General features: G+C 42.9%; 1 long non-coding RNA gene across 1 annotated transcript; it reads right to left on the minus strand.

Annotated features, from left to right (window-relative positions):
* Window positions 1–12,081: 12,081 nt before the first annotated feature.
* LOC146821113 (uncharacterized) lies at window positions 12,082–53,958 on the minus strand. The gene is made up of 5 exons (XR_014962863.1): window positions 53,936–53,958; window positions 53,769–53,830; window positions 50,894–51,010; window positions 13,086–13,174; window positions 12,082–12,155 (listed from the first exon to the last, which is right to left on the minus strand). It is a non-coding gene; the product is annotated as an uncharacterized LOC146821113 (long non-coding RNA).
* Between the last annotated feature and the right edge of the window lie 18,131 nt (window positions 53,959–72,089).

The following is a 72,089-nucleotide window of genomic DNA, read 5'->3' on the forward strand; positions in this document are numbered from 1 at the left end:
GGGTCATCGAGGTGGATATCACCAGTGAGGGACATGTCACGTGAACAAAATTCCATGTCATGAAAGGAAAAAAAGGAACATTGTTGAGCTGTCATATGGCGGTGGACTTAGAACTGGTGTTCTTTGCCAACCAAGTGCACGAGTCCCATGCTGATTCCATTCTGGCAGAGTTTCTGCAGTTTATTCGTCAAACTGCACATCAACGGACCAAATCAAACTCACAGTGCTGAGACACAGGAGGGTCCATGCGCTTGAATTCCTAGGGGTCATTGAGAAAGTGACTGGCCCTACACCTTGGTTCTCACTGCTGGTGATCGCACCCAAGCCGAAGTAATCGGGTGCCATACGGCTATGTGTGAATATGAGACTGCCCAATTACGCCATCAGGCCCGAACGCCACATAACTCCAAAAATTGATGACATTGTGGCTGATCTAAATGGAGTCAAGTGGTTCTCAAAGCTGGACCACAACTCTGATTATCACTAAGCCTGGGTGTAAAACTCCGCTCCGCTCATGGAGTTTGCAGAGTTTTGGCAACTCTGCCTACTGCGTGGAACGCGGCGTTGCAGATATACTCTGCACTCTAAAAGGTAGCAGAGGTTTTTTTGTGTTTGGCGTGCCCGAAATGCGTTGTCGCACGTGCAGGAGTGACTTACCATATGCCCGCGATCGCCAACGAGATTTCTGAGCTGTTCATGAGTGTCACGAGGTTTGGTAGTCGGCCACATGGTCCCGCACGGGTGCAAACATGTCATTCGAGCATGCCAGCGGAGTTCCGGCCGGTATTTTGTGAAGAAAGCGATTGCGAACGTGAAGGATCTACCGCAACTGCATTTTGGAGAAGGTTCTCTCCCCGAGCAGCACCAAAACCTTTTTGAAATCATGATTTGGAGTAAAAAAACTCCTCAAATTGACATTTAGATATACTTTTTTTGTGCAAGAAGTCCTTTTTCTTTTTTTACTTTTTTTCAAGAGGAAGGAAGTGCCCCAATGTCTCCAACTTCCTGTTCCTCTCTAGCAGGCTCCTCCCAGTGCTTTGTCCATCTCTTGGTCACTTTTCATTTGGATTTAGAGCTGGAGGATCACTATTTGTGTCTGCTGCATAATATATCATTGGTTTTGAGGACTTTGAATTTGAGATTTTACAAGTAAGGTGGAAAACTGGTGTTGTTTGATTTATTGGGGCCGTGCACCTAGATTAATTTGTAATTCCAATTGATTTTTTAAATTTTTTGAGTGGTGGGTGGCCTGTCGTTAGAGTAGGGGCCTAGTTGTTTCTTTGTAATTAATTTCTCCTCTTTTATAAAGGAAACATGTTGCATGGTTCACTACATTTTTTTAAATCAATTTACAATATTTATTTAATTCACTATGTAGCCCTATAGTCTGCCAATGGGCCTTTCAGCCAGTAGGCCCAGAGCTACTCATGGGTACATGAAGCAATTGTTTCTGAGGTGTCTGTTGAATTTAATCATCATTTAGGGCTTGGATGGCATTGGATTGAAATACAATATGATTTTTTTGCGGTATTTCACTTTTTTCATGTGTGTTAATGCCTTTGTTGGATGTGTGTGGTTGTAACTTGCAAACCTTTTTAGCCTTGTGGATTTTCATTTTAGGCATTGTTGCATTACAGATGTATTGTTTACCATGCCTCCTTTGTCTGCCCAGTGTGTGAGTGTGTTTACATTGCAATAGTAGGCCAGCAATTCATTTGCCTTGGTTCTCCATATGGCGGCGGACATTTTGTAAGGTCCGTGCCCTAATTAGGCCTGCTTGTGTTCATTGTTTTCAAGGCCTCCTTCATGTTGTTGTTGTGGCCATGTGGCTGGTGGCCATTTTGTGAAGGCACCCAGTGTGCTTTTGCCATAGGCCTACATGTCTTCTCTTTGTTCTGAAATGCCTTCTTCTTGCTTGTTGTTGTTGTTGATTATGACCATGTGGCACTGGCTGGCAACCATTTTGTGCATTCAGCTAGTGTGCCCCTTTGCCATATGTTTTTATGGATGGTTGACCAATGAGATAATAGCAGCTTAATACATTAATAATTAGATACTAGGGGATAATTGTTATTTTTTATTTATTTTTAATTATTTATTTATTTATTTTAATAATTGTTTTTGTTTATTTTAATTTCTTTTTTCATAAATTTTTACAATTTGTTTAATTCTTTCTTTTTTTATATTTTCAATTTTTTTATATTTTTTTTCCAATTTTTTTTCAATTTAGTTTTTGTTTCAAAGTAACATGATTTGGCGTCAATGAACCATTAACCCCATGTCTGCTATATGACATGCACAACATTATTAATTGTCAAGGAATTGTTCCATTCCATTGTCATTTGTCAGCTGCAGTTCCCTGATTGCTGCATCCCACGTGATAAACAATGCCAAACCGTTAAATTTGTATTTTTGTTGTTCTTTGTCTTCTGCTAAATAACTATGGTCGAAACGCTGTTGACGCCTTCCCTGACAAAAAAAAATCAGAGGAAGCATTGAATGTTTTTTGTCTTTTGTGATTGTGTAATATTGTCAATATCTTTTTTCCTCTTTTTGCCATTATTTATGTTTACACTTAAGTCTGTCTTTGTTAGTGACATATGTTTGTGTAACCTTCGGAGCCCTCTTTGTATTGTGCATTTATACGTAATTCACTTTTATTAAGAAAAATAATTATCTTTTTGATATAAGTTGTGATTGATAGCGTGTTATTATTTATGTATTTTTGATTATCATGCAAAATTATTATTGTTTTTTGTTTTGATTGCGTATCCAAACCATTCTAGCATATATATTGTTTATACACCCCAGGTTTGGGTTATAGGGCTTCCCCTGTTGGTGGTACTCTGTATAAGCTTTGCAGCAGAGTGCTCTTCACACTATCCACATGACAAAAGATATGTGGTCCAGTTGCTAAGCCACTGATTACATGTGCATCACTACACACTGGATCTCTTTTTTGGGATTCAGAGAAAAGATATCTGCAGGTGTTGACACTGCTGACATTTGTAATGGCGCACGGAAGCATGCTACAGTAGCCATGTTTGCCATGGAGAAATCCCACACTGCTGAAAAGATTTTGGAAGACTTTAACACTAAGGTCTTTTAATGGCTGCGACCAAGAGGGCTTAACATTGGTTTTGTTGCCACGGACAATGGCAGCAATATAGTTAAGGCCATAGCCGATGGTGATTATTTCAGGGTCCTGTGTTTGGCGCATAGCATTAATATCATTGTTCAAGTCTTTCTGAAAAAAGAAGACCGAGTCAGCAGCTTACTGACCACCTGCAGAAGAATCTGCACACATTCCAGACATTCTTTTAATGCCTGGAAGCAGCTGAAAATCATTCAACATGATAATAGAATGCCAGTTAAAGCACTCATCCAGGATGTGCCAACACGTTAGATCTCAACGTATTACAAGCTTGAATGTCTGAGCAGTGCAGACCAATCAATGAATATGTTATGCAAAGAGGGGATGCAACTGTGAAAGGCATGATCATTGAAGTGGACCAGTGAGGCCTAGTTAAATACCTGACAGAGATGCTGCTTCCTTTCGAGGTGTTCACACGTGAAGTTAGCAAGGAAGACTGTATCATGGGCCAAGCTATCGCATTGTTGCACATGCCACAGGAGTAGCTAGAGGAGGTGTCTGCAATGTATGCAGGTGTGGAAGAAAATAAGAAGCATATTAGTTGGTAGAGAGCTTAATCCTTCACTTATCTGAAAATACAAGGGTGCAAAGAGAAATTGTGCCATCTAACCATTACAATTGTGCCACAATTATTGATCCACGGTATAAGCCATTGCTGGACACTTTCATTCCTTTTTCAGATGGGGATGTTGCCATCTACAAAACTTGGATAGCTGTGTAAGACAGTCAGCTAGAACAAGAACACAGAGAATTAGAGGCCTGCTCCTCCAGGGCATAACAAGTACTTCAGGGCAGCCTTCAAGTTCAACTTTAGAGCCTGAGGGCAGTATGGTTGGCTCACAGCAGCCAAAACCACAAACACCAGCAAGAACAACATCCACAACACCAAGAACAGAATCATTAGCCCCAAAATCAGTAAAGGAATGGTTTCTACTGGCCGGGCGTAAGTCCAGTGCTGAGGCAAAGGCAAAAGAGGCCAAGCAAAGCGAAGCACCCTTGACCAATGAGTGGATGGTCCAGGCCTATCTGAATGACCCAACAGAGGTATACTTTGATCAAAACCAATTGCTATATTGGTATGGGGGAATGCATCAGTGGCCAATGTTCAGCAGGCTAGCGATAAGCTATCTGGCTTGCCCCATAGCAAGTGTATCTGCAGAGCGTGTTTTCAGTGCTGCTGGTGCCATTCTGACAGTGAGAATGATCAGTCTCTCGCTCCAAAACGTGGAGAGGTTAACCATGATCAAAATGAATCAGCTCTTTATACGAACAGGTTACACCATACATGAAGCACCACAGCAGGAAGATGATGACGGCAACTCAGGTCAAAGAAGAAGTGTGTTAGGTGACCTACTTCTGGGCGAGCCTCCAGAGTTTGAGGAACAGCTCTACTTCCTTGACAACGAGGTTTTCTAGTTACTTTCTTTCTTTCTTTGACTCTCAAAAAAACCCTAATAAAGATATAGCTAAGGAACATTATTAACTTTATTATTTGTGTGTGTCTAGTTGACCAATCTGTCCCCACTGTCTTACTCTTAGACACCATTTATTGCTGGATTGGAGTTGCAGTGAAGAAGTCTCGACTCGCCCTAAAGCCATTTCCCTCCCAGACATCCGATGGAGAATACAAACATCTATCTATCCTTTCCTCCTAGCCTATTGGACTGCCTCACATGTGACATTATTAATAATTCCATTTACATCAAAGAAATGGATGATCTGCATTCTGCAATTTGCCACCAATCTATCATGCTGAGCACACCGGAAGAATAGGTAAATAATGGCATGCATTGCAGACTGAGTGATTGTTGTTGGTTGTGATGTCAAATTGTGAATGATGATATGTCATCATCATCATGTGTCTGTCAACTTGAGTTGAGACTTCAGAAGAAGAGATGATTCACATGGTGGAGGCAGGCAATGTGAGACTGGGTGATTGTTTGTCACAATTAATGTGTTAGTGATGATTATTGAGATTCACAATGTTGTGGTGGCCTACTGATGGCTGATCAATAATTTTCCCCTGAATGTTATTTCATCTTTGAGAAATCAGATAGCGAAATTCCTTCACCAAGACTACCCCACACTGTCCACACTTCCTCTTTTTTTATTGTTTTATACTAACTTATATTCCTCAAAGACTCAGACCTGACCAGTAACCCAGTTAATGCAATGTTTGCAAACACAAATCTAGTCTACTCTAGTCTATTCTACACACACAAAGTTACTCTGTCAAGTCTATCTTTACCTTCTTGTTGTTCAATACCAAAATTGTACCACTACAGGCCGATCCATTGCATTGAGTCGGGACTCACTCGGAACACTATTGGTATGGAGTTGGACACCATACTCGGAGTAGGAGTCAGACTCAAGAGGAACAGAAATGATGGAATGACTCAGGGCGTGGGTGTGAGCATGACTACTTTGAGAACTGCCACCAGAAGAAGATGGACATTTTCAAATTCACTGCATCCAACAGGTTTGGATGATGAGGACTTTGAAGTGGCCTAAAGGTAAACAACAACAACACCAGACCTACACATGTCTGTGTAGTGGTGGTGGTGGTGAGTGTGGTGTGACCGACTGATAGCAGTGCATTGATTTTTTACTTTATTGGGAACATGCTATGTTGCTGTGTGTGTCTGTGCTCAGTGCTGAATGGATGAAATTTGAAGCTAAGTGGAGGTTGGAAGGGGGGCCTGTTGCTGGAGGTAACTGCCAGAAATAGAGATTTAGCCAGGCTGCTCCTGAAAGTCTTCTTGTTGCACTCCTTTATGCAGTTTAACTTTTCCCCTTGAGTCTTCCATATCATTTTTTTTCCCTTCTACAGGCCCGTGCCCTGAGCCATACTGGAAAAAAAACTCACACTTACCTTACCGAACCACATCCGCCAGGCACCCAAGACAGTCCAAGTGGAATGCAGAGATGCAACTCCCAATTTGGCAATACAGTATTGTTAGACCTGGCATCTTTGGCGTGGTTTCCCCTGACTTTTTTGCCTCTACCTCCTGTATTTTTAACACTGTGCTGGATTTCTTTTTTTCTGGTTTAGATGCTTTGGGCACTTTGCCACTGCTGATCAGTGTCAAAGTGCAAGTGCTCACTAGGTAAATTGTTATTGTAATTGGTTATCCATGATTGGCATATTTGTGTTACCAGGAAGTCCCTAGTAAAGTGCACTGAGTGTGCCAGGGCTGGTGATTCAAATGCTACTAGTGGGCCTGCAGTACTGATTGTGCCACCCACATGAGTAGCCCTAAAATGGTGTCTCAGGCCTGCCACCGCAGTGCCTGTGTGCAGTTGCTAACTGCCATGCTGACTAGGCAAGTGCACCCACTTGTCAGTCCCTAAACCTTCCCTTTTCTGCATATTAGTCACCCCTATGGTAGGCCCAAGGGCAGGGTGCATTGTAAGTATAAGGTAGGACAAGCCCTGATGTGTGTGGCATGTCCTAATAGTGAATTACAGCCATTTTCGTTTTTCACTATTGCAAGGCTACCTGTTCTATATAGGCCAGAATTGGCAGTTTGATTATTACATCTTATAATCCTAAACTGACTCAGGGAACATGGTAGAAATTCGGGTTTAGTATGCCTGAACGCAGAATGATAAAATACATCTTTTAGTGAAGTTGGTTTTAACATTCTGTGTTTGAAAATACCACTTTTAGAAAGTAGGTATTTTCTTGTCTAACCATCCAAACCTGCCTTTGCTAGGCTGTGTATTCCTTGTCTGGAGTTTTGAGTGACAGGGGCTGGGGAATTCCAGGGGGCTGGGGAATTCCCCGAGACAGGGTGAGTCAGCACAGGGCTGAATAGAGAGATCTGCATCTAGATGGGAGGGAGTAGTTGCACCTGGGACCTGAATAGGACAGTGCCTGCCCCCACAGTGCTGGCTCCACCCCCTGTGGTGCGTCTGATGTCTCTGCCCTGTACTGAGAAAGGAGAGAAGGAATCATGTCAACAATGTGCTCCAGGGCTGTGCTTTTCCTCCACAATGCTGGCTCCACCTCCTGTGGGCGTCTGATGTTTCTGCCCTGCACTGTGAAAGGAAAGAAGGAGTCATGTAAACAGAGTGCTCCAGAACTGGTTTGGACTGGGCAAAGGCCCCTCTGCCCTCAGAGGACAAAGGATTTTGAGGTATAAATATTGGGACCCTGATCCCAAGAAATTAGATCATCCTGGAATCAAGAAAGAACTTCTGCCAAGGAGAAAGCTGGAAGACTGAAGAAGAAGGACTCCTGCTGTAAGACTGACCTGCAGTTGCTTTGCTGCCAAAGAGAGGGGAAGGACTTTGCTGTGTGCTGTGTCCCCTGGCTTGAAGGAATCTCCAAGGGTCTGAGTAGAGCTGGCCTCCTGTTAAGAAGTCCCAGGAACAAAAGGACTTCACCCCCAGCTTCCCCCTGAACTCTGCTGTGTGAGTTCTGCCCTTCCTAGAGTGCTTGATCTAATTGTGGGGCCTCTGGAAGGGGTGCCTGCTGTTGGGAAGCTGACCAAGAGAAAAGAAGTAAAAGATCTGCAACTTTTTCACGCACCGCCGGCTTAGCGAGAAAATTTCCGTCGCCGCGAAGATTGTCGCAGCACCTGTCACCGCTGCAACGTCAACGCCACATTCATCTTCGCAGCACATCACCCCCGGAGTGGGAAGATTCCCGGGCTGCATTTCATCGCGGCAAACATCGTCGCATCGTGCCTTTGCGCGTAAATTTCTACCAGAGAAGCTACGCCTTGGAATCCATACAAGTATCACCTCACTGCCCCATACAGACTGGATTCGTCGCACACGCCTGCTGTGTGCAGCGGGGTTGTCGCATTGCCTCCCCAGGGTCTCAGGAGTCAGACTGACGCTGCTGCTTGTTTTTCGACGCCTGAGCGTCGCTCTGAACTTTAATCGCATCACCAGGTACTGTTGGCCAAAATCGAAGCTAATGTGGATTATTTTGTCGCTAAGCTAAGAACTCTTTTGAAACCATATTCTTGAACTGTGTATGTTGGATTTTTGTCGTTTTGGTCTTATGTAGTTTATATAAAGGTATTTTATTTATCTACACTAGTGTGGGGTCCATTTGTGGTTTTTTCACTGTGTTACTGTGAGTGTTGGTACAAATACTTTACACATGGCCTTTGATAAGCCTGTCTGCTCATGCCAAGCTACCAAGGGCATGAGCAGGGGTTATCTAAAGAGGGTATCCCCTTACCCTGACTAGAAGTAAGGGTCCCTATTTGGACAGTGGTACCTACCTCTGCCAACTAGAGACCCCCAGATCTAACAAGTATCATATTTTCTCTTCATTTATTATGACTGTTTGTTTACTTGACTCCTACAGAATTGTATTTGCTATCTTTCAAGCCTGCAACAAGAACATAATGTAACTTGGGTCTCCCTAGGGGCAGACGCAAAATTAGTCTTACCTGTACTGGTCTAGTACTCAGTATGTTAATGTTAACTGCTACTTCTAAAGTGCATAATCACCAGCACGTCTCTTAGCGCTGTGAGAGAGAGGTCCGAAACCCCCTGCAGTCCCCAGGAACACGTGTTGCAGATGGTTAGATTGAGTCCAAAGCCTCCCTGAACAGGAGCGTTTTAAGGCGTTTTAAGGCATTTTCTGAAAGGGAGGAGAGCGCATTCCTTGCGGAGGCCATCAGGCAGATTATTCCAGAGTTGTGGGAGCAGGACAGAGAGGGCTCTGCCTCCCTTGGATACCGTATTAAACCAGGGGACCACCAGCAGGCAGCTCTCGGAGGACCGGAGTTTCCGGCCCGGCACATAGTTATCATGCATGCATTTCCTTTTCCTCCCATAACAGATTTATGATGGTCAGCCGCCAAGATGAATGTGTTGTCATTGTGTAGTATTATTTGTCTTTGTCAAACCTTTCCCTCAAATCCCCCTTCACATCCATTCATCTAACCCCTAACCCTCTTCCCCCCAAGCTGTGTGATTTATTGAGGTGTGACTAAATTAAATTTACACCACTTATTCGATCACACACTTGGTAGGGCGGATGTGGTGAAAGCAATACAAACTCAAGGGGAGGCAGGGCAACAATCTTCTTCTGCTCTAAGTATAACTATAGCAAACACTGGCAATATATATTAGATTGCCCACCCATGCACAGACAGTATTCAATATTCAATTTTTGTTCAGAGAAACATAATCCATCATAATTGCTAGCATCATCATCCTTCCAGCACTAAAGTTTATGCTTGTCTACTCCACTTCTTAGCGCAAGTCGACTTCAGTTTGTAACTTGTACTAGACAGATATTTTGATTATTTTTTATTTTACTTTAGCATTGCTTATCATGTTTTCGCGTTTGGCAGTCTTCTTCTTGTGTACTACTAGTCGTACTCAACTCAGTTTGGTCTCCCTCAGGTGACTGTCTCATTTTTTTTGCACAGCTTGCATGTCGAATGGCATTAACTCAGTTTATAAATGTCATTATTTTGTTCCTTGCCAGGAATATTCCTCATCCTACAGTTTGAGTTTGGCCAGGAGGGAGTGAAACCTCACTGCAGAATCTAGTGCTTCTAGTATTCTACTAGTCCTCCAGCATGCTCCTACTGTCTACTACTACCACCACCATGAAACCTTGGGAAACCATCAGCACGCAGCCTTTGCTTCACCTAATCACAGGTAAGAGAGAAGAATTGTAGGAGATTCATTCAAGATGCAATAATTTATATGCTATGGAAATGAATTCACACACCCACACCACTTTTGAGTTTATAGGGGTTAGGTGCAGACTGCATAGACTAGGAGGAGAGACTGACAGCAGTAGGACAATTGAGGGTACCACATCTATCTGTTGGTGTGTTACACTATCTACAGATTTCAAAAAGATTCTGTGGCCCTGCAGCAAAGGAAACAGTACGAAGTAAAAGAGTAACCCCCTAAAAAAAGATTTACATCATATGTAAAACTGTAAATGAATTCCCCTAACAAACATAAACTAGAATGAAAGAAACCTACAACACCTAACCCATTCCTCTCTCTAACCCCAACCAATGTCCAGTAAAGCAAGTCCAAAACAAATTGCTCATAAAAAATCAAATGTCCATAAAAAAAAGTACAACCAAGTTTTCCCCAACTCCCACATTCCCACCCTTTCCCAAACAAGTCCAACCCACCAAACAAAAGATTAAAAAAGGGGCAAGAGAGGTCTATCTAGGGGTGGGCTAGGACCCGGATCTTTCTCTCCAGCTGATCGAAACGCTCCTTGATCCTGGCCTCCAGGCGCGCCATCCTAAGGACCATGTTGTACTGAAAGGTTTAACTTGAACAGGGGGGAGCAGCAGTGGTCGATGAAGACTTGCACTGGGCAGCTACCCGACTATGGGACCGTACCACTGGAGGAGCCTGGCTGGGGCCCGGGGCATTAGAGGCTACAGCTGCTGCCTCCTCCGCCAAGGCCACCAGCCGTCCATATTCTGCCCTGATGGCATTCAGCTTTTGTTGCCAGATCTTGGCTGCTATCTCCTGCCTGGTGGGTTGGAAAGGAGAAGCTATATCAAGAAAGAAAAAAGACAATTGCAACCAATACTCTTAGCAAAACAGTAACACATAAAATTATACACATACAATAATAGTGGCACAGTAGCACTAGCAGTACATAATATTTGAGGTATCAACGATTCCTTGGCCCCGAAGATTTGGATGTGATTAGAGTTTCAGGCATCAGACACTATGGAGTAGACAAATATCCTACTCTCTCTTGTTTAGCTAAATTAATCGTGTAGGCATGCCAGCTCAGCCTGCACTCTAGACAAACACACTTGTGTCGCTGACTCGTATTACTTTACTACTGTCTGCAGGTGGGGCAGCTCTACTACCCAATTATCTTGTTTCTATTATGGCCATACTCTGTTAAATCAATGGCAAAAGCACAATTTCACTTTCTCCCTCACTAGTACAACAAGGCAGATGATATGATTACTAATATGAATGATGATATACGGCACAACATCAGGTGACGTGAGGTACTACTATTGTGATCATGCAGCCGATAGGCCACCTATGGCTGACATTGTCAAAATGACATGGGTAGGGAGGGAGTAGGCCTCAGAGTCGGAGGGAGGCGATTGATGATGGGTTGGTACATAAATAATATATATGTTGTGCTTGCAAACTACTGTGAGTCAAGGGAGTAGTCTGAAATATAAACTCAAACCTTTGAATTCAAAACCTTGAAAAAAAACACATTCTTTGTTTATTCTTCTTCCCAGGGATTTTTCCATTTATCATTGCATGGTTCTTCTAGCATTATTTTTATTCTTCACCTTTGGCTTTGCTACTCTGGCATGGTTTTCTATTCTTTTGCATTCTCTTCATCAAGTCTTCAACTATGATTGAATTCCATCCAGGCATTCATCCATCCAAACATGGCTATCATTCTCAACAAAGCTTTCACCAACATATATTTGTCATTTAACCACACATGTGTCCTTGCTTGCCTTTGAGTTTGACCCATCAACCCCCCCAAAGGATTCCTTTCACCCATACAGTTTCAGACACCCAGGCAGGCATCCATTCTTTCACCTTTCACCTATCCTTCAACAACCCAAGCATCCTGTCAGCCACCTAAACGCATCCCGGGCCCCCTCACCGACGCATTCTTCTCTGCCAGTCATATATTACGTCACCCATCCTTCCTCCTTCCATCCTTTCATCCCTTTTCCATCAACCTATCAAAGTCTGACTCTTAGTCTTCTTCATAAAACTTTTTCTGCTGAGTTGAGGATAGAAGAGGCCATAAGTTACTCAAGTCCCGCTAATGCTAAGTATAGGGTGTCTTATTCAACTGTTCACAACTTAGTCTCAACAGTACACTGTACAGTGTGCACCCTTACAGCGAGTATATACATTTGATTGTCAATAAGCAAGGAATATGACTTACCACTGCCTGCCACTGCTGCTCGCTCACCCCTTGCAGCTGCCGCAGCTGATCCCTCCTGGCTGGCGCCCCCTTCCCCGCTGGCCCCGGCACTGGTGGTCAGTACGTCTAGAAAAAATATTACACATTTTTTATATGCCATATACGCCTCCCCTATTTATTTTTTTCACTAGCAAGATTGAAAATACAATCCATGTACCACACACATCACTAGAATTCGGGTACAGACTGGAGTAGACAGTATGTCCAATCAAAAATAATAAAATATCCAGTTGGGCACTTTGTTGGTTGCCATTTTTGAAAAGCCTATCAAGAAGAGGACAACCCAAAGGACTGGACTCAGGGGCTACAGCTATTGGTGAATCTAAGTTTTTGAAAAAGAAAAGAGTGGCCAACTGGGCGGACAATCAGACATAAGGTCTTATTGGTTGGAAAATGTAATGGTGCTGTCCTCCTCCTTCTCAGACTTCTTCCAGCCATGGTGCACGGTAATCAGTTCACCATCAACTGCTGCTAATAATAATACTAGGTCTAGACTAGAAGAAGACACAACTTTGGGGTGTCAAATGTGATCATCACTTTCTGATTAAGCATGAGACAGTAGAAGAAAGCCTTCTCATCTCAACTATCATGCGTAGACTACCTTACATGGGAATTCAATATGCACGGCAGAGTAGTAGTACTAGTAGTTGTAAGGACCAATGGGTTCTCTGCGTCTTACAGTACCACCAATAGGCAGGCCACAAAATATATAAAGGGAGAGGGAAAGCTGACTGAAAAACCAAAAGAAACCAAGCTACAGACAGACTAATAGTAATACAGAGCCAGAGGCAGTTTGAGGTAAAATAAAAACAGACACTAGAAATATAAATAACTAAGTTAGTAAATAGGGTAATGCAGGGACAACAAGAACTTAGAAACAGATTGATAAAAGAGGATTTGGGAAAAATAAAATTAGGAAACAGAAATAATAGTTCAAAATGAGGACCAGTAAAAATAAGGGAAATATATATTAATATTAACAACAGGAGGACTTACTCGGGCCAGCAGAGCCATCTGATGAAGAACGTTCCTTGGAGGCACCTCCAGCTCCCGCACCTGCCTCGGATGACCTTGTCTTCTTTCCCCTGGATGATAATGATCATGTAAGACATAATTAAAGAGACAAACAATTATTGGTGTTAAATAAATGTTAAATAATCACTCTGAAAGGAGTTTTTGACAGGAAACAGCAATTGCAATAACATTGATCTTTCCTAGATCAGATCGGCTAGTAGTAGACTAATATGTAGGTTGTGGACCATCCTATCTTTATTATTCCACAGTTCCATTCCGATTCCTGAATCCTAAATCTACCTAGCCCACCTATTCCAGACTTTGGAATAATTTGCTTCTAAGTTGAGATCTTATTCGCAATCATCTCAACCTCCTTTGACGGTCTAATTCACTAAGTCTGCACTTAGTCTTAAATGCATAGATGTATGCATGCATATTGCATAAACCAAATTGGTTGGTTGCTATTCGCTCACTATACGCATATGCTTGCAGTTACAAGCATATGCTTTTGAAATTGTATACCGCCCAGGTGCTAACAACTCGGCTGACCACCTGTCACATCACAAAGCACCACAGGGTGGTGGATCAGTCATTGCTGAAGAAGAAAAGACTGAATAATTTGTTTGCATGGTTATATACAGTGCCTGTCCAAGAGTGTTAACTCTGCAGCATGGTGACCCAGCAGGATGGAAACTTGATTTGAGCAAAAGAGGGATTGGCTCAGGGACAGTGGCAAAGTTTTCTCAATGGCTCTTGGTCACTGACATTCGAAGGCCAAGTGGCATGACAGCAGCTATGGAGGATCAGAACTGAGCTCCGTGAATTTCTGGATGATATTTTGCTACAACGTCAATTGAATGTGATACCCAAGGGTTTGTGGAGAAGTGTGACGATCTTGCGCATCAGGGGCATCAAGGAACAGCGAAGACAAAAGCTCAACTGCGCAGCAAGGTGTGACTCCCAGGGATGGATGCTTGCATGGCTAAGGCTGTTTGCAATGATCACTCCTGTGACATAACAAGTGTGGATCCTCTGCCTGGACTAGTGCTGACTGAAGATCTGAGTCAGGAACCATGGTTGAAAATCAGCATCGATTTTGGGAGCTTCCCAGATGGCCAAGTAACAGTGGTAATGATGGACTCCCAAACCAAATTCCCTGTAGAAGACGTGGTACCGTCCACGGCATTCTCAAATGCCAGAGCATTGCTGGACAAGACCTTCGCAACGCTGGCACTCCTGAATGAAGTGAAGACAAATAATGGCCTACCCTTACAAGGGCACGATTTTCAGGAATACCTCTTGTTACTTGCCATTAGACACCGGAAGATCACCCCGCAGTGGCCCTAAGCCAATGGGGAAGTGGAGAGATTCATGAGGACTCTGAATTGGGCCTTTCAGATCATTGTGGACCAAGGGGAAGATGTGGAAGCATGTTTCCACCAATTCTTGAATGCATACCAACAGACACCATACAACACAGCCAATTGCGCTCCTGCTCACCTCCTATTCAGGAAACCTGCCTGAGACTGCCTCCCAGTCGCTCCGGAGTGGCGCCTGGCAGACATGGACATAGAGGCCAAATAGGTGTGAAGCATCCAAAAAGCCAGTATCCGCAGGAGGGCACTGAAACCTTCACTGCAAGTAGGGGTGACTGTCATCATCAAAGATCAATACCCTGGTTGGAAATTCAGAACTCCTTATGAACCTAATACCTAGACTGTGATCAGGATTAAGGGTACTATGGTGACTGCTCAGAGAGATCACCACACTGTTATGAGAAATAGTTCTTGGTTCAAACAAGTGGCCGGTATACAAGAGAACATGGACTAAGTAGTCAATGAAAACACTGGGACACCTGATGTCTTCCTGCCAACCTCTCCTCTAGGGAGGGAGATGGGCACACAACATCACGGGAGAGGAGATGCTTTGATTACACCAGTCATCACCCACTAGAAGCTCCATCTGGGGATACACAGGGAGAAATAGTGACATAAAGGGCGCCCAGAAACATTTCCCAGAGCCAGAATGATAGTCTCCGGTCCAACCCCGCATCCAGCTAGAGACTGCAAGACTTTCTATGTTTGGTGCAATGCTAATGAGTTTGCTCACACTGACACTTTATAAAGAATGGGAGGAATGTAGAAAGCTATACGGACTCTACTCCACGCAACAACCACTGTTTCACTCCCTGGCTCGGGCGTGGCCCAAGGGGTTGCTTGTGGCCTTCACCGACACCATAACCCATGTGTGTGTGTCTCTTCCTGTAGCATGACACTCACATGGCCCCAGCCTCAGCATTGGGCCTAGCTGGCCCACTACAAATATAATATGCACTGAGATAAAGATTGTCAGAGGCAAAGCAATCCATGCACGATTTATGGACGTGTTTTTGGACAAACTGTGCCTCGAGGAGGCATGGAGTCTGTGGGTAAGTCAGAACTAGTTTTAGAAAGTGGCGAATGGCAATGCCTCAGCTTTGAACAGATCTGCCGATAAAGAGTGTCAGCGGTCTCATGAATGGATGGTTTTGCCATCATAAAATTACCCAGGAAGCAGGCCTATCTGGGAGAAAACTATCAAGATCAGCCGACTGAATCTGTACACAGACAAAACGGAGGTACTCATCCTCGGCACCAACCCTTCAGCCTGGGACGACTCCTGGTGGCCGACGGCACTGGGGGCAGCCCCGACACCCACCCACCGACCACGCACGCAACCTGGGAATCATCCTCGACTCAACGCTCTCCATGACCAAGCAAGTCAACAACGTCTCCTCCTCCTGCTTCAACACCCTCCGCATGCTCCACAAGATCAACAGGTGGATCCCGACAGATACAAGAAGAACAGTCACCCAGGCCCTCGTCAGCAGCAGACTCAACTACGGAAACGCCCTCTACGCTGGAGCCCTGACCAGGCTCATCAAGTGACTGCAACGCATCCAAAACGCCTCGGCACGACTGATCCTCAATGTACCAAGCCACGGCCACATCACCCCCACGTGAGAAAGCTGCACTGGCTGCCCGTCAACAAGAGGATATCCTTCAAGCTCCTTATCCACGCACACAAGGCACTCCACAAGACCGGCCCAGCCTACCTCAACAGATGACTTTCCTTCTACATCCCCAACCGCCAGCTCCGCTCTGCCGACCTCGCACTCACCACCTTCCAGCGCATCCGTAGAAGAACCACCGGCGGGAGATCCTTCTCCCACCTCGCCACTAAGACCTGGAACACCCTCCCAATGAGCCTACGACAGACCCAAGACCTGCTGACCTTCAGGAGGCTACTCAAGACCTGGCTGTTCGATCAGTAGCGCCCTCCCCTCCCAGCGTCTTGAGACCCTCAAGGGTATGCAGTGCACTCCTCAAATGTTTGATTGATTGATTGATTATCAAGAGCATATAAAAGATAAACACTGGATTATGTACAAAAGTGGCTAATCCATTCTCCAGAGATGAGGTGTTGACAAAGAGCAGGAATCCTTCCAACATGTTACATGTCTGTGTCCTGCATTATTTGAACCTTGCATGTGGTCCTGTAGACAGGCCACTATAAAAGCTTTGTACTCAAAAGATATAATTCTGAACATGAGGCTGGTTACATTTTTCTCAATATTTTTACACACAGTGAAATCACACAAGGATAAAAGTTGAAATGTATCTGTTTACATGTGGGTTAGCATTCCCTTCGCAAACAATTGCTATTGTTTAATATCTCAATCCATTAACTGCCTGTTATGCTGACATTATGTTGCCCCACTCAGATACATTATTACTGTATAGATAAAGTGTAACTTTGTTTGTCCCAAACAATGACATTGTTTTTTTATATAGATCTATATTTTATGATCTTATCAGCATCCACTACATGTTTTATTGCCCTAGTTCTTTTCCCAATCTACAATACCTTCGAAATTGATATCACACCGAACATGAGACCCTTTTATCAAACAGACCCATATTTTGGGATTGTAAGTGCTTATTATATGTCTTATATAGTTTATAAATGTCATAGCAGCACCAGCACTTTATTATAGCTCTTTCTCTACCATGATTACGAATGCATAACAACCTGTACTAATCTTGTAGCGAACAATAAGACTAATCTATTGAATAGTTTAATATCATGGTATTTTATAAGTGCATAAATCTGTTTTTATAGTTTTTTCTTTTTCGGTTACATTTGTACATTACATCACTTGAATAAAAGCATTTGCAATTTACTACACTAATGCAGTTGAATAGCTTAGGCTCAAGCCGAAATTGTTTTCAATCTTTTATATGTGTGTTGATTTCATTGTATGTCTGTTTGGTTGTCCTGAGTATATCTCACTACCTTATGTACACTGGATTGCAAAGGTTTTTATTATACATGCAATACACTAAATTTCCACAAACTATTCAAATATTTAAGCTTTGTTTGGTACATACTAGTGTTTATATTTTTGGGCACTGTTTTGAGACTCAAATCTTAGAATTTGCTTATAATGTGGATCTCTTGATTCCAGTAATAACTCAGTGGGAGTCCCCGGATTCCAGTAATGATTCAGTGGACATCCACAGAAGTATAAAAGTGAAGAACTGCTGGTTTATATTGTATGTTTTTCAGGAAGTACGGTGGATTGTGTTAGGTAGACCAGCAACAATTCTCTGAAACCAAGAAGTCTTGCATTTCTTGTACACTAACAGGAGATGGTCAGCAATCAAATGTTAATGCTCTCATGCAGCTGTGAATTAATAAATAAATAACTTTATTCGGCTGAAAATACAACAATTAAAGTGTACACACACATATGATCAATATAATATGTTAAAATACAAATATGAATAAATACACCCTCAATTAACAATGTCAAGATTTAAAAACACTTTAAATTCTAATTGATCACAATGATCACAATTTAAATAATTGTGCATAGTGCCCTGTGAACGGACGGCAGTGCGGAGCAATCAACTTACTGCTGTGCATTGCTCTCTGTCTGAAAGTAGCTGGAGAAAATGTTAGGCTAATATACAACACCTTTAATTCCTTAATCTCATAAGAGGAACTGACCAGCTCTTAGAGTACAGTTTATGAAAATACAACAGAAAAGAAAATTAATCATTGATTATTTGGAATCATTATTACATGGGAAACTCCTGTGGCCAAACTCAGCTGGTATCCCATGGGAAAACAAAGTAGATATTTTACCGTATCAGCTCTGAACTGAAAAAAAGCTCTTCTAATAACTGTCTGCGATGCCCAATTAAATCTGCATGCCACATCAACGACAGTCCACAATGCCAGGTCTCTTTTCACTACAGCAACAACCATCCATAATGCTGTTCCATCTTATGTCAGGCTCCTCACCCACGAAAGGACCTCTTTGTGCAGGACTTTGAAGTGGTAACTTTTTCAGTGGATTAACCTGGGCTATATACTCGGCCCTCTCTCCATTGTATCCGTCTTGAACTTGTGACTGTCGCCTGGTCTGGTAGGACCAGGTGATCGCGATTGGCACTCCATGCTTTTAGGTGCTATATCTACCTAAATCTCTAAAATTGTGTATCTCTGATTCTTCTGATAGGATCTTTGTCATTCTGGATTTTTCTTGTTTGGTACTTTAACTTTATTGCGATAATTTTCTGTGCTACAAAAATACTTTACACTTTGCCTCTAAGTTAAGCCTGACTGCTTTTGTGTGCCAAGCTACCAGGGTGTTAAGCACAGATTAAGTTAGTGACTTTTTGGGTTCACCATGACAAAGATTGTGGTTGTTGCCTGAGTGCAGCTTCCACACCCTCATCCAATAACCCAATTTCTGACAACAGAACTACTTGCTACAATGACATTGAAAAGGTAGTCCTGCTAAGGCTGAGGGTAATTGACAACAAATTAGAGGAATCCTAATTGATATCAAAGGAAACTCCACAACAAGTGTTTTGCAGATTCTGAGATATGGTTGAAAAGTGGTTAGAGGTGAACAGCAATATCAAAGAGGAAGTTTGCACCAAAATTATCATCAGACAATGTATTGATGCTCTTCCCACTTTGATTCACAGTTGAGTTCATCAATACTTGAACCCAAGAGTTCCCAACATCGTGGACATAGCAAACTTTTCCTAATGAGTTTATCGAGAAAACCCATGATAATCCCAGCACCCACCACTTCTGGAACTAATTCATTGATAGAACGTTTAGACTAGAGGAAAGAAGATGTAGCAGAGTTCAAGAACCAAAAGCAGGTAGAGTAAATCAATCCCTGACTAGTAGTTTCATGCACAGCCGAAGTCCTTGATGTGTGGAGGGTGCCATGTGAGGTCATGTGGCCTGAAATTATCTCCCAAGCAATAAAGTAAAACCCATGGTTCTAATCATTATTGGCATATATTTAGAGAAACCAGAACCCCAAGAACATCAGAGTATGTGACATGAGAATCAACTGGATCCTCCTGAAGGGGTTAGTGGATAGTGGGTGTCTTGAAACTGTCCAGACCCCTGCACCTTGCATGATCAAAACCCTTGAATATATATCAAAGGAATCCAGGGGGATTTAAAAAGCAATCCGACTGCACGGGTGATCCTATTAGTCAAAGGACAAGATCCTAATCTGAGGGTCGGCATTCTCCTGCATTTATCCCAATCAGTGGTTCTTGACTCTCACATCGGTGGGTTTAGTGAGTGGTTCTTCACACCAAAAGAAGCACTGTACCAGCTGCATATATGAATCTCCCTTCATGACAGAGCCTTATGCCAGTTTTTGAGTGGACCAAAACTTAAGAAAGCCAGGAACTCAAAACAAGGACAGAAGAGAGTAGAACCAGTGCTATTGGACATGTCGAAACATGCCCTAGTTGATTGCCCTAGGACACCAGTCAAGCGGATAATGGATCTACCGCAGGGAGACTACAAAAGTCAACAGGCTCCACTATCAGATACTGAGAGATTGATTATCAGTTCACCATTTTCATAGTGAATTGTAGTTAGGCCTCAATATTTTGCTGCCTTTTTTAACATTGCACTTTAACTTTCCCCCCAAAATCCTTTTAAAAAAGCTTTTAAAAGATGTCCTTTTTTTACTATGCAAAAATTGTGGAATGTTATCATTACTCCCTGATTTGGCTATCTCAAACCAGGTTAGATGTCTAGTGGCTAATGGAATTGCCGCAGGTGTGCTACAAAGGTCAGCAGGCTGAGCATTGGTGCAGTGGGAACCCTAAAGGTAAGCCTGTTTGTTCCTGTCTGTGCCAGGCCAGGAGCAGGGGACAATTAGTTTGCCCAAGTAGCAAAGTATAATGCATGGGATTCTGTAATCCCTGTATAAACTTCAGTCTCTAATTTCTTTATAATCAGAGACTTTTGAGGCACCCAGTTACCATTTATAAAGAAAAGTCATGAGAACTCAACTATAAGTTATTACAGTCAGGTTATTATGTCACAATGCCTGCTGCCAGAGCCAGCCGCTGAGGTAAAAGGCAGGTCAGGGCATGGAGCATAATGGGAGCGGCTGTTTAAAGCAACAAAAACTTAGCTCTGCTTTTTCGTCCTTGTGCTCTATTTTTCAGCTTACACTGACAAGCAGAGAGAGCATGTTTAATTTTTGCACCCATAAGATAGTTAGAGAAAAACTAGAATCTTTGTGCATGTCTCTACACATTCTGACCTAGTAAGTGTGCCTTCTATTAAATTATTTATAATATCTGTTTGCAACAAATAAATAACAATTTTTACGTGTTTAATTTTGCACTAAAAGTTTTATTTTTATTCTTCATGTTTGTATACATGTTTTGTTCTTTCATATGAAAGAGCTACACTTCCAAATTTTAAGTAGTTTGTGGTTAAGGTGTCAGTGTGGTCATGTATTATATTGGATAAAGTACACACTGACATACATGATGAGGATATTGTAAGTCACCTTGGAGTTCCATCACCTTATAAAGGAATTTCCCCTTCTGCTTTTTCCTCTACATGGTTATGGTACTCCTCGATGATTTTCAATATCCTTATAATGTACAGCAGGGGATACTTTATCCCTTATTAAACCCACAAGATATATTGAGTATGCGCCATGCATATCAGAGCATCAGCCAGACGCTTTGATCATGCTAAAAAGGTCATTACAACCTGGCACAGAAAATGAGCATGAACAAAATGACAGATCTGAACATGAGCACCAAACACATCGGCAACAGAACAGTGGTAAGCTCTCGTATTGAAGAATCAATTCAAATAGCCTACTTTTATACTCGCTCATTGGTTGAGCACAATGTAGAAATCTTGAGTCTGCTAGAATCCAGCAACATAGATATGCTACTCCTAAAACGTGGCTAACTGAAGACTGTCAGACTTATTAGCAGCCATTCCCGACAATTACTACATGCTGAAACATAACAGAAAAGGTCCTAAGAAAGGCAGAGGCATTGCATGAATCATACACCAGAATTTTCAAACCCGTCATTGAAATAATCCCTATCGAATTAGTAAAATTGTCGGCTTTAACTACTGGGCAAGCGATCCGCCGGTTTCAATGAAAGATCATGAATGTAATTATTTATGGCATCATTCAATTATCAACAGCCTGGAGGTCAAAATGGGCCTATGCTTTTTTAGTTTGGCAAAAACAGCTCCCCACCCCTTTATAAAAAGCAGCCACGGCCCGTATAGGGGCGGTGACGTGGGGCGGGGGAGGGATAGGGTGGGGGGTTGTAAATTGCGGCATACGGCCGATTTCAGGTAGGTAACAAAAAATAAAATAAAACGAATTTCGTTGCACTCGAATACATTTTTTTCCGTTTCTTACCTGAAATCGGCTGTATGCTGCATTTTACAACCCCCCCACCCTGCCCATCCCCCGCCCCACGTTACCCCCCCAGTAGCATGCCCTATATGGGTCATGGCTGGTAAAAAGGCATCTGTCCATGGACAGTTAATTTTAACATATGAGATGCTTCAGCTGAACCTGAGTGGAGGGAGCCTCTGTGCTGTGATGCCGTGAAGCTGAGGATGGGGCAGACAGATGAACAAGAAACAAACCTTTTTGCCAGAGTGTCTGCTGCCTGAAAGTAATGTAGACATGCATATTTGGTTGATCTGCAAATGTAAAAATAAACAATGCATTTGCAATTCCAGCAATTTACTGTATGCCATCAAATGCCCTTGTTGCTTGATGTATATAAGAAAAACTGAAAGGAAATTCAAAATCAGACTAAAGGAACATCAGAGCAAGATTAAACATAATAACATCAATATCCAATCTTGCTGCTCATTGGATCAAGCACAGACATTCCATTGCACAAATGAAGTTCCAAATTATCGAGACATTGCAAAATATTCTTGGCAGAAATAATTCCAAAAGATTGTTACAACGGGAAACATTTTGGATTAAGAAACTGGATACAATGAATCCCAATGGATTAAATGACAAATTAGAGATGGGATGTTTCTTATGAGAAACATATATCAGCGTGTGCAAGATGAAACAGCCAATATGGGATACATCTGCACTCAGTTAGCATATAATATATCGGTGTTTTACGTCATGTATGTATTAACAACACACTGATTCTTATTTCAACTTTTTTAACAGTAGGTATTCAAAATTTTCAAGCTGACTATTCCTGTCATAGTTTGAGTAATGGTTGAGAACAACAATTGTTGGGTGAAAGGTTCATCTGGTATTGTATTTGACGTTTTGATTAGATGTCCAGCTCTGAATTGGTAATCACGTAAAGTTTACTAACTGTACATAATACTGATCTTTTTTTCCAAAGATAGTTTAGAAACCTATGATATTGTCAGCACTCATCCTGTGTAACAACATCTAGATGGCACTCTGTAATGAAGATGCCTCGCATGAGACTAACCTCACTATGAACTCTGATATTTAGGGTCATAAACGGGCATGGATACATTCCAATATGGCGCTCACGGTCACCACATTGGTAAACTAGATCAAATGAGAGGCGTTCCTAAATACTAGAATTTCATCTTTAACCGTAAACCTCGCTCCCCACGCCTAAGCGCGATTCGAACCTAGTCAGAGTCTTTGAATACGTTGAGACGAATTAGGTAAGCAATAATTTGGCAGAGGTTTAGACTCCTGCAATTTTGAAACTGTGCAATGTAATATCAGAATCGAAAACCGGCATTTAGGTGTCCAATATTCACTACACTTTATTTGTTTGCAGCGAAGGTAGCGGTCAAGATTTGAGATTCAGTCAACCTTTCCGGGAACATGTTGCTGTCAGGTATGGGCATTACCAAACCTCCTTTAATTTTGCTGAATAATTTGTCTGGTTTCTGTTACTTAACTTGGGTTATGTTTGGTTTATTTACTACTAGATAAACTAATCTTAGCATCCAGCAGGCAAATATCCGAGTGTTTGCAGTGAGTATGGTCAGACACTTGTGGATGTGTTTGGTGATACAACCAGCATATGGTCGCCACTTCGCATGTTTGTTTCAGTTTGAGCATGAAGGGTTTACCTTTGACCGTTAATGGCATGTAAAGTTGAGTATACATGTTTGGCATGCAACCAAAGTAGCTATACAGTCATGGTGTAGATGGTCTTCGCTTAGAGGAGTGACAGAACCAGCAATATTGGTGTATTACACTGATTTGGTATTTTACATTCCATATGGATATAGTCACCCACCTTAGAACGTTATGGAATACACAAAGGAACATCAAGAACCATAATAGTTCAAGTTCACATGCGTTTTGAACCTTGAATGTACATGAGTTTTCTTTTTTTTGTTTTCATTGCAGATTTGCCCCGACGAGGGGACTTGTGTCCCGAAATGCATTGGGCACAGATTTTGATAGTGATTTGTAAAAGCTCCGGATTTATTCTATTACCTAAAATTTTATGTACAAAGAATGTTTGCAGATTTGCATTTGAATATAATCCTTTGATGAAAAGAATATACTTGAAAAAAATATATCCATCACTGGTTTAAATAAATGTGATGCATTGTGAAAAGTCATTTTGTGAAATCTTGTTAAACTGTTTACATATTGTCTGTAAGATGTGCACGTCTTGTCCAAGTTGCCTGTTGGAACTTGGCCCACTTACACAACCTCCAAGGTAGCCACCTGAGTGCATGCCACATCACCCTCGACATGAGTTTCATGTCAGGGTTGAGAAGGCATTTTATTTGATACCAAACTTGACATATTCAGGCGGTATTAAAATGGAGCTGCCAACCTCGGTTTGCCTGAGAGCCAGCCAATGTTATTCTATAGACCGTCTATCACTTATAGTGTCCTTAAATGGTAAACAAAGCTATAGGGTAATATAAACTGGCACTTACATGCCCACTCCTTGAATATAATGCACCCTGCCTCCTGGACTTTAGGAAGCCTTCATTAGGGGTGAATGGCCTATATCAAAGATTGTGCATTGACTTTGCCACATATAGTGAGGGCAGAGACGAGTTTGAGCTGTTTGCACTGCTCCTGCAGTCTGTAATGGCAGGCCTGCCTTCAGTAGTTTACTTGGGTCAGTCAGTGTGGCCCAAACAGAGCTGCAAACCCTGGGGATCCCTTTACCATCCATGACCTGGGTACCACTGATATCATATACTAGGGATTTATAATGGGAGGGTAAACTGCTTGTCAATTGTGGTTGCCAATTTACACATAACAGTTTTAGGGAAAGACCACTGGCACTGGAGTCTGGCTAGCAGGCTTTAATGCAATATCAGAATCGAAAACCAGCATATAGGTGTCCATATGAGGGCAAAAAGTGGTGGGACATCTGCAAAACACCCTGTTTTCTTACATAGTGCATACCTTATTTACAGGAAAACGCTGTAATTAACAGGATACAGAGGGGCTGTGTTCCCTGTAAAGGGCAAACACGCGTTCAGCATCATAATCAACTCTTCCATGAGCCAGACTTAGAATCAGCTTCCAGTAGAAACAGTGATAAGGCGGTAGAATCTCGGGCAGGCAGGATCATCTTCTAATCTGGTAGTAGCTTGCTTGCAGTAATCTGGGTGAATGACCTTTCCTGAAAGGTGGTCAAGTGGCAGTGATTGCATACTGTATCTTATCTGAGAGGGAATTTGTAAAGCCAACTTTGGAATGTTTGATATAACAAATAAGCATCAAAATGCCTGTTTTGGTTATTGTTCTTTGTTTAACCTTGAAATTGAGATAACAAGGCACTTGTTTCAAACTGATTTCACTTCAGGTGTTTTGTTTATATCTATTTCTAAATGACGTGATGCTTTCAGAGTTCTTTGAAAAATTAGGATAGACTTTATCTGTGTCAAAGGCAGACATGTTGATGAATTCACAGAAATATATAAAATGGAGTTAAGGCTATTGAAAAACAAAGTTGTGGCCTACTCTAAATGGAGTCGGGCCTAACATCTTTACTTCACCATTGCCTTTGGTTTGCAAAAGCAAGGGGGCGTTTTTCAAATAAATACGCAAGCTTAGAAAGGATCAAATCAACATCTTAACCAAGTACGCTTGACCATTGATAGATAGGGGTGAACTGCCACTTTCTCATCATCCTGTCTATTTCCTGCTTACCCTCTTTAGATCTTCATCGGAAAGCTTGCCCAAGTCCTGGACTATATTTATCCCCAAATATTGTATTACTTTTTACTATCACTCCTTCCTACTCTAGATTCCATGTCATAACTTCTGCCTTGGAGACATTCAACTTATATCTTGAGAAGCTCCTGAAAAGGGCCAGCTCTTTGCTTTATATGCGACAGGGCTTTGTTAATGTCTGAGGTATGTATCACCAAATCATGCCCGTAAAGAATAACCTTTTTAGTACCCTCTCCCTATCAGAAGGAACCATATTCCCAATCAGCCTTATGCTTTGGGCTATTGGTTCCATATAGAGAAGAAACAATGGTGGGGCTAGGAGGCATCCCTGTCTGGTCCCTATCCTAATTTCAACCATTGGGGATACATCCCAAATCACCAGCACCATTGTGATTGGAAAGCTACAGATTTTCTATCAGACTTCGCAAAATGCCCCTCCAAACCAGAAGTATTTTAATACTGTCACAAGATATTCCCAATAGACCCGCTAAAATCCCTTGGCTGAATCTAAAGTAGGAATAGCTAGATTGCGAGGGTGCGCAGTTGTTAAATCAATAGTGCCAATCCAACTGTGCATTAATTCCCTCAAATACCTTGCAGGAAAAGAAAACTTTCTGGTCCTCATGTACCACGCTCCTCACTGCTTTGCTCAGTTGGTTAGCAAGAATGCTCATAAATAGCTTATAATTACAATTTAATAAAGAAATAGAATGACATGACTAGCATTTACAAAGTTTTCACCTGGCTTCAAGATCAAGGAACTAGTTGCCTCGCTCCAGGATGGTGGCAGTGGAGAGCCTCCATCAATATTGACTTAAACAGTGTTAACCAAAAGGTGATCACATTATAGAGTAACATGGTATGAATTTCATTAGGGATCCCATTTGGCCCTGACACTTTCCCTTTCTTTAATTTTGTATTTATCTCTAATACTTCTGACCCACTTATTTCTTGATTTAACAACGTTTGCTGCACCAAAGAAAGAGAGGGCAGCCCCTTATCATCCAGCAAATGTTCTAATCAAGCTATATCTAGGGTAGATATTTCTATGTATAATTATTGAAAGAAATTCTCAAATAGTTCTTTGATACCCCAATTTGTCCACTGTTGGTGTTTTCCTTTTCCCATCCACTACCCCTTTAATATAATTTCTCCATATTTCTGTTTTAGTGTGCCATGATAATAGTTTCCCGATTCTTTCTCCATGCTCAAAATTCTTAACTTTTCTCACTTCTTTATGCTGCCTTTCCTTGTCTTCCCCCTTTGCCTTAATTTCTATCTGGGTTTGGTAAGCCCTGTTCAACTTTGCTCCTAACCTTTTCCTTTCTTGTTCCAGGCATTAACATTTCCAACTCAATAATCTTTTTTTTTAATCTGAGCATCAGCTGCCTCTCGCTTCTGTTAGTAGACGCCACTAAACTCCATAATATTCCCCTCAGGTAAGCCTTTTGTGCATCCCACAGCAGGGAGGGGTTCTAGACCACAAACTGTACCCATTTCCCCATTTTCTACAAGAAAATAGTCAAGCCTAGAGCAATGACCATACTTCTTAGTGTAGAATGTATAATTGATGTGTTTCCCCTCCCATTTTTACCAAGTATTACACAAGTTTAAATCCTCCATCATAGATAGGATGTAGGCTTGCATCTTCAGTGAGCTGACTTGGGATCCCACTGATGATCTATCCACACTACTATTCAATAATATATTAATACCCCCTACTATAAAAACAGGGGATTGAAATTCCAGCAAGGCAGAAAAGAGGTGCACTAAAGTTGCATCGTCATCAATATTTAGTGTAATAAAAAAATCTTGTTGTAGCTTAATCTCAAAATTACCCAGCGCCCATCATTGTCAATTGTTCTCCTCACTATCTCAATACCTACATTAGCCCTAGCAATAATTACTACCCTTTGGTACAATGCACTTGATCTGTTGCAACCAGTTTTCATCCCATCTTTGTCTTAGCATCAGCCCTCTGCACCATTTCCTTAATAAATGAGTCACCTACACCAAATAATATGTGTACCATTTTCCTTTAGATATTGCAGAATCTGGCATTGTTACTTCTACTATTATGACTATTCACAGTACAACATAAAAAATCAATGACATAATATTGAAAGACACAATATTGACCTACCGTATTATCGACATAAAAATATTGATTGCACTAATATCGACATCCTATACTTAGTTAACAAAATACATTAATATCGACACCAAAATATCATCATACTCTTACATCGATCACAGAAATATAGTTATAAAAAATATCGAACATGTTTAAAAAAAGATACAAGATGTCAATAATATTAATATATTATATATTAATATAGAGACAGCAATAATATTTATAAAAAAATATATCGACATGTTAAAAACATTTATAAACATACAAAACTTAACCCAATTAATATATATTTATAAATAAACATACAAAATAAATTAAATCCAAGCGGGATAATAGATGAAGGTATGGGGACGGAGCAACAGATGAACCAATCACAGGAGCTCGGATAACTGGGGGTTGCTTCAGTAAAAAGTGACTTATTGCCTGACTGACACCGGCACGTGTGATTCATTCCTCCTACTGAAGCAACCCCAAACAGCCATCCGAGCTCCTGTGATTGGTTCATCCGTTGCTCCGTCCCCCGTACCTTCATCTATTATCCCGGGATATCCCGTTCCCCCCTAGATGAAGCCCACACTCAATCCTTGACACTGCTAAAAATTACGTAACCTGGTCCTGATGAAGGCCTAACTTGACTAAAGGCCTGAAACACCGTCGGCTTCCACAGCAAAACTCCTGGTGCCTTTATATACCGGATACCCTTCCTTACTTGTCTTTATTCATGTACCATTAATTGCCTTTGTATTTTGGAATTTGAAACAAATTTTAACTTCACTTACTTTTGTTGCACCCACCACAATCGCTGTATATACCACATCACGTGTCACTTGTGCCGTCACCAAAACTTCACGAGCACTTGTGTACAGTATGTTATTATTTACATGTCATTTAATGTAACGCAGTGCTACCGCCTGATATGCTTTTTCATATGATGTTTAATATGTCCAACATGATCAGCAATTGAAATACAATTTATCTCTTGAAAAATGTCTCCCCGGCTTTCTCCCCTTTTGATTTAATCTATGGTAATTAACTGTGCCCAGAATACTTGTACGCAAAATAATACCCTTGCTTGAGACACTGTTGTTTGTTACATTCTACTGCCCTAGTCTCCATGTGGTTTAAGGGTTACCTCCTGTAGTCCGATACTGCCAACAGATATATCAGCATCAAGACTTAAATCAAACAGCAAAGAAAGGGCATCAGCATTGAAAACAACTTCAAATTCAACATATAAATGACAATGTCGTATATATATATATGTGTATATATATATATTATCTACTGGCGGTCGCCAGTAGATAGTTATAGTTAGGACCGTGTTTCCATAAGAAATCCGCAACATTCTATTTGGAATAACTTTGGCGCCGGATGACGAATCCTCGTGAAATTTTCAAAATAGGTGGGGCGCTCCGCTTCGCTCCTAACCTGAAAGTCTCGGGGGGATTCGTCAAGCGGGGGCTGAGAAAAAAGGGGGGACCCAAAACGCATTTTCCCCATGCAATTTTCCATAGGGACCTTTAGTCCAAGGTACAGCCCGAACGGCTGAACAGAATTACTTGAAATTTGGCAGAGAGGTAGTCCTCAGCTCAGGGAAGTGCCTTTTGCAGGTCTGGTGTCAATCTGTTCAGTAGGTCCTGAGAAAATCAAAAGTAAAATCATATATATATGTGGGCGGAGCCTAACCACACATCTCATCCTGAGATCTGATTGGCTGTCAGCACTTCATCCAAGAAGTGTTGGCAGCCATCTTGGGACCAATATACATGATAGCACCTCATTAAAAAGCATTGCAGTTAATAGAAGGTTTTAAGACTTTAGTTACATTATAAATCATTTGTTGATGGTACCATACTCATTTTAGGAATTGTGGTATGTTCTAAGGTGATTTCACCATGTGAAAAAGTCTTCTGCTGGGATATCATGATTGAGAGAAAAATATTTTCTCATGCTTTTCCCACAGAGGTTTGGAAGGTGATCTATAAGCTAAACTGAGAGCTTATTTTCTGTAAATTCACATTATCTTTCTCAGTCATGTGAGAATGAAGTATGACATTCTCAGTAAAACATGTACATCCAACAAGGGCAGAGACTGTCAGTTGATTCCTTTGTGTTCTACTGCAGCTTCCCGGAGTGTTCCAAAGAACAACTAGAGCGCTAACAGTCCTACTTATGATAAACGTATGGCACACCTGAAGCCATCTTGCTTGGTTTAAAGTGGTAACTCTTAAAACATTTAATTTAAAAAGGAACAAAATGAGGGGGTTCATTTTTCCATAACAAGTATGATTAGTGCTGCAGAAAGAAAAACTAGGGCACATTTTGACTTCTGTAATCCTCTTTTATTTCATTAAACATTTTTTGACATGCAGACTGAAACATGCACTTTCAATACCAGCAGCAGTTTTCCCTGGTGAGCAGTAGCTTTACTACAGTGATCTAATGAGCAAAAAGAGTGCTAACATTTTGAATTTATGGCAAATGTGTGACACATGTGAATGCCTTCTTGATGGAATCAAAGTAAAAAACTGAAAGTATTTCCTACTGAGGAGACTGCAGTAAATGAGGAAATTAGGAAACTTCATAACAAATTAGTCTCCCAAGATTGCCACCAGAGACAAAAGAGCCCAAATGTAGCCCAAATATCATCCAGATGTAGCCCAAGTATAGCCCAATGACAGAATGCCCCAGAGTGTTGTTAAAAACAACTAGAGCGCTTACTGTCTTCATTATGACAAAAGTATGGCACACCTGAAGCCATCTTGATTGGAATAAACTGGTAACACTTAAAACATTTAATTTAAAAAGGAACACAATGAGGGGGTTCATTTTGCCATAGAAATTATGATTAATGCTGAAGAAAGAAAATGAGGGCACATTTTGAGTGACTTCTCAAATCCTCTTCTATTTCATTAAAACATTCTGACATGCAGACTGAAACATGCACTTTTAATACCAGGAGCAGACTTCCATGGTGAACAGTAGTTTTACTACAGTGATCTAATGAGCAACTAGAGTGCTAACTTTCAGAATTTATGGCAAATGTGTGACATATCTGAATACCTTCATGATGGAATCAAAGTAAAAAACTGAAAGCATTTCCCACTGAGGAGACTGCAGTACATGAGGAAATTAGGAAACTTCATAACAAATAAATCTCCCAAGATGGCCACCGGAGACAAAAGAGCCCAAATGTAGCCCAAAATCACCCAGATGTAGCCCAAATATAGCCCAATGACAGAAGTGTACAAAACACTTATTATTTTGTGTTTTTGCAGTGTTATATAGTGCAGACTTGTCAGGTATTCGAGTGCTTTACATGAGCATTGGTTACATCACACAAGAACAAATTCATTTTGGTTGTAGACATGGGGAGACTAAGTGATTTGACCAGAATCACAGAATGTCGAGCTGAAGCAGAAAGTCCAACCTGGTTCCCCAGTTGCAAAGTCTGCAGTTCTGGAAGTAACACCACATCCTCTCCCCTAAGTGCAACATTTAATCAAGTGGTCAACTGGATAAAAAAACATAAAGATAACAAATAATTTAAAAGTGCTTTGTCGCTATTTGAAAACTCAGAAAATATGTCCTTATTTTAGTCTTTTAGAGCACTAACCATAATTTTGATGCCAATAAGACCCTCTCATATATGTAATTTCTAAAGGAAATGCTCTAGGTATTACAGTTTTGATTACATCAAGATGACGTCAGGCGTTCCACACTTTTGAGATAAATATAGAATGTTAGCAATCTAGTTGTTCATTAGGATACTGTTGAGAGGCAGAGGCCAGGGGCACGGACTCTGAAAATTGAAGGCAGGTAGGAGGATGCAAAGGCAACAATTTAACCACACTGAGCAGGCAGGAAGGGCCGTGGCAGCACAACAGACTATGGAGGGCAGTGGAAAGGGGGGCAGGGGCAACAAACCAACAATACAGGACTTGCAAGAGAGGCTGTGGCAATGTAATAGACCATTGTGGGCAGAAGGAAGAGGCAATGGTAGTACAACCATACATGCCAACAGACCCGATTCAGCCAGGAAACGTCCAATGTTTTTAATCTCAAATGGGCTTTATCTGATCTGTCTCTTGTCTACAATCTCCTCTTTTTCAATGTAACTCAAAGGGGAAAATCAATACCCCAGTTTTTTTTCAAAATCTCCCTCTTACCAAGTTCAAAATGTTCGCAAGTATGGTACATTGGATCATGGAAGGAAATGGGGTAGGGACATGGACTTGGATAACAGAGGACAGGAGGGACATGGAGAGGTGCACCAAACTGACCCTGCAGGGCAGGCATCAGGGTTTGCAGCAGCACAATACACCACACAGGGCATGCGGGACGGGAGTGCAGCACAACAATCCATAGAAAGCAAGAGGGAGGGGACAGGACCATGCAGATGGACAACAGAGAACAGAGGGGCAAGAGGCAATGGTAACTAGCTGACCATAATGGACAGACAGGAGAGAAAGCTGCAGCATAACAGACCATAAAGGGCAGGAGGGACAGATCAGGGGCATTACAATGGAACAGACAAGCCAGGAGGGAGGGAGTAGGGGTCTGCACATGTAAACAGAGGGCTGGGGGCAAGGGGGCAGGGCAGGAGCAGCAAGATAGCCATGGAGGTCAGGCAGGATGGGCACTAGAAGCAAGACACACCATGAAGAGCAACAGTGAGACTGTGATGGCATACACACAGACCATGGAGGGAAGGTGGGAGGGGGTCAGGGGCAGCTAACTGACCACACATGGAAGGTGGGAGGGGCCAAGGAAGCACAGAAGACCATGCATGGCAAGTGGGAGGGTTAGTGGCAGCACAATGGCTATGATGGGCAAGAAGGAGGGTGCAGGGGCATGCACAAAGGACGATGGAGGATAGAAGGGAGGGTCAGAACCTGTGCACAGACAAGAAAGTTCAGGGGAAGGGGCCTCACAACAGACCGCATGGGGCAGGCAGGAGGAGCAGTTGCAGCACAACAGACCAGGGAGGGCAGAAGGGTGTGGCAGTACAATGGGCCATGTAGGACAGGAGGAAGAGGATAGGGGCATGGCATGTGGACAGGCAGGGTGGAGGTGGCAGGGACAGGTTACAGTCATCTGACAATGCTAGGCAGGGAGGGGAGTGACAGCTCAACAGAACACTCAGAGTAGATAGGAGTGGCAGGTCCATGGAACATGGTGGGCAGGGGGAAGGAGAATAGGGGCAGCAAGCTAAGCACAGAGTTTAAGCAGGAGGTCAATGATGGGGCATAGAATTGGGCAATGGAGGGCAGGAGGAGGGGACTGGTACATCATACTAAATTGAGGGCAGTGGCAGCACATCAGACCATGCATGGCAGGAGGGAGGAGGCTAGTCCATGGATTCACACAACAGAGGATAGGGAGGAGGGGGATGGGGCAGCAAGCTAACTGTTCAGAGAAGGCGGGTATTTATTTATTTTATCAATTTATAGGGCGCAACAGCTACCCAAAAAGGGTTTCCCGGCGCCTAGACACAGCTAGTTTGAGGGCAGAAAGAGGGAGGTGGCTGTTGAGTGTTTATTGTTCAAACAGCCAGGTCTTAACAAGCTTTCTGAACCTAAGATAATTTCCTTCCTTTCGGATACAGGGGGGGAGCGTGTTCCAAAGGGAGGGTCCCAGATAGGCAAAGGATCTGCCACCTGTTCTTGCTCGTTTGAACCTTGGTATGCAGAAACAGGCTGCCGTCTGCGACCGGAGGTTTCTCTTGGGCGTATAGAGGTAGGCAAGAGTTTGGAGATATTTTGGTGCTGTACCTGCTTTAATTCTGAACATATAGTTCAGGGCTTTAAAGCGGATTCTGCTTCCGATCCTAAGCCAATGAAGATTCCTACAATGGTTCGAAACTCCGGAGTTCTTCGGAATATTGCAGAGTAGCCTAACCGCTGCATTTTGCACTACCTGTAGTCGTCCGATCACAGATTTGTTTGCGCCCAGGTACAGAATGTTGCCGTAGTCAAGCCTAGATGTGATAAGGGCATTGACTACGGTCTTTTGCGTTGACACAGGCAGCATCCAGAGGATCTTCCTCAACCATTTAACTATGGTGAGACATAGGCTGGTTACTTTACTGGCCTGTTTGTTCATGGATAGGGAATTGTCCAGTATAAAGCCCAAGTTACGGGCGTGGGTCACCGGGGTAGGAAAGGCGCCCATCTGATCAGGCCAATGTACGGGATTCCAGAAATCTTGATCTTTTCCCAAAATCAGTATTTCCGTCTTGTCGCCGTTTAGTTTTAACTGTTTTTTTGTCATCCGGTTCAAGATTTTTACTAGTCCTTCCTTAAGTAACGAAGGGGAGTGAGGACAAGATTCAGATAGGGAGAAGATGATTTGGGAGTCGTCAGCGTAGTTCATAAGCGTTAGACCTGATTTTTCAACAAGGTCGGCCAGAGGTTTTAGATACATATTGAAAAATAAAGGGCTTAGGATGGACCCCTGAGGCACTCCATGCGATGCAGGTAGGGTGTCTGAGACGGCTTGTGTAGATGCGATCTGGAAAGTTCGATTAGCCAGGAAAGATCTGATCCAATCCAAAGCCTTTCCTCGTACACCATTTGTATATAGCTCTTTAATAAGAGTTTCATGGGAGATGGTGTCGAACGCCGCACTTAGGTCCAATAACACGAGCGCGACCGTCTGACCTTGGTCGAGAAGCTTTCTGATGTGTTCAGTGACACCAAGCAGGGCGGTTTCTGTGGAGAAGCCAGCCCTGAAGCCAGATTGCGAAGAGTGGAGTAGAGAATTTTCTTCTGCAAAAGTGGCTAAAGCAGAGTGTACGTGTCTCTCTAGACATTTAGAAAAAGCTGGGAGCAGAGATATAGGTCTATAATTGGCCAGTATTTCTGGGTTTGCAGTTGGCTTTTTCAGAAGGGGTGTCACCATGGCATGCTTCCATAAGGCTGGGACAGTAGTTAGGTCGAGGGATGAGTTTAGGAGATTAGCAATGATCTCCAATGAGTGGTCATCCAGTTTTTTAATGATTTTGATAGGGATGGGGTCCCTGGGGGAGCCGGATTTAATAGTTTTAAGGATTCCTTTCAGTTTATCTATTGAAAGAGCAGGCCAGGATTCCAGTACATTTTCACCCAAAAAAGTGGGTATTGAGTCAGAAAGAGGGGAAGGTTCTGAAACAGAATTTTTTGCCTTAATGTCTGAGATGATTTTGTCGATTTTCTCAGTAAAAAAGCATGCTAACGCCTGGCATTGTTGTGTGTTTAATGGTGGTGCAGCAGCTGTAGTGTGTGCGCCAGCCAGTTCCTTGACTTTAGAAAATAGAGTTTTGGGCATGTTGGTTGCTTCAACAATAGTTTTTGAGACAAAAGCAGCTCTTGCTTTTCTACAGGCAGTGTGATAAAGATTCCTGGCTTCTTGGTAACTTCTTTTAGCATTGGGGTCGTAATTTTTACGCCATTTGCGTTCTAGTGCTTTGCATTTAGATTTTTCAATCTTTAGGCTATCATTAAACCATGGAGCCGGAGGGCGATGTCTACTCCCTTTGGTGCAAGTAGAAGGCAGACATTTGTTAGCTGCATTGCTAAGCCAGTTATACGCTTCAGTTGCTAAGCGATCCATGTTGGAGTTTTGGCTTGGAGGGTTTTGTTGTAGTGCCGAGTTTAATGCTTCAATGTCTACTAATTTCCAATTTTTCCTGCATGAAGCGTGAGTATTTTGTTGCAGGCTGAGGGAGGGTGGAAAAATAATGCTGAAGTTAATAAGATGGTGGTCAGACCAGCCAGAGGGCAAGGTGGCAATACAGCTAAGTTCCCTGATGTTGGATATTATGGGGTCCAACAGGTGGCCCGCTATGTGAGTAGGGCTAGAATTTATCAGGGACAGATTTAGAGCCTTAAGGTCTTCCAACAGGTTAGAACATGAGGGGATGGTGGGATCTTCTAGGTGCAGGTTTAAATCACCCAACAAGGAAAAGTTGCTAGATGACATGTAGTAGGGAGTAATAAGATTGGCAAAATTGGATACCCATTGAGAGGAATTGCCTGGTGGTCGATAGATCAGAAGGCCTGACATTGTAAAATTGGGGTTCAAGGAGATTTTGAAAAGACCTGCTTCACAGTCTGGGATCGATACCGGTTCCAAAGTGCATTTTAGTTCTCTGTTAAAGATGATGGCTATCCCACCCCCTACCTGTTTTTCCCTGTCTATTCTGACAATGGCATAGTTATCGGGGAGGGCAGTAGCAACATCCGGGCCGGCGCTGTCATGCAACCAGGTCTCGGTTAGGAAAAGGGCACTAGGACCTTTTTCCGCAAGGAGGTTGAATATATCATGTTTATGTTTGGGCAGTGATCGACAATTTGTGCTATAAAAAACATAAGTCAGCGGCTCGATTTTACGTAATAATTTGCTTTTCCTGTGTCTCCTAGATGGGTCAGGGAGGGGTTGACAAATGGTGGTGGATAGTTTACATTCAGAGCAAGCATGTGTTCCGACTTTATGGAGGTTAAATATAGAGCACCTCGGATTTGGGGTAGGGCGCAGCGCTTTCAAAGCGGATGACGATCTTACCAGCCTTGGGGATGAAAAGGGAGTGGGAGCCTCTGCCTCGTGCCCCGTCCTGGCACGGACGGGCACAGACGGGCTAGTCTTTGGCGTGTCTTCGGCGTGCTGATGGTGTGCCCGCTGCGCTCGACCGCTGCGCGGTCGAGTAGTGAGCATGGTAAAGAGGTGGAAGATGGAGTGGGCGTGGCTACATGGGTGGGCGTGGCCCCGAGTCATGTGGGTGAGATGACGCTGAGTAGGGATTTAGATCTTCCCCCTCAGGCGCTGAGATTGTGCAACGAACAAATTTGCAGTTTTAGGTTTTTAAAATCAACATAAAACGATTGTGCAAGCAAAACAAAGTTAAAAGAGCGAGTTTACAGCAAACACACACCCCGGCTTCCGCCTCAGGGAACTTGGCTGGTCAACACCGGCTGAGAGATAGCGCGGCGTTTTTAAGCTTCCTGGAGTGGGCGTGGCTACATGGGTGGGCGTGGCCCCGAGTCACGTGGGTGAGATGACGCTGAGTAGGGATTTAGATCTTCCCCCTCAGGCGCTGAGATTGTGCAACGAACAAATTTGCAGTTTTAGGTTTTTAAAATCAACATAAAACGATTGTGCAAGCAAAACAAAGTTAAAAGAGCGAGTTTACAGCAAACACACACCCCGGCTTCCGCCTCAGGGAACTTGGCTGGGTATTAGGAACTTTATTGTTTTTAAAACGTGTGTCTGTGCGAACTACTTAAAATATGAACAAGTATGCAGCATAATCTCACTTTTATTCAGGAAGAAGAGGACGTTTGTGACTGTGACTCCGGGCTCACTTGGCAGAAACACCCCCTGACCCTCCACCCCCTATCGCAAAATGTAATGCCCGTGAAAAGGGTAGGTGAACACAGTGTTATATAGAACATAGTCCTGAGAGCACGATTGAAAATGAAAACTAGATATAGTGTATGGTATAAACTATGCACCAAAAAGTGTGATATAAGATGAACCGGGCGTGAAATATAATATGCAATACATTGTGCGCAATGACAGATCCATTGGAGAGCGTGAGATAGCACAGGCACTAGCGCGTGCTATGCGATGTGCGCCTTGGAGTGTAATATGCACAGGGTAGTGTTGTGTAACCTAACTAGTCTCTAAAGTTGTAATATAAAATATGTGCTGGGGAGTGTAACGTTGCATATGCACTGTGACAAAGATATGGATCCCAGATTGAAATATGTATGGCATAGCACTGTGCGTTATAACATAGGCATCGAGGAAGGCACGTTAGATGGGGCAATATAACCCGTGCGAAGACAAGTGTGGTATGACATATTCACGGGGTGGTGTTACAGTGCACATGGGCTAGAGAGTGTCATAGCATATGCACTAGCTGGTGGAATACAACACAGAGGTGTGTGGCACTCGGCAGGCAATGGTGGGTGTAACACAGCATTGGGCTCTGCCAAGAGCGCGCTGCAACTCTCAAGTGATGTTCGTCCCCTTTCCAGAGAGTAAAATAAAAAGTATTACACATCCGGCAGTGGATGTGTGTTTTATTAACCGTGAGGAGGGTTTCTTACATAGTTTTGGTCGAATTTTTGTCGAATCCCCTTTGAATGGCTTGGTGTGCATGTGCATTAAATGTGCCCGTCAATAGCTACCCATGTTTGTATATATAAACGACAAGGGTGTCTACCGGGATTAGGCACGGTAGAGCATCAGACATGTCAGAGCTTCACTAGTGGTGTAAATACATTCCACGTGGATTCATTGTATGCATAGTCGCCTTTTAATGAATATCACTCAAATCGTCATGGTGATAGGTACGTACGGTTTGTCCAGCATGTCCTAGGTGTGTCTATAAATATATATTTTTTTAAAATAATAAAAAACAGTGGTCGGCCCTGGGGATTGGGGTCAAAAAAATATAATTAGGAGACAGGCCCTGGGGGAGGGGGTCATCAGGGCCAATAAATTAGAATAAGAAGGGGAACCACACAGCCCCCCTTCTTAAAAAATTAAAATAAATAAAAGACTGGCATCGTGCCGGAGGCCACGCCCCCTCCTTGCAGCACTCTGCAAACGCGCCCCCTGGCGAGTTGTAAGTTGGGGAATTAATTCCTCTTCAATACTGAGGGTCCCTGAGGGCCAACTAGCCCAACAGGCATCTCCAGTATGCGCCAGGGAGCTGTGCTGCAGACAGGTGTTCTGAGGCCAAGCCCCTTTTTACACCTCTCTGCAACGCAGCTCTGTGGCGCTTACTGGAGGTACCTAGTGGTCTAGTTTGACCCTAGGGACCCTTAGGATTCAAGGGGACTTAATCTCTCAACTTAGAACAGCCACAGGGCGCGTTTACACAGTGGTGAAGGGAGGGGACGGGGCCTGAGGTGACATGTGCAAACACGCACTATGGCACGTTTTAAATTGGGGATATAATTTCCCTTCAATACTGAGGGCCCCTGGGGGCTAACTAGCCCACCAAGTGCTTCCAGTAAGCGCCACTGAGCTGCATTGCAGAGAGGTTATTTTTGAATGTGTGTATCAAAGGTTATATTAGGGTGAGAGGAGGTCTGCCACTCTATCACAAGGATGATGTCATCAGTGATGTCATCAGTGATGTCATTTGAGATGTCATCAGTGATGTCATGAGTGATGTCACTGACCATGTCATGAGTGATGTAATATGTGACGTCATCAGCAGTGCATTGCGGGCGCGCGAGTTATAGTTAGCTGAACTAACTATAACGGGGGAATTTCAATCGTTTTGTACAAGTGAAAAGTCCAGCTAACTATAACACCCCTGAAACCTATGGTTTTTTCAGTGCATTTCTGAGGTTTTTTAAATGCTAATTCCTAACTATAACGTGCCTGAAACCTATGTTTTTTTCTGTGATATATATATATATATATATATATATATATATATATATTCCCAAAGTTGCACCAGCAAGATGAAGCCGCACTCCAAACACAGGTTTAAGGAACACCCTTTATTTTCACAGTAGCAGGCAGTTTCCCATTTCGTCTGTTTGTCCCCCAGCTTGACGCGTTTCAAGGATGCTTTTCCTCTTCATCTGAAGCCTTCGGTTTGAAATGCTTTCCGTGCATTCTCCCATCTGCCATTGCGCCATTTAACACTTTAAATTCATTGGCCTCTGGTGTGCCTGATTATTTCTCGTTTTTCCCCGTGTTGCACAGTGGTAAATGTAGTTTTTCTGCCAATTAGTGTCCTCCAGTGGACCCAGTTTCAAACCGACGTTACAGGGACTGTTTTCAGCCCGTATTGGGCTTCCAAATGAGACTCTGCCAGCTAAATTAAAAGTCCTGCATTGCCATAATGCGAGGGGAAGATTCTCCCCGCCTGGGCCCTTTATGATTTGCAAAGGGTGGTGCGTAGCTTCCACGGCCTGGAACACGCTGTGTTGTAATGATTCCCAAAGTTGCACCAGCAAGATGAAGCCGCACTCCAAACACAGGTTTAAGGAACACCCTTTATTTTCACAGTAGCAGGCAGTTTCCCATTTCGTCTGTTTGTCCCCCAGCTTGACGCGTTTCAAGGATGCTTTTCCTCTTCATCTGAAGCCTTCGGTTTGAAAATCATAAAGGGCCCAGGCGGGGAGAATCTTCCCCTCGCATTATGGCAATGCAGGACTTTTAATTTAGCTGGCAGAGTCCCTGTAACGTCGGTTTGAAACTGGGTCCACTGGAGGACACTAATTGGCAGAAAAACTACATTTACCACTGTGCAACACGGGGAAAAACGAGAAATAATCAGGCACACCAGAGGCCAATGAATTTAAAGTGTTAAATGGCGCAATGGCAGATGGGAGAATGCACGGAAAGCATTTCAAACCGAAGGCTTCAGATGAAGAGGAAAAGCATCCTTGAAACGCGTCAAGCTGGGGGACAAACAGACGAAATGGGAAACTGCCTGCTACTGTGAAAATAAAGGGTGTTCCTTAAACCTGTGTTTGGAGTGCGGCTTCATCTTGCTGGTGCAACTTTGGGAATCATATATATATATATATATATATAAAAATAAAAGAGTACTGTAATATTTTTAGTAATCTTTATATACATTTTTCTTAGCATCTGAAACATCAGAATGACTGCAGGCGCCCAATTCAGAACTTCACAAAAAGGAACATTTTTACTATGTTATATGGGGTATGTGTATACCAAAAAAAAGCAAACTGGACTGAAAGCAAACTGGAAACGTAGTAAATACTATTCTAATAAATGTTATGGGAGGGCTACAACTAAGGAAACAACTGTTCTGTATGTTAAGGAGCATAACCAACCCCCTAACGTTACTGAAACTGAGGTTAGAAATGTTTTAGACAATATAAAAGAAGCTAGCACTAGATCAGAAAAATCTACCACTGAAATACTTAAGTAAATGCTCCCCAAAATACAACAACAGGCCATTGGCCAAATACCCTCAATATCTTCCCTGAAAAGAATAATAGCTAGAACTAAAAAAGCTACTACCACCACCACCCCTATCCCCCAAAACATTTGAAGAAGTAGAAATTCCCCCAGAACTCTCAATTACACTTAATGAAGAACAATTTCTTCTTTATGATAACAAAACAAAGGATAAAAGAATAATTATTTTTGCAACTGCTAATAATTTACTAAAACTCCAGCAGTCTGAAACTTGGATGATGGACGGGACTTTTAAAATATGTCCCAAACCATTTTATCAATTATGTACGGTCCATGTGCTATACCAAAATCCAAACATCCCTTTTCTCTACGCTTTGTAACCAAATAAGCAAAACTCCATGTATATTGAACTACTCTTAGAAATTAAACAGGAAGCCAATAATTACTAATCATTGATTTTGAGCAGGCAATGATAAATTCAATACTAAAAAACTACCTTCACACAGCAATTCAGGGTTGCTACTATCATTTTAATCAATGTATTTGGAGACACCTCCAAAAATCCACACTAAGGGACCGATTCTGATCCCGCTCGGAAACCCTTCCGATCAACATGGACAGGGAATGTATTCCGACCGACACGTATGCACGCTGTCTGACCGGGGGAGTACGATGCGATGCGTGTCAAATACAACCGACTGACATGGAGCAGAATACGTATGAAAATCAATCCGTCTGAGTACATCGTCCGGAAACGAGCCCAACGCGACCGACTCATACGCAAATGCTGCAACATAGCATAACGTGAATGGGAGAGGCTCGGACTACCCCGCCAATGCTTAACAAACCACCCATTGCGGTCAAATGAACGTCTCTGTCATGCTCAACTAAATACAACAGAAACAGACATTTCTGTCCAAACAAGCATTGGCAAAGGCAAAAAATAAAACCTTAAGACACACCCACAACTCCACCCATATAAAGGGCCAAAATCATTACCATGATCCTTTGCAAATTCAACAGACCTGCCAGCAGATACTACAACTACACTGCACTGAGACATACACTCACAACCCACCCACCACACAACCTGTACACCGCTAGCACCTGTCAAATACTACACTCACAAACACACACCTTTACTTATTCTCACTCATCCCCACTTTCACTAACCCTGGGCGGTGAACTACGCTACGCTCATGGAGTTTGTGTAGTTTTTGCAACTTCGCGGTTCATGTAGAACATGTAGTTATCGAACACTACGCAATCTGCAAGGTAGTGTAGTTCTTTTTCTTCTTCGCGCGTCAAATGCAAAAGCTTCATGAAAGAATTTCAATGCTTTTGCACTTGACTCGTGAGGGACATCTAGTAACGACTAGTTGAACTGCATCTCTTTGAAGAATTATTTTGATATTGGATACTATAATATTCACTGCCCACTGCTAATCTCGGCCCATAATGCTTTGCAGGGCCTTTGGTTGGGATTGTATTTTTGCCCATAACTGTTCTTGGGGTGGTCCTAGGAGGAAGGGACCACCACTGAATTGTTAACCAGCATGATATGCTCTTTGTGTTCAAGGCATCTGCTTGGTCCTCCCCCTAGGTTAGAGGGGACCCCAAAATCATCACCTCTCTCATTGCCTAATATTTCATGTCAAAATTCACTTTTGTGAATTGGTTATATGCTTTTTAGCATGTAAAATTGCTTAATCAAAGCATTTGTGGGTGTTGTTGGTTTTGCTGCTACGGTACATTTTTAAGCACAGTTTCTGCACTGTGCTACATGCATTTTGCGTAGTACGTATTAGTACCAACTTTGCATGCTCTGTGACAACAGACATGTGGACCAGTTGCCAAGTCACTGATTACATATGCATCACTGCACACTGGATCTCTTATGTAGGGGTTAGAGAAAAGATATATGCTGGTGTTGAAGCTGCTGAGATTTTTCATGCCACTCGCAAACATGCTACTATAGCAATGTTTGCCATGGAGAAATCTCATACTGCTCTAAAATTTTTGGATGAGTTTAACACCAAGGTCTTTGAGTGGCTGCGCCCAAAAGGGCTTAACATTGGTTTTGTTGCCACGGATAATAGCAGAAATGTAGTTAGGGCCATGAAAGATGGTGGCTATTTCAGGGTCCCGTGTTTGGCACACTGCATTAAAATTGTTGTTCAAGACTTTCTGAAAAATGAATACAAAGTCAGCAACTTAATGGCCACCTGCAGAAGAATATGTACACGTTTCAGCCATTCTTTTAAAGCCCGGAAGCAGCTGAGGGTCATTCAACATGAGCATAAAATGCCAGTCAATGCACTCACCCAGGAGGTGCCAACACGTTGGAACTCAACTTATTACATGCTTGATTGTCTGTTTGAGCAGTACATACCACTCAATGCCTATGTCATGCAAAGATTAGGGGATCCTACTGTGAAAGGCATGACCGTTGAGATGGGCCAATGGGACCTTGTTAAATGCCTGACAGAGATGCTACTTCCATTTGAGGTCTTCACACGTACACGTGTACTATGGGCCAAGCTATCCCATTGTTGCACATGTCAGAGCAACAGCTGAAGGAGGTGTCTGAAACGTACGCAGGTGTGGATGACAAACAAGACACATATTATTTGGCGGACTCCTTAGCCGCTCGCTTTTCTGAAAATACAAGGATTCAAAATAACATTGTGTCACATCAACATTACATTACTGCCACAATTTTGGATCGACGGTACAAATTATTTCTGAACAGTAAGGCAGTAATTCCTTTTTCAGAAGTGGATATTGCCAAGTACAAAACTTTGATAGATCTCTTGACTGGGGGTGAATGTTTTGATTTGTGCATTCCGTCCATCAATTTTGTGTCTTTTTTTTTCTCGCCCTAAGTGCGCCGAGTATGCCCAGACGTGGGTCCCGGGCTCACTGTGAAACTGGAATCAAGCTATCCTGACTGAAGAGGGGTGAAACCCTGAAGCCGGTCCTAGGATGCTTGTTTCCGGTCCAGGGAGGACCTGGCTTGGCATTTCAGGCTGGACTGTTTCCATGACTAATTTGCATATGGCCAGGTCAAAACTGGGGTGGCATGGTGAGCAAAAGAATGATGGATTTAACCCAGATCTCTTGACTGGGGGTGAATATTTTGATTTGTTCTGCATTCCGTCCATCAATTGTGTCTCTTTTGCTTTCTCGCCCTATGTGCGCCGGGTATGCCCAAACGTGGGTTCCGGGCTCACCGTGCCACTGGAATCAAGCTATCCTGGCTGAAGAGGGGTGAAACCCCGAAACCGGTCCTAGGATGCTTGTTTCCAGTCCAGGGAAGACCTGGCCATGGTGAGCAAAAGAATGATGGATTTAAACCAGATCTCTTGACTGGGGGTGAATGTTTTGATTTGTTCTGCATTCCATCTATCAATTGTGTGTCTTTTGCTGCACAGGCAAAAGAGACCAAGCAAATTGGAGCTCCCCTGAACATTGAGCGTACGGTCCAGGCCTATCTGGATGACACAACCGAGGTCTTCATGGACCGAAACCCATTGGTGTATTGGTATGGGAAAAGAAGCCAATGGACAGTGCTTAGCAGGCTGGTGATAAAGTATCTGGCTTCCCCTGTCACAAGTGTCTCTTCTGAGGGTGTTTTCAGTGCTGCTAGTGCCATTGTAACTGTGAAAAGGACCAGTCTCTCGCCCAAAAGCGTGGAGAGGTTAACCATGATCAAAATGAATCAGCACTTTATACCACCAGAGTACAATATACCTGAATCACAGCAGGAAGAGTAGAACGACTTAGGTGACGGAAGTAGTGTGTTAGATGACCTACTTCTGTTTGAACCACCAGAGTTTGAGGATGAGCTCTACTTCCCTGACAACTATCTTTCAACTTGTTACTTTCTTTCTTCCTTATTTACTTTTATTATTTGTGTGTGTGTAGTGGGGAAGTCGAGTAGTCACGAGTGTAGTAGTGGTATGACTGACAGTCATGCATTGATTTAGTTCCTTACTTTGGAAAATGCTATGTTGTGGTATATGTGTGCTCTGTGACTGTCTGGCTCAGTCAAAATCTAAATGGAGTTTGGGTCGGCGACGTGGGCCTGCTTGGTCCTGTTGCTGTTGTAGATTAATGCTGGAAACATACAGCAGAGTAGACATGATTTAGCCATGCCTCCTTCGAAAGTGTTTGCACTTCTCCGTAATTCCTACTTTTATTCCTCATTGATTTTTCAATATTCCTTTTGTTTTTCCATCAACACTAACAGGCCGGCTTTTACTCTGTGCTAAACAGAGAAAATCAACTCACACCCACCTACCAATCCGCATCCGCCAGGCAGGCAGGGGCACCCAAGATTGACGGACATAGAGTCCATGAAAGGGAGGACCAAGAGGAATGCCGAGATGCAACGCCCCAATTTGACCAGGATAACATACAATAACTTTAGTATCATTCATCATCTTTTAAATAATTTGATTTATTTTTTCTCTCCAATCATTATGACTGTGTGTGTTGTTGTTATTATGTTTGCTCTTTGCTTTTAATTGATCCCTACAGATTTTTTTTAATTTTCTTTGCAAGCTTTAAAAGGAAGCCCAGTAAAACAGAACATAAGATGTATGTAATTTGGGTCTCTCTGAGGGCAGACAGGCAAGGCAAATAGCATATTAATTAATAATACTGCTGTCCTCTACTGTCTACTACTACTCCAGTTAGTAAGCACTACTTATCATCATTAACCATCAAGTCATCATCATGCATGCATTTCCTTTTTCTCCCTTAACAGATATATTATGGTCGTCTGGCAAGATTGTGTGTGTTCAGTTGCTGTTGTCCATGTGTAGTGTTTGTCTTTGTCAAACCTTTCCTTCAAATACCCCTCCCAACCATTCATCAAACCCTAACCCTCTTCCCCCAGGCTGTGTGATTTATATTGAGGTGTGACTAAATTAAATTCACACCAATAATTGATCACACACTTGCTGGGGTGGATGTGGTGAAAGCAACACTAATTCAATTTCAATCAAGGCAGGGTGAGAATCTTCTTCTGCTTGCCAATGCCTACCCATGCTCAGTATATTTGCAAGTCAATTTTTTCTCCAAAGGAGCATAATCCATGATAATTAATTGCTGGCATCGATTGGATTCCTCATCCCCCTCCTAAGTTACAGCACTAAAGGTTATGCTTGTGTTGAGTGACTCGAGTCAACTACAGTTTGTAACTTGTTGTACTAGTCTATCCCCATCACCGTTATGTTTTATTTTACTTTAGCATTGCTAATCATCATTATTATGGTTTTTTGTTTGGCAGTCTTCTTGTGTACTGTACTGTACTTTGTTCTACTACTCCTTCCATAGTCTCGCTCAGGCGACTGACTGTCTCATTTTCTTTTTTTGCAAATGCTACTGCCAGTGTATACTGTACTACCACCGCAGCCTTGGCATCTTGGGAAACCAAACCATCATCACCATCCAGCCATCACTGTGCCTACGTTTAAACATCAATCACAGGTAAGAGAAGAAGTTTGGGGAGGCATAATTAATAATGGAAATTAATTCATTAATTCACACACCCACACCCTTGAGTCCAGTTGTAGACTGCATAGACTAAGAGGAGAGACTGACAGCACTAGTAGGACAAGTCACTCAGTGAGGGTACCGCATCTATCTGTTCATGTGTTACAAAATTGGCAGGTTATTTAAATCAAAAACTGGCTGTGGCCCTGCAGCAGCAAAGGAAGGAAACCATGTGACATAAAAGAGTAACCCCCCACAAAACATTTACATTGTATTTAAAGTTTGAGTATAAATATAATATAATCCCCTAACAAAATAAACTAATGTACTTTACAACACCTGACCCACCCCTCTCCCTAACCCCAACCAGTGTCCAAAAAGATAAAGAGTCCAACCAATGACCGTTAAATACAATTTTTAAAACCAATTGTCCATAAATATATATAAACCCCAACTTTTCTTCAACGTAGCCCAATGCCCACCCACCAAAAACAAGAATAAAAAAGGGGCAATCCAACTGGATCTCTATCGGCGGGCTCGCAGTCTCCGGTTAATCGCCAGGACTTCCTTTACCTTCTGCTTTAGGCCATTCGGAGGAGCATGCGGCACTTAAAAGTTCGGCAATTGCATCCACGGGGGTACAGCAGTGCTGGATGAAGTGCGGCGGGAAGCTGCCAGACTGTGGCGCCATACCACTCGAGGGGTCTGGCTGGGGCCCGGGGGATTGGAGGAGGCTGCAGTTGCTACAGCCTCCTCCTCCTCCACACCAAAGCCTCCATCCGCCGATATGCATTGCCGAAGGCCTCAAGCTTCCAGCACCAGGCCATGGCTGCCAACTCCTTCCTGTCAGGTTTTGGTTGTGAAGGAGTAGCTATATCAAAAAAGCAAAAAAGACTATTCTGACCAATACTGTTAGCAAAACAGTAACACAAAATTAATTCTACACACATAGTGGCACAGTAGCACTAGCAAGCACATGAAATAACATTTGTGGTATCTATGGACTTGAGTATACCAGTTTTCTTCCTCTCCCTTGTTTAGCTAAATAAAGTAACCTTGTTGTAGCCGGCATGCCAGTTCAGTCAGCTTGCGCCCAAGACAAACATACTTGTGACACAGACTCGCATTATTTTTATTTACTACTGTCTGCAGGTGGGAAAGCTGACTACACAATCATCTTATTTTTTCTATTATGGGTGGCACTGGCCATACTCTGTTACATGAAGGCCAGGGCAACTGCTCAATTTCACTTTCACCCTGCCCTGACTACTACAACAAGGCAGATGATATCTTATCCAAATGATTATTGCTTATATATATTTGTTACATTGGTTGGGTGATACTTGATGTTTATTGGATCATGACATCCAGATGTCACATTACAGGGATAGGTTAATGGATAGATAGAATTTTTACGTTTTTTTTAATACCTTTTTATCTATTTATTAGCAATTTGCACTACGCTACGACACTGACTTATATACATTTTACATATGACATTTAGTCTAATATGTTTAGTCGTAGACGTACCTGAGTTGAATTTGCACAGACCATGTACTAGCATTGATGCACTTATTACATTCCCTTGGATCTAGGACTATATTAGTGTCAGGTAGTATTCAACTTCCCAAGTAGAGGGCGAGTGACCTCATGGGAGCATTGGTGCATTAAGGCAAGGATATTTGCTCAATTTAACAACCAAACTTCTAAAATACATTGGCTACAATGCACGAACCCCAGACGATATCACAACAATAACTCTCTCTATCTTTCCACTTGTCATTCTGCCTAGATTAGAGCGCTTTGGTATTAAAACCATGATCCAATAAACATCAAGTATCACCCAACCAATGTAACAAATAATTTAACCTCACTGAATTATCGCGATATTGCGCAGCACACACCCCAGGTTTCTTTGCACTTATATGGCACCTTACACTTAAGCACTTTTTTTCAAGAACAATTGTTGTTATTTATTGTTATTGATTTTACCTTGATCGTGATGCCAAAAACAGAAGATAAAACATCAATCATGTTTGAAAACAGTATATTAAGTAAATACACATGTGATATAGTTTCTCAATATTTGTATGAGATTGTTACCAATTATATACTCAGGTTGACATTTTATGTAATTTTACCTGTCTCGTCACCAATACATGCTGTTCTTGTTGTTTATGTCTACTACGAGATTATCGTAGTAAGCTAATCACGTGGTCACGATCATACTGGCACTGTCACTTTAAAAGGTGTTATCTCTCTTAGACCACTGTCATGTGATCAAGGCTCAGGCGAGCCGAAACGCGTAATGGCGACAGAGGAATAAAAGATTTTTTGCACTACAAGTTGGGTCCGTGCCTTTCTCTTCAGGAGAGCCGTTAGTTCGGAAAAGCTACGGAGGAAAAACCGTGATTTCATTGGTCGTTTACTGGTCTCGCACGATCATTCACGGACCCCCTTCTCATCAACGGTCGACGGCGCAGTGAGACTTCTCTTCCCGGGTGACCCGGAAGCCTGCATTCATTCCGTATATATATATATATATATATATATATATATATATATATATATATATATATATATATATATATATATATATATATATATATATATACATACATATATATATATATATATATATTCACTTAAAAAACCATAGGTTTCACACATGTTATAGTTAGCTGTACATTTCACTCGTAAAAAACCAATGAAATTCCACGTTATAGTTAGATCAGGTAACTATAACTTGCGCGCCCACAATAAACTGCTGATGACGTCACATATTACATCATTCATGACATGGTCAGTGACATCACTCATGACATCAATAATGACATCTGAAATTACACATTGTGGATTGCGGTCGCGCAAGTTATAGTTGCCTCGCCTTTTTTTACACAGTAACATTTGTTTTTTTCTCCCTTGTGGGTCCTTTAATTTATTTAATAAATGTGATTGTTACTTCTTTATTTTTTTTTTATTTTTTTTTTTGCCGTGCGCGTACGGTAAGCTTACCGTACGCGCACTCCGCGATTTTTTTTAAAATTATTAAATGTATTTTCTGTACTTTTGGGTCCTTCTTGGACCCCCTGACAAACACTAGGGGTCTGCAACTCTCTTCGTTGCCCCCTTTTCACGTTCCCCACCTTTGTTTCTCAGTGCGAGAGACAGAAAATGGCGGCCGACACTTCCTGATTTCGACCGATTCGAATGTTTACAGTCATGTAACCACCAATCAGAATTGAGCTCGCGCACGGCACCGTACGCGTACGGTAAGCTTACGGTAAGCGCACGGAGCACGCTTACAGATATATATATTGATTTAAATGCTATTTTCTCAGGACCTACTGAACAGATTTACACCAGACCTACAAAAGGCACATCGCTGACCTGAGGACTACCTCTGCCAAATTTCAAGTAATTCTGTTCAGCCGTTCGGGCTGTAGCTCGGACTAAAGGTCCTATGGGAAAATGCATGGGGGAAATGCGTTTTGGGACCCCCCTTTTTTCTCAGCCCCCGCTTGACGAATTCCCCCGAGACTTTCAGGGTAGGAGCGGAGCGTAGCGCCCCATTAGTTTTGAAAATTTCGCGAGGATTCGTCGACCGGCGCCAAAGTTATTCCAAATAGAATGTTGCGGATTTCCTATGGAAACACGGTCCTAACTATAACTATCTACTGGCGACCGCCAGTAGATAATATATATATATATATATATATATATAGATAGATAGATATATAGATATATATATGTATCTGACAACATGAGGTACTTTGTTTTGATTGATTGTGTAACCATGCAGCCGATAGGCCACCCATGGCAGGCTGACACTGTTGAAAATAAATTAACATAAGTAGTATGTGGGCCTCAGAGTCGGAGGAAGGCGCTTGATAACATACATACACAAAATATGTGCTGTGCTTGCAAACTACTGGGAGTCAAGGGAGTATTCTGAAAATACAACTTCCATTCTCCTTGGCTTTGCTACTCAGGTGTAGTTTATTTCCTTTTACATTCTCTTCAAAGACTCTTCAGCCAGTCACAGTTTACTCTATCTCCACCTATGCTATGATGAATACCATCCAGGGCAGGCACCCATCCAAAGTAAACATGTCTATCATTCTTCTTAACCTCTCAACAAATCTTAATTTGTTTCAACAACAAACATTTATTATTGTTTTAAAACACCACCCATGCGTCCTTCCTTCCTTGCTTGCCTTTGAGTTTGACTCGTGAAACACCCCAGAGGATTCTTGCTATCACCCATACAGTCTCATCCACCCAGGCAGGCATCTTTTCTCTCAACTTCCACCCATCCTTCAACCACCCATGCATCTGATTCTTACCAGCCACCTATGCATGCATCCCAAGTGGCATGTATCCTTCTCTGCCGGTCATATATATTACATCTCGCCCGTCTTTTCTCCTTCCATCCTTCTTTCCCTCTTCGTTCAACCCATCCATCAAGGTCATCTGACTCTTAATCTTCTCCATAAAACTTTTCCAGCAGAATTGAAGTCAAATAGAAGAGGCCATCAATTACTCAACTATTACTCCCACCGCTAATGCTATTGCTCTAATGCCAAGTAAAGGGTGTCTTCTTTAACCGTTGTTCACAACAAGTTATTCTCTTTCAGCATACAGTGTGCACCCTTGCAGCAAGTGTGTAACTATTGTCAATAAGTAAGGAATATAAGTATAACTTACCACCGTCAGCCACTGCTACTGGCTCACCCACCCCTGTGGCAGCTGCTGCATCCACTGCTCCCTCCTGGGTGGCGTCGCCTGCCCCACCACTGGCCCCGGCACGGGTGGTCAGTATGCCTAGAAAAAACATTACACATTTTTTTACACCTCCCCCTATTTATTCTTTTTCACTAGAAAGATTGAAAAAGTAGTTAAAGTACATATGTATACCACATATATCACTAGTGCAAATCGTGTACTAGAGTAGAGTAGACACTTGTAGGAGTATGCAAAGAAATCCTCAGCACACGTCATAGGTGTATCAGCAATTCATTAAGTGCACGATGTAAGCACGAATTATACACAAGTTATTTCAATTCTTATTTTCTTTCTTTATTCTTTTGGTCTTGCTTCAGACAGCCTACATGTGTTCCGTCGCTTACAAAGGGAATCGTCCTGCGACTTTCTAAAGGCTGCATAAGCACAAACAAAACACAGGCCAATGTAACACCTTACAAAGTTTTCAGGTGTCAATTATATTATTCTGAAATCCCCTGTGTCAGAAGTGGAAAACAACTCCAATTAGACATGTATTAGCATGCACAGGGTGGACAATGCAGACCATGAGCCAAAAGAAATGCCTAATACCATGAACAACAAATAATATCATAAGATCAAAAGATCCCAAATACTTAATGCGGTAATGGAGGAAAATAAGAGTGACAAGCAAGTGACATTGGGCCATATGTAGGGAGAACCGAATTGGCGATTCTGAAATTGCGTTTTTTAGCGAATCGCAATTTCGGAATCGCAAATTCCGATGTAGGTATAATTTCGCTATATTTTAGCGATTCCCTTAAAATCGCAGAATATTTTTGCGATTACCCAAATGGTGATTCCTTAATTGCGAAATCACAAATAAGGAATCGCAAAAACGGGAATCTGCAATTCAGGTGCAGAATGATGACATCACACCCAGGAAGTGTGACTGCCCATGCTGCACCTGATTGCCTGCAGCTGTGAGTGAGCCAGTAGCTGTGTCAGAGCCTGTGTGGAGAGGAGAACAGTTTTGCACAGCTTTTGGAAACCAGCCAAATGGAGTCCCAGGGTCCTGAGAAGCAGCATGATGAACCAGCAAGGAAGAGAAAACATAAATTCAGTGACAGGGAGCTGGAGGTCCTCACACAGGAGGTTGTCACCAGCCATGATCTCCTTTTTGGGAAGAGTTCCCTACGAGTTCCAGAGGCCAGAAAGCGCAGGATATGGAGTGACATCCAAGAAAAAGTCAATGCCATTGGTGTCACACACCGCAGTGTCGAGGACCTACGAAAAAGGTGGTATGACATGCGGCAGAGGTCAAAGGAGAGGGTGGCCACAAGACTTGCAGAGGCAAAAAAAACCGGTGGGGGGCCTTCCACTGCAACAGAACCAACGCCCCTGGAGGAGCTGGTGGAGGGCACACTTCAGCCTGAGAGTGTGAGTGGAGTGGCTGACCTGGACAGCTCAGAACACACAGACACCAGACAAGGTAAGATGCATGCCAAAACACCCTGATACATCCCCAACCCACCCCCAAACCCCATAAGGCAACCTGACTGCAACTCCAGTACATGTCACACAGCACACCCAGAAATGCATTATGGGAGACGTAGTCACATGCACTGATAACTGTGCCAGTGAGACACAACCAGGTGGAATAGGAAGGACTCCATCATGCAGATAGTGACAAACACAGGTAGTAGCCATGTGAATTTATTGTGTAAAACTAATGCATTACAAATGCCACACAGGACACAGAACTAATGTGTGCCCTTCAATCCACAGCACCACCACCAACACAGGATAGTGAGGCTGAATGCGAGGCAACAGCTGAGATGGAGGACGAGGTAGGACAGGAGGAGCAGGGCGAAGCCAGGACTGCAGGCACAGCACCATGCAGGCGCCACAATGTTGTACCACCACTACCACTGTTGGAGGCACAGGCACCAGACACAGCAGAGGAGCAACAGCCAGTGCACAGGCAGCGTGCAGAACAGCACCAACCACAGTCCCCTGAACACTCCAGAGTAGGGAGAGGGATGAGACGCAGGGCACGCCCATCCACCAGCGCTGCTCCTGGTGAAGAGGACACGGTGTTCTCGGGCCTGGAGGGCAGCATGCTCAAGCAACAGTGCCTGCAAGTAAAGGGGATACGGTCAATCCAACGGCAAATGGCTGCACATAACCACAACATGGCCGAGTTGCACGCAGTTGTAGTGGCCATTACTGGTGCATTGGAGGGCCTGTGCAGGGAGATCGTGAGGGACAGGGCAGCCCGGCACCGGGAGAGACATCGCCTACACACACGGCTGGACCTATACACCAGGGCAGTGAACCGCCAGTCAACCGCCACATCCCTGCTGGCCAGAAGATGTGTCAGCATGCAGCACGAGATGGCCCACTGCTGCCAGGACGTTGGCAGGGTCCTGGTGCAAGTTACACATGCGGTGGACCAGATGCGCGCAACTGCCACAGGTGGCATAGGCACACTTGGTGCCATGGACACTGATGAACAATCAAGCAGGAGCAGCATCACTCCCCCTATTCCACAGGACAGACGCCGGAGTGCACGCCAGGACAGAGTGGATGATGACTCCAGGGAGGGCAGTGCGCAGGCACAGCGAGGCTCAACAGGCCGTGCACGGAGGAGGTGAAGGGACACAAGGGACTAATGGCCACGTGTGAGGCAACACAGTCAATGATGACTCAGTGGCTGATGTTAGTTAGTGCACTGTGACACAAACAAGTGCATGCAGGGACTATAAAGTCACAATGGATGGTACCTTTATTCCTGAAGATAAGGAAATAAACATCCCTGTAAGAAACAAATCAGTTGCATTGTGTCCTCTTTACTCACTTAGAAGTAGTTTTGTGTGATCTCGTCTCGTCTCATGCGTCCCGCAGCAGCACCATCTCCACCTGCGGGACCGCGATGTGGTGCTGGTCCATCCTCATCTGATGATTCAGAGTCTGACAGGTCCACTGGGGTTCCTTTTTTGGTAGCGATGTTGTGTAACATAGCACAGGCAACCACAATTCTGCAACATGTCTCCGGGCTGTACTGTAGCGCTCCTCCACTCTTATGGAGGCATCGAAAACGGCTCTTTAGGATTCCAAAGGTCCTCTCAATGGCACAGTGTGTGGCTCTGTGTGCGCTGTTGTACCTCCTTTCACCTGCAGTAGCTGGATTCAGGTACGGTGTGAGGATGTAGTCTCGTACAGCATACGCACTGTCACCTGCGGGGCATAAGCAGATTCAGGGTCAATAGTGTCCTGCCACTGCATCACTCTACTGCCACTGTGTGTGTTTGGCATGCATTTACCTAGCAGGTAGCCCTCTCCAAAGTCACCATTTGTGAGTCTGCGATGTAATGCACAGTGGCGAAACATAAATGAGTCGTGTGTGCTTCCAGGGTATTTGGCCACAATATCAGTGATTATATGTTGGGCATTGCACACTACCTGGACGTTCAGGGAATGATATGACTTCCTGTTGCGAAATACATAATCATTATGTGATGGGGGAGAGATTGCGACATGGGTCCCATCTACGCAGCCAATGACATGGGGGAATTGTGCAACTTGGTAGAAATCCTGCTTGGTCTGATCTAGTGCCTGTGGTGTGCTTGGAAATTGTATGTGGTGATGCAGCCTCTGTACCATTGCATCCAAGAAAGCATGGAGGAAGCGCGACAGTGCACTTTGCAAGACACCACCTGCTGTGGCAATGACCCCCTGAAAACTCCCTGATGCCAGGAGGTGCAGTGAGCACAGCACCTGCACATGGGTGGGAATGGAGTGTGCCCTGTCTGTGGGGTGTTGAAGTATGGGTGTCAGCTCCTCTATTAAATCCAGGATGCTGTGTGGGTGCAGCCTGTAGTTCACATGGATCTCCTCATCGGTCAGTTGGAAGAGGGTGATGCGTGTTCTGTAGATCCTTTCCTGGCGTCTCCTCTGCATGGCATCCCTGATTCGCAGCCTCCTGGCTATCACGTACAGCCCAGCCATGGTGTGAAGTCCCTGTGGCATTGTGGGCCTGTTTAAATAGGTTGCACTTGGTTACCACCTGCTCAGAGTTGGTGGTAATTGAGAAGTGCTAAACTGCGATTTTTGAGGAATCGCTATTAGCGATTTTTCTGAAAATCTGATTTTGCGAATACGCAATTTGCGATGTCGGTAATTGCGATTTCCGCAAATACTGCGACGCAGATTGCGATTCCGCTAAATTATTCGCAAACTGAGCTTTACGTAAAATTGCTAATCGCTAACTTAGCGATTCGCTCCTTTTTGCGGCGGACACCTCTCCAACATAGGTGCAGTCAGTTTTGCGATCGCAAACACCAAGATTCTTGCGATTTGCAGTGTTTGCGATCGCAAAAGTGTTTCCTACATATGGCCCTTTGAACCTAAGTATCATTCCAAGATTGCTACTTTACCTCCATGTGAAAAACCATTATCAAAATATAGTGAGTCACACAAAGCCTATCCCATGACTAGTGACAGTCAGGCAAACATCTATAAGGTGCTTCCAAGTGGTGACGGAAGAGTGACTACAGTATCCACCTCTGTAACCCCAAACCATGAATTTGTGGAAATTCAATAAATATCTCTGTCCTTTTTGATAAAGACCTCTCTAAAGTAAGAACAACCACTAGTTAGCAGACCATAAAAATAGGCTGTCCACTCTCTAGTACTCAACTCCCACACACAATCTGGACACCTACTTCTTTTGTGGTGATATTTCCAACCCACAAAGTGATTCAGTATCTTGTGCAACGTCAATAAGGGAGTCCATGCATCTGAGGGATCCTATTTTGACCCCAAAGCTCTAAAAATAGTAATAAAGGGGATGTCTCAATGTGTAAAATCCTTACAAAAACAATGTAACCAGTTCTATATGAGTAAAAGTACGTGCTCATTCCAAATGCACAATTTCAACCAACGTGACACCTATCCTTGTGTTTGCCAAGCCTGTTCCGTAAGCCAACATGTCAGCCCTCGCTAGAATACTCTGCCAGATCATTACATACACACCGTAATACATATAATGTTACATTTGTTATCTCTTTCACCAATGTTTGCGATCAAAATATCTCTTATGTCTCTCTACAACATAAAACACTGCTTCAAAATGTGTCCTCCGTAATATACTTTCACAGTATCACAAACTCTTCAAACCAATGCATCCCATTATATGTAATTTGCACAATCAAAGTTCATGTAAAGTAGAGCCAAACCACATATAGCGTGATGGCTAATACAGTGATAATCATGTATATATTCCAAAATCGAGCAGGAAACATTTGTTAAATCCTGTACTCTATGTCACATCATTATTCGGCATACTAAGTGCCAACCACCATTCAATCTTAAATGCTTACACGCCAAATCAGTTACCCAAAATGTCTTTACAGTTATCATACTACAAGACAAACACATCACACAAACCTAGTCCGACTCTTATTGTGAGTCTGACGATCTTGTCCCAAACATCGCTCTCCGTGTAGCTTGAGAACACAGAAAGAAGCCACGCGAAGCTGCTTAAATACAAACTTTCACTAATCAGTTAATTGAAATGAAGAGAGGACAAAAACCAAGTCTCATTCACACACCCGGATTATCAAAATAGACGAAGGTCTAAAGCCATGTCCCACTTCTTGATGGCCATCTTAAAATATCGATGTCCAAAAGCAAACTAATTACTCTAAACTCTGTACTCATTATACAGCTCCCCAAAACTCCCGACCCATATTACACACAGTGTTATTTCAAATTAAAACCTATATTCAAGGGTATTGCTAAATACACAGGGCATAAATTAAAAAATGTTCATATAAACTCCACTGGGCACCATCTTGTAACGTGTTTCTTGGACGAATGTGGTTACCTAAGCTAATCAAAATGGCTCGATAAGTAGTTAAAGCACCCTTTCAGAACGTGTGTCCGGGTAAATTGACTATAGTGATACTTTCTCAAGGTGTGTTATGCACCATGAGTGAGATGTGCTCAACGTGAACATCCACACTAAATTTCTCCATCCCCTCATGGTAATGGAATATTAATTTTTTTTGTGTATGGATAGAACAATACAAATTATATATAACGGAAAAAAAAACAGAATTACGGAATACAATGTACAGAGAGCAACAATTAAAAATACCAGGCGAATTTTTCAATGTAGAATGCAGGCAAACAGAACATTTTCTTTTTTCATTTCTAAAATAACCCTCATGACACCGAGACCAGTTGTAAAGCACAGAGTAAAGCAGTTCTAGCATTTACCTTCCTAGAAAATAATATATCTCCTGGTCTACATTAAGCCCTATCTCAGTGCTACGCAGTCTAAGAATCCAAAGTGCCTCTCGCCTACGTAAGGCTAATTCTTTGTTGCCCCCTCTGAGATGTCGCTGAGTTTGTTCAATGCCATAGAATTCAAAGTGTTTGTTTGAGGTCTGAGTGGAGTATTGAGCTATGTGTGATCGGATATCTCATGTTCCTTTGCTTGACCGCTCTCATATGTTCTCCTATTCTTTCACGCAGCATTCTTATCGTACTACCAATATATATTTTCTTGTATTTGCACTCAATAATGTACACAAAGAATTTCATCTGACAATTTATATTAGACACTATTCTATAGGTTCCGACACCTGGGCCCATAAACTGTCTTCTTGTTTCATTCCCACTTACATGCACTGCAGTGTCCACACCCATAAAAACTTTTCATCCGTTGTGGAAGCCAACTTTCTGTTGTCTCAACCCTTGGGTAGCTCGGGCTCAGTAAATTCCTCAGTGACACTCCCTGTCTGTAGGTAATGATGGGTCTGCCCAAGATATTATCGCTAAGGGATCTGACTGCCCTCAGAATGTGCCAATGCCGTTTAAGACTGCGCATTAAGACACCTGACCAGGTGTTATAACAGGTCACCATCTGTATTTTGTCATCTTTTCGGGTAGGTTCAGTGCGTTCTCTCAGAGTACCTTGTCTTTTTACCCCACGAATTCTTTGTTCTACTTTAGTGAGTGTATTCCTGTCATAGCCCCTTCTCTGGAAACAGGCCAGCATTCCCTTCTTGCATTCCTCAAATTCCGGATCATGACTACAATTCCGTCTCACCCAGATTAGTTCACCAAAGGGGATGGACCTAATCTGGTGAGCAGGATGAGCACTGGACGCATGTAGTAATGCGCTGCAAGCTGTCTTTTTGCGAAAGTGTCTACTGTGAATCTTATTCTCTCTGATATACAGTTCGACATCTTAAAATGAGATTTTGCTTTTGCTGTGCTGAAAAGTGAAACTGATGTTATATTCATTACTGTCCAAGTAATCAAAAACTCGATTAACTGTCTGGATGTGCCTGTCCATATCATCAGGCAGTCATCGATGTACCTGCCCCAATATGGGATGGAGTCATTCCATTCTGATTCCATTGGACCCCGGATCTTCATCTCCTAGAACCAACCCATGAAAAGGTTAGCATATGAGGGAGAAATTCTGGAGCCCAGGGCAACCCCTTGCTTCTGCCTGTACCACTTCTCTTTGAACAAAAAAACATTGTTGACCAAAATGAGCTCAATCATATTGATCAGCATCTTTGTGTGATTCCATGCACTAGCTGATCTGGTGTTAAGTATCTTTCTAATTGCACGTACACCAATGTCTCTCCTGATACTGGTGTACAGTGCAGTAACGTCAAGGGTCACCAAAGTCATATTTTCTTCCCAGTTAAGGTCTGTTATAATCCCTAAGATATGCTTTGTGTCGCGGACGTATGATGGCAAGTTCTTGACCCTAAGTTTTAAGAAAGTGTCCACGTATTCCGACATTCTCTCAGTTGGCCCTTCATTGCCAGATATAATGGGTCTCCCGGGCGGAAAGGGAAGGTCTTTATGTATATTCGGTAACGTATATATGCACGGGTACATAGGCCGGTCAACTCTCAAGTAAGTCAACTCATTATCATCAAGTAACCCTTGCCCGTGCCATTGTTTTAAATGTCTGTTTGTGTGATCTGTCAGTGTCCAAATCGGGTTATTAGGGAGAGACTCATAACACTCCTGATCATTTAGTTGAGAGAGGATGTCGTGGTCATAGTCCGTGCTATGCATAATGACTATGTTCCCCCCTTATCGGTTCCCGAATCGTAATGCTCTAGTCACACATCAATTTTTTTAGGGCATCACGTTCTTTATGTGTTAAATTGTCCCTCTTAATCTTCATATGTCTTTTTTTGTCCATATGTCTGTCTAGGTCTAAGATCACCAGTTTGTGGAAAATGTCTATGTTATTTCCCGTAAACAATGTTGGAGTCCATTTGGACTTTTCCTTCAAGTTACTAGTTATGCTAAAGTCTCTGACCATGTTTAGATCACGCATTATCATGTCAGAGGTCACTACCTTGTCCTCACAATCTGGTATTGACAATAGTATTGGTGTATCCAATACATCTTGAATTGAGAGTGCACTAGAAGCAAAGACTCCATGACTTTGTTGCAAATCTTTATTGTCATAATCCATCATTTGAAAATGTTTTTTGATTTTTATCCTTCTCACAAATTTATAAAGATCTATTTTCAGATCACATAAATCACCAATACTCTTGGGACAAAAACTCATACCTTTAGTTAAAACAGATAGAGTATCATCAGAAAAACATGTGTCTATCAAATTCACCACATTAACGTCACCTATTTCTTCAGGTTCCAGGACCTGGTTCTCAACCCTGGCTGCTCTTCTCCCTGCGCTCCCTCTCTTTCCCCTCCTTGTCTTGTTGCTGGTGCGGGGCGTCTGTTCTCTCTGTTTCCTTTCTTTATTCTCTGAACTTCCTGTAAAAAAATAATTCGCACTATTTGGAACACTGTTTGGACCCCCTCCTCTATCAGACTCACTGCCACTGGTCTGAGCAGTTGCCAAAGATGTTGAACTGGAACTCATTGATTTGCCTTCATTAGAGCCTGGCTGACTATCTTTAGGTACTAAATGATCATACTTTTTGGCGAATTAAAAAATCCTGCCAATTGAATAATCATGTTCAACACTCTTCAATTTTCCAGTTTTGCGCTGTTTACTATCAGTAAGATGACATTGCATTATGTCATTTAAAATGGCAAAGTTCTTCTCGGTTTCCTCAGATGAATTCAATTGTTTAATATCTTGTTCTAATAGGCCTATGTCTTTCTGTAGTTGTGAAACTTTCCTGTCACAATTCTTAATAAGAATCCCCATTAACCTGTTCGAATTGTCTGTAAGTTCTCTTTCCCAGGTAACGAGTTGGTCCGCCTCAAGGTCATCATATGTAGGTATTATTTGTGACCTTAGACCCGTGGGAATTCTTCTTACTCTAATATATCGTCTCAAAGTGGCAGCGTCCCACCACTTGGACATTTCACTCTTCCTCAGCCTCTCCAACCTGATGAATTTCTCTCTTAGACCCTCTTGTCTTGGTGATTGTCCACCTTGTGCTAATGAAGTATTGTTTCCTGATATATTTTTAAAAAAGCCCTCTGCCTCTCTGTCCCTGTTCATCCTATCGCTGGTAAATGTTGTCATTGTGCCTCCTGGGCTGCCTGCTAACAGAACTATGCAACTACTGATGAACAGTGGTATAATGCTTAGGTATATTGGCGCCACTCAGGAGAATAACACATGTATTTGTACATAAAAACACTTATTTGGAAGATGGTGCTGTAAGGTGAGGAGAACCACCAACATCCCCAAAATAGTGGGCAAAGCCAACAAAATACACAAAGAAATCCTCAGCACACGTCATAGGTGTATCAACAATTCGTTAAGTGCACGATGTAAGCACAAATTATACATAAGTTATTTCAATTCTTATTTTCTTATATTTTGCCCAGACACATATCATGCAAAGAAAAAGCTTAGTCAAAAGCTTATTGTATATTTACAATCATTAGACTAAGTTGTTGATGATCTGTCTCCGAACATCCTCTTCCCCCTCATCATCACTGGCAACATGACCCAGGGCTGGATCCTCCCCTGCTGGGGGCTCTTGGATGATAGGTAGCTCATTCCTCCCTGCCAGGTTGTGTAGCAGGCAACACACAATGATGATCTTACACACCTTTTCTGGTGCATATTGGAGGGCCCCTCCTATACGGTCCAGGTGACGAAATCTGCTTTTCAGTAGCCCAAATGTCTGCTCGATCACTCACCTGGTCCGCCCATTTGCCTCATTAAAACTACACTCAGCAGGGGTGACAGGGTTCCTGAGTGGTGTCAGCAACCACGGCATGTTGGGGTATCCTGAGTCACCTAAATTTAAACAAAAAAACATTTAATGCATCTGAAAACAGGGTACAACCTGACATACAACCAACGCACAACATAAACAGACATTACACACCAACAAGCCAGGCACGCTGATTTGGCAGCTGAGACATCATCTGTGGGATCCTATTGTTTCTCATGATGTATGCATCCTGTGTAACACTGGGCGGTGAACTACGCTATGCTCGCGGAGTTTGTGTAGTTTCGGCAACTTCGCGGTTAGTTACCGAATACTACGCAATCTGCAACGTAGCGTAGTTGTTTTTCTTCTTCGCGTGCTCAATATGCGTTCTCACGTGCACGGTAATGACTTACCGGGATTCTGCATTCGCCGACGAGATTTCCTATCCGTTCGCGTGCGCCGCGAGATTTGGTATCCGGCCGCACGATCCCGTTTGTAATACCTCTGTTAGTCGGAGTAAGCTTGGTACAAACTATGGTACCGGAGGCTAAATAACCCAACTGAAAAAAACACCACTTGATAGACTGGGAGGACCACCTTTGCCACATAAAAACTACAACCATTGCTGTTGGTGGGGATAAACGAGTAGAAGATCCGATCACGGTGGAAGAGGAAGGAGAGGGAGACATTCTCTCTGGTAGTGGTACACAAAGTAGCCCTGTCCCTAGCAGTGCAGTGGTATCGCCCACATCCTCAGCAACATCTCAGTGGCACAAGAGTAAGAGTCAGCCTGAGACAGCAAGGAGTACCGCAATGAAAAAAAGTTCATCGTTGAGCCTAACAGAAAGGAAAGCCTACCATTATCAGCATGTTTAGGGCGAAGGGGCAGTACGAACGCAACCACCCAATAGCAAGCTTGTACAATGCGAAGCTCACTAAAATGTTAGCACTGGATCTTCTCCCTTTTTCTTTTGTTGAAGGGGTGGGTTTTCTGGAATTTGTGACATCCATCTGCCCAAAATGGCAGGTTCCCAGCAGCCACTATTTCGTCAGAGTTGCTGTTCCAGCACTACATCACGACATGCTGGAATTGCTTGGAAAAGCCTTGAAGCAGAGTGCTGTTCAGAGTTTCTACCTGACAACAGACATGTGGACCAGTTGCCAAGCCACTGATTACATGTGCATCACTGCACACTGGATCTCTGTTGTGGGGGTTAGAGAAAAGATATCTGCTGGTGTTGACGCTGCTGAGTTTTTTCATTCCACTCGCAAACATGCAACTGTAGCCATGTTTGCCATGGAGAAATCTCATACTGCTGCAAACATTTTGGATGAGTTTAACAGCAAGGTCTTTGAGTGGCTGCGCCTAAGAGGGCTTAACATTGGTTTTGTTGCCACGGACAATGGCAGTAATGTAGTTAGGGCCATGAAATATGGTGGCTATTTCAGGGTCCCGTGTTTGGCACACTGCATTAACATTGTTGTTCAAGACTTTCGGAAAAATAAATACAAAGTCAGCCACTTACTGGCCACCTGCAGAAGAATATGCACACATTTCAGCCATTCTTTTATAGCCCGGAAGCAGCTGAGGGTCATTCAACGTGAGCATAAAATACCAGTCAAAGCACTCATCCAGGAGGTGCCAACACGTTGGAATTCAACTTATTACATGCTTGATCGTCTATTTGAGCAGTACATACCACTCAATGCTTATGTCATGCAAAGATTAGGGGATCCTACTGTGAGAGGCATGACCGTTGAGATGGGTCACTGGGACCTCGTTAAATGCCTGACAGAGATGCTACTTCCTTTTGAGGTCTTCACACGTGAAGTCAGCTGGGAGGACTGTTCTATGGGCCAAGCTATCCCACTGTTGCACATGCTAGAGCAACAGCTGTAGGAGGTGTCTGAAACGTACGCAGGTGTGGATGGCAAACAAGATGCATATTATTTGGCGGACTCCTTAGCTGTTTGCTTATCTGAAAATACAAGGATTCAAAATTACATTGTGTCACATCAACATTATATTACTGCCACAATTTGGGATCCACAGTACAAAGTATTTCTGAACAGTAAGGCAGTAATTCCTTTCTCAGAAGTGAATGTTGTCAAGTACAAAACTTTGATAGCTGAGGAAGCCACTGACTTCGAAAATGAACGGCTGGTAATTAGAGGCCCGCCACCCCAGGCCAGAACAAGTACTACAGGGCATCCAGAGTCAAGTTCTACTTCAGAGCCTGAGGGAAGTGCGTTTGCCTCCGAGCAGGAACCAACAACACCACTAACATCAACAACACCAAGAACAGGTTCATCAGCCACAGTACAATCGGCAACTGATTGGTTTCTACAGCATAGGTATGGTAAGTCCAGTGCTGATGCACAGGCAAAAGAGGCCAAGCAAATTGGAGCTCCCCTGAGCATTGAGCATACGGTCCAGGCCTATCTGGATTACACAACAGAGGTCGTCATGGATCGAAATCCACTGGTGTATTGGTATGGGAAATGAAGCCAATGGACAGTGCACAGCAAGCTGGCGATAAAGTATCTGGCTTCCCCTGTCACAAGTGTCTCTTCTGAGCATGTTTTCAGTGCTGCTGGTGCCATTGTAACTGTGAAAAGGACCAGTCTCTCACCCAAAAGCGTGGAGAGGTTAACCATGATCAAAATGAATCAGTACTTTATATCACCAGTGTACAAAATACCTGAATCACAGCAGGAAGAGGAGAACGACTTCAGTGATGGAAGTAGTGTGTTAGATGACCTACTTCTGATCAAACCACCAGAGTTTGAGGACGAGCTCCTCTTCCCTGACAACTAGGCTTTCAAATTGTTACTTTCTACCTTCCTTTATTTGTGTGTGTATCTGTCTTTCTGGTTCGAATCACCACAAATCCATCACCGACGTCTTCTTTTTTTATTTCCATATTGGAGTTGCACCTCTGTGCATTTAACTGTCCACTCCTCAGAGTCCTGCTCTATCTTCCTGACTCACCCTAAATACATTTCCCTCAAGCCAGACATTGAATGGAGAATAGTACAAGAAATGTTGCCTCTAACAGTCCCTCCAGAAGAAGTGGAACATGACTATAGCTATCATCCTTTTCTTTCCAAGCCAAAACTCATCACTGTCACAAGGCTACCGCCTCTGCAGGCATCCAAAACTCTTCACTGTCAGAAGGCTTTTGCCAGTCGGCAGGCATCCAAAAGTAAGCTCATCACTGGCAGAAGGCTACAGTCTCAGCAGGCATCAAAAGCTCATCAATGTCAGAACAGAAGGTACTTGGCAGAGAAAGACAAGACTCTTCGAAGAAGCTTGCTAACATGTCACATATCTGCAAACTCAATTGACTAATGACCGATACACAGTCCGCAGCCTATCTCACAGCGCTGACCATGTGAACCAACCTCAACTGCGTCAAAGTGCCACAGATGAATAAGAAAACTGAAACAGCGACTAACGCTCAAAATGAATGTGGAGTAATAATGAGGCCACTGCCTCGGTAAAAAAACACACACCTGTCAGTCCTAGGCATCTGACAGCCAAAGAGAAGAGCAAGACAGGTAATGATGGCATGTGTTGGATGCAGACTGAGAGTAATTGCTGTTGTTTGTGTTGATGGAGTTGTACATGAAGTCGAACTGTACTAGTAATGAATCTGCCAACGAAAAGTGACTCAAGTGATAGTCAATGTTTCCCTTCTGGTTGTTTAATAACCAAATTGTACTCCTACTACTGCAGGCCAATATCTGTTGCATTTTTTAATATGGAATATGGACTTACTCGGAGTTGGTACACTACAGACTGAGTTGGAGTTGGACAACACGTACAACACCATGATGATGACCATACTATCTTCGCAGTCAGTCAGTTGGATTGGAGATGGTTGATGGAATAACTCGGACATTTCAAATCAAGTGTCATAAAAGGTAAATAAGCCAGCAACCACAGCAGACCTACATGTCCGCGTAGTGGTGGAGTCGAGTGTAGTGATATGACTGACAGCAGTGCATTGATTTAGTCACTTAATTTTGAAAATTCTAGGTTGCTGTATACGTGCTTTGTCTGGCTCTGTAAAAATGTAAGCTAAATATAGGTTTGGTCACGGCCCGGTGCCAGGGGCCTGTTCTGTCCTGTTGTTGTTGTAGCTTAATGCTGTAAACAGAGTGATGTATCCATGCCGCCTCAGTCTGAAAGTGTTCTCTTCTCTTGTTGCACTCCACCGTAATTGATACATTTTTTTTATTCATTGATTTTTCAATATCCCTTTTGTTTTTCCATTTACACTTACAGGCCGGCTTTTACCCTGTGCTATACTTGGAAAAGCAACGCACACTTACCTTACCAATGAATCTACATCTGCCAGGCAGGCAGTGGCGTCACCCAAGATTGATGGACCGAGCATCCATGGAAGGGAGGACCAAGAGGAATGCCGAGATGCAACTCCCCATTTTGACCAGGATAACACAGTAACAGTATCAACTTTTAAATAATTTGATTCATTTTTTGTCTTCAATCATTACTACCATGTGTTGTTGTTATTATTATTAATTATGTTTGCTCTCTGCTTATAATTCATACCTACAGCTATTTTTAAATTTTCTTTGCTATCTTTAAAAGTAAGCCCAGTACAACAGAACTCAAACTGTATGTAATCCGGGTCTCTATGAGGGCAGACAGGCAAGGCAAATTGCATAATATTATATACTGCTGCCCTGTACTGTCTAATTGTCTAGTAGTAGTTAGTAAGTACTACTTATCATTAACCATCAAGTTATCATCATCATGCATGCATTTCCGTTTTCTCCCTTAACAGATTTATGGATATGGTAATCTATAAAGATTGTGTTTTGTTGCTTGTCCTTGCGTACTGTTTTTCTTTGTCAAACCTTTCCCCAAACCCCCTTTCCCAACCATTCATCAAGCCCTAACCCTCTTCCCTTGGGCTGTGTGATTTATTGAGGTGTGCCTAAATTAAATGTACACCAATAATTCATCACACACATGCTGAGGCGGATGTGGTGAAAGCAACATAAATTCAATTTCAAGGCAGGGCGAGGATCTTATTCTGCTTGCCCACCCATGATCAGTATATTTGCAAGGTAACTTTTTTACCAAAGGAACCTAATCCATCATCATTAATTGCCGGCATCGATTGGATTTGTCATCCTATTACACACAGCACTAAAGGTTAGGCTTGTGTCGAGTGTAGGCTTAGTTGAGTGACTCGACACAACTACGGTTTGTAACTTGTTGCACTAGGCTATCCCCTCCACCATTATGTTTTATTTACTTTGCTCTACTACTCCTCCCAGAGTCTCTCTCAGGTGACTAACTGTCTCACTTTCTTTTTTTGTAAATGCTACTGCCAGTGTCTACTACTACCACCACAACCATGGCATCTCCATTCTCTTCGTAAACCCAACCTGCATCGTCATGCAGCCATCGCCGTGCCTAACTTAAACATCAATCACAGGTAAGAAAAGATGTTTGGGGGAGGTATAATAATGGACTAGGAGGAGAGACTGACAGTACTACTAGGGCAAGAGGGGTACCGCATCAAGCTGTTTGTGTCTTATAAAGTCAGCCAATTATTTAAATCAAACACTGGCTGTGGCCCTGCAGCAGCAAGGAAACAGTGTGACGTATAACAGTAACCCCACCCACAAAACATTAACCACATTGTATGTAAAAATAAATATATATTGTAATCCCCTAACAAAAACAAACTATGTAAAAAATCCCACAACACCTGACCCACCCCTCTCCCTAAGACCAACCAATGTCCGAAACAAAAAAGTCCAACAAATTAAATGTCCAATTGTCCATGTCCATAAATAGGGAGTTTCAGGCATTTTACTAGCACTATGGACTCCAGTACACAGTACACAAGTCTTCGTCTTCTATCTAGTTTAGCGAAATTACATAACCTTGTTGTAGCTGGCATGCCAGCTCAGTCAGCTTGCACCCAAGACAAACATACTCGAGTCAAGAAGCAGACTCACGTTAGTTTTATTTACTACTGTCTGCAGGTGGGGAAGCTTGTATTTTCAATTACGGGTGGCACTCTCTCTGTTACATCAAGGGCAATTTACTCAATTTCACTTTCAATGTGCCCTGCCCTGACTACTACAAAAAGGCAGATTGTATATATCTGATCCAATGATCATTGCTTATATATGGGACGACATGAGGTACTTTTTTTTGATTGATTGTGTAACTAACAGATAGGCCACCCATGGCAGGCTGGCTGACACAGTCAAAAATAAATTAACATAGGTAGGGAGTGGTCCTCGGAGTCGGAGGAAGGCGCTTGATAACTACATACATGCACAATATATATATATATATATATATATATATATATATGATGTGCTTGCATACTACTGTGAGTCAAGGGAGTATTCTGAAAATACAACTTATATTCCCCTCGGCTTTGCTACTCTGGCGTGGTTTCTTTTACATTCTCTTCAAACTAAGACTCTGCATCCAGTGACAGTCTCCACCTATGCTATCTATGATGAATACATCCAGGCATTCATCCATTCAAAGTAAACGTCTATCATTCTTCTTAATCTCTCAACAAACATTAGTTTGTTTCACCACAACCACCCATGCATCCTTCCTTGCTTGCCTTAGCTTTGAGTTTGACCCAAACACCGCTGACGACTCTTGCTATCCTATCAACCCATACGGTGTCGCCCACCCAGGCAGGCATCTTTTCTTTCACCTTCCACCCATCTTTCAACAACCAATGCATCTGATTCCTATCAGCCACCTATGCATGCTTCCAACGTATCCTTCTCTGCCAGTCATTACATCTCGCCCATCATTCCTCCTTCCACCCTTCTTTCCCTTTTTGTTCAACACATCCATCAAGGTCATCTGATCTGACTTTTAGTCTTCTCCATAAAACCTTCACAGCTGAGTTGGAGTCAGATAGAAGAGGCCATTGGTTACTCAACTCGCGCTGCTAATGCTATTGCTAATGCTAAGTAAAGGGTGTCTTCTTCGACCGTTGTCTAATGTTCACTACAACTTTATACTTACTAAGTCTCAACAGTACAGTGAGTTTACACCCTTCCCGCTAGTGTATTGTCAATAAGTAAGGAATATAACTTACCACCGCCCGCTACTGCAGCTGGCTCACCCCCTGTAGCTCCTGCAGGTGCCACATCTCTTGCTCCCTCCAAAATGGCCGCATCGCCATCGCCACTGGCCCAGGCACTGGGGGGTCGGTAGTATACCTAGAAAAAAATTACAAATTTTTAGATGCCATATATACACCTCCCCCTATTTATCCTTTTTCACTTGCAAGATTGAAAAAAAAATGAATACATTCATATACAACATACATCACTAGTCCAAATCGGGTACTAGAGTAGAGTAGACACTAGTAGCGTTATGGTCCCTAGGGTCATTCTAGCCTACTCTACTCTTTGCAGAGTTAGCCTGAGCCATGCAACCATTTTAGCTTCATGTCTTTTGTGCATGTAACATTACCTCACCGCTTGTTGTGTAAGACGCCTTTGAGCCCAAATAAGCTCATACAGCTACTGTCTGAACGTTGCGTACAAGAGGTCAAAAAACAAGCCACTTTGTTATCGAGTTCTGGTCAGTCCGTATTGCTTAGCCATAACATGCTACACTTTTTGGCATGCTTGAATTATACTATCTAACGAGCACCATTTTTCTCATAACAGGCGGAAGATTCCCTTCTACGAACCAGAGCTTTGCAGAGCATATGAAGTAACCAGTACTTCTACGTTCTAAGGTGAGGGGTCCCCCAGAATTTGCACAGAGATCTTTTGTCTTCTATGGACTTGTAACAATGTTTATTGTTTTAATCTTATGCATTTTGCTGTTGGAGCTGGCTCGTATAGTATACTGAATTGTAGAACAATGTACAGAGCTTGTTAATTGAAAATAAACCTTTTGAACTTACACATAGACTCTGTGGTATTTGGTGTGGTGGACTTACACGAGTGAGTGAGCTAAAGGGTTTTATGTTCAGGGTTATCTAATCATTGGGTATCTTCGGGGGGTTCGGGGACCTAATGAGACACTATAGCTAGTCGGTCAGGGGATTGTGGGTTCTGACTAAGGTGTGAAGAAGGTCCAACCTCTCATCACCAACATCCTATTTTCTTGTGCATAGTTCTGTATGTGGCTGTGCAGAATCCCCACAACAGTAGTAGTACGTACTATATCCTATCAAAAATAGTCAAATATCTGGTTGGGCATTTTGTTAGTGGGAATTGTCGATAAGGCTCAAGATTAAGAAGACTAGAAGAGGACAAGCCATAGGACTGGACTCAGTGGCTAGAGCTATTGGTCAATCTGAATTTTATTTAAAACCTTTTAAATAAAGGGTGGCCAACTGGTCAAGCTTAGCTACAGACAGACTTATAGTAGTAATATAGAAAGTCATAGCAGAGGCAGTTAGAGGCAGGGATAACAAGAATTTAGAAACAGATAGTCAAGATCAAAGAAGAATTTGTAAAAAATAGAATGAGGAACAAGAATTAATAGTTCAGAAAAAATAAGGTGCAGTAAAAGTAAGGGAAATATAATTATTAATATTAACCACTGGAGGACTTACTTGGGCCAGCAGCAGAGCCCTCGGCAGAGGAGGGGTCCTGGCCATGGGAGACATCTTGTTCTTGTTGTCCCGCCAACTCTGACCACGTCTTCTTGCCCCTGGGTGCTGATCATGTATGATATAATAAAGAACGAGACAAACATTAATGATTGGTGTGAAACAAATACAATATTTTAAAGAATGCTCAAAAAACATTTTAGGAAACAACAATTGCAATAAAATTGACCTATCTAATCAGATCGACTAGTAGTATTATTGCGGGATTCACTGACCGTCTACTTATTATTTATGAACACTAATCTAGTGTTCCATTCTGATTCCAGAATATTAACTAAGCCTAAGTACCACCTGACCTAGCCCACATATTCCATACGGGCCAATTGTTCACTAAGCCTGCATTTCAATTTTAGCCCTAAAAATGCATAGATGGAGAACAAATGCTTAAATTTGTGCATACACCAAATTGTTGTTTGATTGCATCTTATGCTCTGCTAGTGACACTGCTAAGCCTTACCACTCACTAAACAAACTACAAAAGGTTCTACTAAGGACTGGAGTAAGCAGCACTCAGTGACAGAGGATGCGTCACGCAGACCGCTAACAAATTACCAACTAATACTAAATAAACCTATCAGTGCATCCACCACTATCTCTTCTTAGTGACAGGAGGACAAAGGAAGGACTAGAGTCTCTCTAGCAATAGCATTACCTAACTTAAGTTCTCTAAAGTAAACTCTGACATAATCAGCCTAAGCGAGCGCAAAGTTGCAAACAAGTAAGAGTAGCGCCGAGCACCTGTGTCCTACAATCAAAGAAGATTTTGAAACGTAATTTACCTGCAATGTAAGCAGCAGTATTCTTGCTATTCGAAAAAAAATTATACACAATACTTATACTACTAGTATATTAGCTACTCACCAAGCCCCACGACCTCGACAACTAGCAGGTCCTGCTCCCGGTCCAAGATGTCTGACCACTGTTGGGCCAGCTGGTTATGGATGTGCCTGACCCCTGTGCAGTGAAACACTGTCCAGCGCACCTTCGCCCACCGGCGGTGATGCTCCTGGGTAGGGTACCTGGAGCCAGGCCTGCCGCCTGCTACCATGGTCAACGGGAGGTAGCGCGGCACAAAAAAAACAAGGGCGGCCACCTCTGCCTCGCAGAAAAGCTCCTGGGCCTGCACCCCTGCAGGGCACAGTCTGCCACAAGGCAGGCGGCTCTTGGGCGCAGGCGCCTTGCCCTTGGAGCCGGTAGTACCCTTAGCCATGGTTCTGGGGTGTGCGGGAGGCGGAAGAGAAAATTTAGAAGGAAAAAATAAAGTTAGGGGAAGAAGTAGGAGCTTAAAGAAGGAAGTAATATAAAACAGTAGAAAAGTGAAAAAACGCAGTAAAAGTAGAAATGAAATGCAAAATATAGACTTAGGGACAGAGAGGGATAGATAATAAATAAAAAACATCAGAAAAACAGTGTAAAAACCTAAGGATTGCAAAGATAGAGGGAGGATAGAAAAGCAGGCCCAGAACCATAGCATAAAGTGAAAAACAAGATGGCCGTGCCCATCGCGACCGCATGGGTAAGTTCTTGTGATATTTCCCTCTGAGCACCCAAAAAAGCGTCGCGAACATGTAAAACTCGTTCCCGAACATGAAATGCACATCGCGAACACACTATATGCAACCTGGAACAGGAAATAAGGCATCGTGAACAGGCGGGACAAGTAAAAAGCAAGATGGCCGCGCCCATAGGCGACCCCATGGGCAAGTTCGCAAGATACTATCCCCCGAGCACACAAACAGCATCCCGAACATGCAAACGGGTTCCCAAACAAGAAAAACGTATCACAAATGGACGGGACAAGCAACTACGCATGCTTGTGTAGCTCGCGTAGCGCTTTTGCAACTTCACGTAGCCTAGCGTAGCGCGACTACGTGAAGTACGCCCAGGGTTAGTCCTGTGCTGATCCTGGGAAACGTGCAGAGACATGTGCGATTGTCATGTCAGGCAGACATACCACCAGGGCATTTATGGAGTGAAGATGCATACGATTCCTGTATGTTTGTTCATTCGCCTGTGGTGGAACCAAAGCCACATGTGTACCATCAATGGAACCAATGACATGTGGCATTCTTCCTAAAGCATAAAAGTCACTCTTGATGTCAGCAAATTGTCGTGGTGTTGGGAATTTGATGTACCGGTACAGAAAATGTAACATTGCCTCCAAAGAATCAGGAAGCACAGGGCTGAACATTGTCTGTGACATCCCACCAGCAGTAGCCACAGTATACTGGAAGGTTCCCGTGGCAAAGAAATGTAGGACTGCCATCACCTTCACCTTGGGGGTCAGCGCAGATGGATATGGGCGTTCAGGTAGCAAATGTGGGCTCA

The sequence above is a fragment of the Triturus cristatus genome, chromosome 6 (assembly GCF_964204655.1).
Source record: "Triturus cristatus chromosome 6, aTriCri1.1, whole genome shotgun sequence".
In the NCBI taxonomy this organism is placed as follows: Eukaryota; Metazoa; Chordata; class Amphibia; order Caudata; family Salamandridae; genus Triturus; species Triturus cristatus.